The following is a 72,089-nucleotide window of genomic DNA, read 5'->3' as shown; positions in this document are numbered from 1 at the left end:
AGTTTGTCAATAAATGGCCTCTTGGTCTAGACTTTATTAATACACATTAATCCAAAATTTAGGTTCTGAGTGTGACAGTCCATCTGTTGGGTGAACTATTATTTTCATGTTGGCATTTAGATTTTATTTGTGATGCAAGGGAAGCCAAAAGAAGATGTGGATAGTACGCAGGTCACTAATTTATTTAAAATAAATTTAGAATTCCCCAGGTTCTTCAAAAGCATTATCAAGCCATTGCAGATGAATGGGGAAAAGGCTGACTATCATACTTTGTGTCTGTTAGCTGCATGACAGCCATGCGAGCATCTCTGTGCAATGCACACTACTCATCTGCCTGACATCTCCTGTTTAACAAGCTTGACTCTGTGGTGCATTCACTCTCAGTCAGAGGCCTGGCTAAATCCTCTCCTGCCCTGTGCTCCCTTGTCCCCCTCGCTCTGGTTTCTTTCTCTGCACAGCACAGATCGCCATCTGATGAAGGACTTGTGTTTGTTTTACTGTCTTTCTCTCCCCTGCATGCTCTCCGCTAGAGAGAGGATAATTTTGCCAGTTTTTAATTCTCAACATTGGCTGTACCTTGGAGTCACCCGGGGAACGTTCAGATCCCTGCTGTCTGCGGTCTCACGCTTTAGAGATTCTGACATAATTGGCTTGGGCTGAAGCCCTGGTATCAGGTACCAAGCCTCCCAAGCTCTAAAGAGCAGCCCAGGCTGAGAAGGAATAAAAGTGAGACAAACAGCAGTAGCAGTAAGAAAATCCCACGGAAGGTACCACACCAAGAGCGAACCCTGGTGTAAACCATGGACTTCGGGTGACTCGGATGCGTCAGCATAGGTTCATCAATTGCACCAAATGTACCATCTGGTGGGGATGGGGGTTGAGGGGGAGGCCGGGCACGTGCTGCGGGAAGAGAGTAAATGGGAAATTTCTTTTCCTTCCTCTTAATTTTGCTGTGAACCTAAAACCACTCTTTAAAAAACAAACAAACAAACAAACAAAAAGCAACTTCAATAATAAAAAAAAAAGAAGAAAATAAATAAAAATTGGGAAAAAGAATTTAATTTGATGACAAGAAAAGTAACTATATATGGAAATATCACTAGGAAATGCTTAGTCAAGATAATATTAGGGCAATTCTTCTCATTTTAAGGACTTTTTATATGATACATGACAGCACACTTTAAAAGGGGGTACCTACTATGGGCCCGGACTTTTCTAAGCGTTTTACATTTGCTGTCTATGTAGCCAAAATCATACTTAAAGGAAAATGCATAGCTTTAGCTGTACATACTGGAGTAACTTTTCAGATCTCCTATGATTTCAGTGCGATCCCCTCCACTAATGTTGTTATCTGTTTTTCAAAATAGTTCAGACTCTTTCCATTCATTCTGTAAATGTTGAGTAAACCTCTACTTTCTTCAGAGTACCTCTGGGTGCTGGGAATAAAGCACTGAACAAAGTAAAGTTCCTTCCTCATGGAAATTAATGAGAGACAGATACATACATACTTAGAAACAGAAGATGTTGGAGATGGGTAGGTACTTTCTATTAAGCAGGATAAGGGAAACAGGGAGTGCCAAGGGCAGGACCACGCTTAGGCTCAGGCAAGAGAGGCCCCAGGCCCTGACTTTGCAGGGCCTCCTCCCTCCAGCCACGCCCCTTCTGGAGGAGCTGGGAGTCTGTGGGCCAAGGGGCCATGCGCACTGGAGCCCACAGCACTTCCCCAACCATTAACTCCAGGGGGTCCAGGATCCTGGAATTTCCCACACGGGCCCCAGCCTTCCTAGACCAGAGTGTGCCATCACTGTGTGCACCTTTAGGCCCCAAAGGAGGTCACAGGTGGCTTTCGGGAAGGAGCCTGCAGGGAGCTGGGACATGCCGACTCGGGTGTTCACAGGCGTGTGCATGGAGCCCTGCTGGGCCTTTAAAATGCTTGGACATACGATGTGTGGGCCTCCGTTCCCACGCTTGCCCCAGCCCTGCATGTGCTGGGACGTAGCTGGCCGGGTGGATAAAAGGGTGGGGATTCCTAGTTTGTGTAGGAGGCCAAGGACCTGAAGTCCTTTGTTAAGGTGAACGAGTAGAGGGCTGGAGGATTGAAAGACCAGTCCATACAGGTAACAAAGCCAAGTGAGGAAATCAAATGTAAAGTAATACAGAGAAAAACAAATCAGCCCATCCAAACCCAACCCACATACACATTTGTGCGAACAAGAGCCACGTGAGAAATGGTTTCTGAAAATGTTCTTCGGAATCTGTATCGTGTCATCATCTGGTCAGCATTTTTTTTTTTTAAGTTGAAGCTTTAATTAATTAATTAATTAATTTTTGTTGAAGTCTAGTCTATTTACAATGTGTTTCTGGTGTACTGCGGAGTGACTCAGTTATACATATATACACATATCCTTTATCATATTCTTTTTCATTATAGATTATTAGAAGATATTGAATATACTTCCCTGTGCTGTATGGTAGGACCTTGTTTTTTTTATCTATTTTATATATAGTGGTTTGTATCTGCTAATCCTATATTCCTAATTTATCCTTCCCCTTTAGTAACCATAAATTTGTTTTCTATGTCTGTGAGTCTCTTTCTGTTTTGTAAATAAGTTCATTTGTATCACTTTTTCAGATTCCACATATAAGTGACTTACTTTACTTAATATGATCATCTTTAGGTCCATCCATGTTGCTGCAAATGGCATTATGTCATTTTTTTATGGCTGAGTAGTATTCCATTGTATAAATATACCACAACTTCTTTATCTAATTATCTGTCGATGGACATTGAGGCTGCTTCCATGTCTTGGCTAGTTGGCCTTTTAAATGGAATCATAAAGCCACAGCCACCTCCACGTCCCCTGTGCCCTGAGAGAAATTCTGGCAGAGGCCTGGAATGGAAGGGCTGAGCGCGTGGTGAGGTCAGCAGCTATGTATGGTAGATGGCTTTGCTATGCTGAACTATAACCAGGCAGTGTAAATGCCAGCAAGCCAGGCTGGCAGCAAAAGGAGGACTGAACTGAACTCCATAATCTCAGTGCAGAAGTGACATTAGCATCTCTGCCCTTTAGTGAGAAGCACATGGTTCCTTATAAGACAAAGATACCTCCAGCAAAATGGTTTGAGCAAATACATTTACTTGTTTAAAAAGTATACCAGTTAATTATGCTGCATGATTACAATTATGTAAAAGAAGCTGTGCAAATGTATCTTGTCATTGCTTTGTATGGTGACCGAAGGTAACTGGATTCAGTGGTGGTTACTCCGCACTATGTAAAAGTATTGAACCCCTATGTTGTACACCTGACATGGATGCAATACTGTAAGTCTACAATTATTCAATTTAGAAGAAAGACTTATAAAAAGGAATGAAAACTGATACAAGTAAAACAATAATGCCTGCCCTTGGTTGTTAAGGTCAATTTTTTCTGTGGTTCTAATTTTCTCAATTGCATACTTACTAGCTTCATAGATGAAAAGAGAGACAAAATGAGTTTTGTTAAATCAAAGCTTAATAACTTTGAAGACAATCGACTAAATTATTAGGTCTTTCGAGCCTGGTAAGATGGATAAGTAGGAACCAAATATATTTAAAGCAATAGCTGTCATATATTGTTTGTGATCAATCGCCGTGGTCGAGCACACCCTCCTGATGCTGCCCGGGAAGCCCTCACCAGAGCCACGGGGGCTGCCCTCCAGTCCACCCTCACGGCTTAGCCAAGTTTCCCAAAGCAGACCTCAGGCTAGAGGGCGTCACCCCAATCCCCTGCTGCTCCCTAGGCAGCATCTTCCTTGTGTGAGCTCAGGCCAGCAGCCAGACCACCCCTCCCTTCTGCTGAGTTTCTTTCGGGCCCCTGTTGTCCTCTTTGGTCAGCTTTATACATTAGGGTTTTCAAGGTCAGCATTGCAGGAATCAAATTTCCTCAAGCCCTTCTAACTGCAGTGAGACGATGTGGCCATGAGGTGGATAAAGATGCCTTGAGGTTCAAAGGCATTCTAGAGTAGAGTCACGAGCATGTGGTCAGCGCTTTAGTTTTGTTACCACAGACAATGTTGAAAAGAATCAGTTTCTGACATTTAAAAATTAGAATATTTCACATGACAAGTTTAATTTCCTATTTGTCTTGAAATTAGGATCTAGCAATTAGAATCTCTCTCCACATACTGGGCCTGAATTCCTGTTCAGCATCAGATAATGAAGAGAGTGTTCCTTGATACCCCGCGATCATAACACATTTGAAAATGTAGGTCCTGACACGGTATAGCAGTGTCCGGGGATAAGGTAGCTCACACGTGACCCAGGTGCGCTTAACGGACTTTAAGAAGATTATCCTAAAAGCAAAGGGTAAACTTACAACTCCCATTGAGGACTCACAGACTCCCGAAAAGGCATTTCAAACTCCTGCCCGCATTGGAGAAACACACTCTGATGATGCCCTTACCTGTTCATCTGGCAAACTCCAGATCCCTCGGGACCTTGTCAAACACTGTGTCCTGTGCCCAAACTTCGCCAGCGTCTTCAGGCCAAATTCCACGTATTTCCCATTACACTTAATAGGTGTTAGCCTTTTTCTGTCGTCATCATTCATTTCTCTCCGCAACAGGGCCGTGAGCAATCTGCAAGAGAAAAAAGATGATAATTTCTAGTGTATTCCTGGCCTCTGAGCCATAATTCCTGATTAATGCTTATTTAATAGTGTGTCATTACTCAGGTCTCACATTAAATATCATTTTTCTAAAGACAGCTTTTCTGACTCAACCAACTCTACCAGAACCCTGGTTGTGCCTCTTAAAAGATGATGAACCCTGCACTTGGGCTCACGCATGCTTGTACATCACGTGGGTTCTCCCAGGATTCCACCCCTCGGGCCAGAGAAGCACCAAGGTGGGAAGGGAGAACCGTGTGGCCTGGACATTGTCTATTAAAAAAAAAGACCATGTATTTATCTTCCTCTTAAAGATCAACAGTATATGCAAGAGCATTTTAAAAGCTCTGAGAAGTCCTTTTCCGAAAAGAAAAAAAAAATCAACAAAAACCCCAGTACCTTCTCTTTGCTAAACATACATGCGTCTGACTGGTGACGTTCTCCTTTAATTGGCTCTCACAGCAATTTTAACATCCTTTGGAAGAAAGGTACTACAGAATGGACTTTGGGAGACACTGGATTTTACATAAATTAAAAGTTGCTGATTCTAGGGAGGAAAAAAGGTGAGATCTTCTTGGTGCTGCAGAGAACTCCCAGTCACAGCAAAGCCAAAGATGGTCAGGTGACTGCTCGCTGAGGATGCTCAAGTCTGATCTTCTACCCAAAGAAGTTGTTTTTAATAAAATCACTTCTAACTTCAAAGTGGTGTGACAATTAGGAAATGGACCCTGATGTGAAGCTCTTGGTGGCGAACTCAATTATTGTCTCCAGGCAGAAACTGGCAAAACATCAGGGCAGGTGCAGGGCGGGGCAGGCGTGGGTGGCGGGGAGGAGGTGGGGCACGTGCCTGGCTGGGGGATGCAGCCACCGCTCAGAGGCAGCTGCTGTCCCCACGTGGACACACAAACCCAGTCGGGCTCGATCCTACGACTGTTCATGAAAAGCCAAACCATACACTCCCATGGAAATTCCTTTATTTTAAAATATCAGCTCAATAAAATAAAAAATAGAAACACTGTACGGCCAGACAAAACACTTCAGCAGGCCGAATTCGGTCCACAGGGCAGAAGTTCTGAGTCCTCTGGTGTTCGGGAATGAGTACCTCTACCCTAAATGTCTAAGATGGAGAAGGTTCTGGAATTCCTATGCCCCACTGTCATTCCTTTGCCTCCATCCTGATTAACCAGTCACCTCCTGCTGGGTCTGTCTTCTGAGCGGCTTGGGATCCGCTTTGCTGGGAATACGTAAAAAAAGAGGGAAGATGCATTGACTGAGGACAGGAAGGACCACCTATGTAGAAAGAGCATGGAGTTCAGAATAAGGAAACCGTAACATCTGTTTTTTGCTCATTATATTCTCTCCAGCTGTTTTCCACATAGCAAGGGGTCACCGTGTTCCCTGTGAGAACTCTGTCCAGCTTTCAGAACATAATTTTAATAAATCCCTCTGTTGAGAAATAACTCGTGCAATTGAAAGCTCTTTTAAGACAACACAGAGTTGATCCCAATGTGCTTAAACACAAGACACTGCGGTTTCCAGATTTTATGATTGCAGGATTTCTTTAAAAAAAAAAAAAAAAGAGCAGAAATAAGAAGTGGTTGCTAAAACTTTACAAAAAAGCATCACAGTCACACTTCTTCTTTCGGCTTCTGTAAATCTTCCATAACGATGTAGCTCTTGACCGTGGTGAGGTCAAGGAGAAATATTTTAATAAAATCAAAGCCCAGACAGGTAGGTGGTTGGTGAAAAGGGAGAGTGTGGCGGGCAAGCCTAGAACAGGACCATTGCTTATACGGGGCAGTCAGTGGAAGGGACGTCTTAGACTTTTTCAAGGTAGCTTGACAACGCAACTGATGAGAAAGATGAGAAACTAATCTTGTTTCAGTCTTGTTTCATTCCAGAGTTAGTGGGTCATTCATGCAAGCCGCTGATCACCCCTGGGACAACAGGCTTTCTTGAGCACTGATCATATACCAGGCACCATGCTGGGTACAGAGATAAAAAATGGACACGAGGACCCAGTCCTCCAGGATCTCATAGGCCAGGGAGGAGAAAACCACATATTTATGATGTAGGAAGTGCCACGAGACACAGCTATACCCACGGCGTTGTAGGAACGTGGGAGAAGGCACTTAGTCCGGGAGGCGGGTGGCGAAGGGGGAGGCAGGCAGGTCAGGGAAGGGGGCTCTGAGAAGACACACTATCAAAACTTGTTAGCAAAGAAAGTGATGCAGTTTTCACTCCGTGTGGCCACATGAGCCAGTAGCTAACTGTTAATAAGCCAAACACAGCCAGGAAAGCAAGATCTCTGAATAACAGGCACCCACACTTTAGAAGGTGGACTTTTCAATGGTGCCGCCCCAAATGAGAGCTGGTCCTCAGCTTTAATGTGTCTACTGCTTTCATTATGTGACACGGAAAAGCAGCCCTCGGTGACTTTCTGCTTACAGTCTTGGGGGAACCGTGCTCCGTGTTTTGAAAACCGCGTCATACTTTCAGAAGTGCCTGCCGTGAATATGTTTTCTCCTTTACAAGTGTGTCTTATCCAAAACAGTCCTGTCACCTTTAAGATGTCACAACAGAACATGTGGTTTGCAAGTGTCCACTTACGTCAAGAACCTCTTAACTAGACTGAGCACAGCCCGAGCACAGCTGGCATTTCTAGACGCGGTGGGGATCGGCTGCGTGAACTCGCTGAGCTAGCTGCAGGCGCCATGGAAGGTTTTTACCTCATTGCTCGACCTCATGTTTATTTTCCAAAAGTAAGAGTTTGCTGGAAACTTTGAATACATCTGAGCTGGTCGGCTGAATTTATGTTAGTCAGTGCTTCCTGCTTAAAATCTCTGTGTTTGCAAATGATCTTACTTACAAAACAGAAAGAGACTCACAGACATAGAAAACAAACTTGTGGTTAGCAAAGGGGGAAGGGGTGGAGAGGGAAAAATCAGGAGTTTGGGGTTAGCAGATACATACTACTATGTATAAAATAGATAAGCAAAAGGTCCAACTGGATAGCACAGGGAACTATAATCTTGTAATAACCTATAATGAAAAAGAATATAAAAAAAATAATAAAAAAAGAAAAAAGAATCTATGTATGTATAACTGAATCACTATGTTATACAGCAGAAAATAACACAGCATTGTAAACCAACTGCATCTTTAAAAAAAAAGCCTATATGTTTGAATAACAAAACATCTCCCTTTGTTTCACCTTGAAAGGCAACTCGAGTCTATTATCTGGAAATTCCTGGCATGTAGCCTCTGCTGGCTCTGCCAGTCCCATTTGTTTGCAGTCACCAGCTGGCAGATTCCTACTCCCACAATAAAGATGGAAACAGCACTGCTGCTCCCTGTACCCTCCCCCGCCTCCACCGAGCCCATCCTACTCAGGGAAGACAAGTGGATTAACACTGGTGTGACCCAGAGGTCGGCTGAGGTCTCCAAGCCTTTTGGCTAGTTAAATAAAATTGGCTTGACCACTGTAAGTCACAGCCTCGGGGAAGCTCCTTCGGTGCCCTGACCTGCAATTCAGGGACTTGCCCTCTGACTCCAGGGGACCCTCCGCTGGACTCCCCATCACAGCCCATGCTCAAAGCTCTCCTGTCATCTCCTCTGGGGGCCGACGTGGCTGGCTCTTCACTGATTTCCACTCAAAACACCCACCCAGGGCATGGATATAGAGCAGACTTTATTGAAACTTTCGTGCCACAGAGGGTGATCACCCTGCAGAGCGCAAACCGCTGAAAACAGACCATGAAGGGATCGCAAACACTGCACTGGGCTCCATCAAAACCAGTAAAGGGAGAAAGTCTGCTATAGAGACAGCAGTCAGTCTTTTGTAATCTAATCACAGAAATCGTGTTACCTAGCCAGCTCCGTTTGCCCGACACACAGTAAGCCAAACACCAAGACGGTGAGTCTTGCAGAGAAAGAGTCTGTTCACAAGGCAGCCAAGTGAGGGACAGGAGAACAAATCTCAGATCCACCCCCTGAAGGCGAGGGGCCCAGGGTATTAACAGGATAAAGCTGAGGTGTGAGGATCGCGGGCAGAGGTGATTGGAAACACGGAAACGGTGAGGTAATCCTCATTCTGCACGGGAGCAACTAAGCTACCTGCTTCTCCACGGAGTGCGTGCTCAGATAATGGTGGTGTTAGCATGATCAGAGGGTGGAGTTTTGTGCCCTCTGACCCCAAAAGGTCACTGAAAGGGCACTCACACATGCCCAGTTGGAGGGTTGGTGGACCCAACCGGTCTTAACCAGCTTGAGCTCCAACTGGACACAGTTGACTGCAAGCTCCTGAAAAACAACTTGGGCAAAAATCTTACGTTTAGGCTACGTGATGCTTGGAGGCTAAGCGAGTTTTTGTAAGAACATTCAGAGCAAGCTTGGCCACTGCCGGTAGCTCACAGTTATAGCTTAATGAATCTGGTGGCTCCCCTGGGTTTCAGTCACATCCCCTCAGCTCTGAGGTATCCTATTGCTTAGCACAGGTTACTGGAAGTTAGGAGATCGCGTAAGGCTGTGAATCCCAGGAGACAGCGATCATGTGGGTGCATCTTAGATGCTCTCTCCAGCACTAGTGCCTGATACGGAATTCCGACGGACACATGCTGGCTTTTAGTACTTGGGGCACCTGTAGCCCAGCGAGGAGCTGCTGATCTGCGACATGGAAACTGAAGGCACTGCGGGAGCACCGAGGCTGGCTGAAGGCCCCAGCAAGGACTTCCCGAGTAAGTGATAGTAAAGCCACGATGCAAAGGACGAGTTGCTGCGGGCAACGACCACTTGGGTAGTTGGAGCAGTGACTCTGAAGACCTAGGGCAGGAGGGTGAGTGTGGTGTGCTCGAGGCCCTTGGAGAGGGTGAGGACTAGTTTTGCATGAAGAGGTCACAGAGACAGGCAGGGGCCAGGTGGCTGAAAGGCACTGAAAGCCAGAGGAGGATGTGGGGCTGTATCCTGAGGAAATGGAAAGCTGGCGAATTTTCTGCAGGGGAGTCACATGATTAGACGAGAAGATCACTTTGGCTACACTGTGCAGGGGAGGGACTGGAGGGAAACAAGAGTGGATACAGGAAGGCCACTGAGGGGTCCAGGTGAGAGGTGATGATGGCTTGGACCACAAGGCAGCAGGGGGAGAGAAACTACGGACGTGTAGTAACAGGACATGGTGATCGATCAGGGTGGAGATGGGGGTGTGGGGTGATGAGGAAGAGGTAAACGATGACCTTAAATTTGCCATTTGAGGAACCTGATCAGGAGGAGTGGCTTGTTACTACCAAAGAGAATGTAGTAGAAGGAACCTATTTGGAGGGAAGGATGACTTTCATCTTGGAAATAATGAGTTTAAAGAGCCTGTGAGACATCTAAGAATGCCTGAGCTCATCCTCCAGATGCAGTTTTGAGGATGGAAGAGAGTCTAGGACGGTTCTGAAGCACCTTCGTCTTCAAGAACTGGATAGAAGACCTTCTACTTGGAAAGGAGAAACAGCCAGAGTTATTGGAGAAAAACAAACCAATGGGAAAAGGGCATTTTTAGTAGCAGCCATTGGTCAACCGTGTGGAATAATTCTGAAAGGTCAACCCCTGGCAAATGTCCAAAAACCCAGTGACTCAGGATTATTTGTGGCCTTGGCAAAAGCCCTTTGGTAGGAGAGTGAACAGGGAAGCCTGGCTGGATTTAGTCAAGGGGAAAATGGAAAGAAACAAGATAGAGGCAGCAGGTGTAGACATACAATACATTTGAGAAGTCTGCCCATGAAGAAGTGGAGAGAAATGTGACATTAATTGTGGAGGGTGGGGGGAATACAGACTAAATGGAAAGTTTTGTTCATTGTATTTTTTTAAATAGAAGAGTTTGTGCCCCATTAAGTGGTGGTGGAAATTGGCTGGCAGATGTGGATGGGCTGGGTATAGGGTGGGGAGAACTGAGCAAGGTTCCCGAACAGGTGCCTGTGTCTTTAAGCCAAAACTGGGCTCAGAAGGAGGGCTGTTCCCTTTTAATGAGGCAAAGAAGGAAAGGTTGGAGACTTCCAGTGATTTGAAGGTTTGGTACCGGAACACTGAGTGAGTTCTGATGGAATGACTTCCATTGTATTTTAACCAAATCCTGTCCCTTCAGAGACACATCCTTGCTACTCAAAGTGTGGTCCCTGGACCAGCAGCATCAGCATTACCCGTGAGCTCGTTAGAAAGGCAGGATCTCGGGCCCCAAGCCAGACATGCCTTCTTGGAATCAATATCCAACAAGGCCCCCAGGTAATTCCTGTACACATGAAAGTTTGAGAAGCAGCATTCTAAGTGACTTCCGACTGGTAGTAAGGATTGAGGACTCGCTAAATTATCAGCGCTATCATCGACAGCAGACAGATACGCTTTGGGGACCATGGGTTCTTGTCCGATGGTTCTTTCAGCTGTAAACGCTTTTTTAAAGGACACCTGTTTTGGCTGTTTGGCGAATTGCTGTGAGAGATAATAGCTAGACTAAGTATAAAGCAAAATGCCACAGTAGTTTTCACCTTTCTATTTTACTGTGTTGCCAGTATTACTTTTTTATTCAACAAATGGTTACCGAGTACCTACTCTGTGTGAGGCGTTGTCTTGGTTCTGGGGTTGCAGGAATTAACAAGAAAAACTCCCTGCCCTCAGGACTTCATATCCATCCTCATTTAGCTCAGCTTCGTGGTCTGCCATTATAACACTCCCTGGCACAGACTCTCAACTCTCTTGTCCTCTGATTTCATCTTACTCATTCAATATTTATTCATTTATTCACTTATTCAGTTAATAAACAACTATTCATCATCCACTATGTGCCAGGCACTGTTTTAGGCACTTGAAACACATCAGTGGTCAAAACAGATCAAGATCCCTGCCCCCATGGAGCGTGCTGTTGAGCTGGTCTGTGGCAGAGGGTCAGGGGGAGGTTGGTGAAGGAGTGACAGGCACTGACAATGGAAACAAGTTACCCACCTTGCAAAACCCCTTCTCCAAGTTAAATCCAGCTCTCTGGTTTCTCTGCAGCTGAACTTGGCTTAAGAAAAACATACAAGCAGGCTGACTGGTCTCAGACCAACAGTCATGGTCACTGACCCCACCTGGGCCTTCTATCCTGCCGGGCAATCCTAGCCTGTGTTCTCCCTGACTCTTCTAGACAACCTGAAGAGATGCCTTCTCTTCACTCCTCAAACCACCCACACCCTCTACTCCACCCCAGTCTTTGCTGACAACTCACCTAATATTTTCAGTCAATTTCTAAAACTAAATTCTGCAAAGGTTATGCTCCCTGAATGCCAGAGCATTCTCTCTAAAATGCCAGTCTCATCAGGGCCATCTTGGTGGTAAAATAAACTTCAGGGTGTAGACCCCCATTGCTTTAAGGATAAAGATCAAATTCTTAATATTCAGTACAGCCTCCTGTCCAGGCTCCTTTTCCACCCATGTTCCACGCCCGCTATTTCCAGCAGAGCAACCACAGCAGCAGTCAAATCCTTACATACGTAGCCACGTTGTAAATGCTTGGGGCTTTAGGGGGAGGGAAATTTGACAATATTTTTTTTAATTGAAGTAGAGCCGACTTAAAATGTTCTGTTAGTTTCCGGTGTACAGCATAGAGATTCAGTGATACACACACATATATATATTCCTTTTCCTATTCCTTTTCATCATAGGTTACTATAAGATATTGAATATAGTTCCCTGTGCTATAGAGTAGGACTTTGCTGTTTATCTATTTAATATATAGTAGTTAGTGTCTGCAAATCCCGAACTCCCATTTTATCCCTTCCCACCCTCTCCCTGCCCCAGTAACCATAAGCTTGTTTTCTGCATCTGTGAGTCTGTTTCTGTTTTGTAAATAAGTTCATTTGTGTCTTTTTTTTTTTTTTAGATTCTGCATATGAGTGATATCATATGGTTTTTTTTTCTCTTTCTGGCTCACTTCACTTTGTATGATAATCTCTAGGTCCATCCATGTTGCTGCAAATGGCATTATTTTATTCTTTTTTATGGCTGAGTAGTATTTCATTGTATAAATATACCACATCATTTTCATCCAGTCATCTGTCGATGGACATTTAGGCTGTTTCCATGTCTTGGCTATTGTAAATAGTGCTGCTGTGAACACTGGGGTGCAGGTGTCTTTTTGAAGTAGGGTTCCTTCTGGATACATGCCCAGGAGTGGGATTGCTGGGTCATATGGTAACTCCATTTTTAATTTTGTAAGGAATCTCCATACTGCTTTCCATAATGGCTGCACCAAACTACATTCCCACCAACAGTGTAGGAGGGCAAAGGAAATTATAAACAAAATGAAAAGACAATGTATGGAATGGGAGAAAATATTTGTAAACAATGCAACCGACTAGAGCTTAATTTCCAGGATACACAAACAGCTCATACAACTCAATAACAACAACAAAAAAAAAACCCAAACAGCCCAATCAAAAAATGGGCAGAAGGCCTAAACAAACAGTTCCCTAATGAAGACATACAAACAGCCAATATGTACATGAAAAAATGCTCAGTATTGCCAATTATCAGAGAAATGCAAATCAAAACTGCAATGAGGTATCACCTCACACTGGTCAGAATGGCCATCATTAAAAAGTCCACAAATGATAAATGCTATAAATGTTTTTTCATTGAAGTGTCTCTTAGGTTTTTCTATTTCTGCCACTTACTCTTCCACTTAGATTCCTACCTCTACCTCAAATAATAGTCTATTGAAAGGATTATCTCAGTGTTGTTCTCATAGAACTGAAATGAATAGTCTTGAACCCTTGAAGATAATAGTATGGGTCAATATTGACACCTACCTCTTGAAGGCCCTTTCCCTCTCATACTATCATTATCATAAATAATAATAGATGGCTGATTTTTTTAATCACAGTAAGAACAGAGTTGAATGCTCTGGCCCTTTGTTGGAGTCAAGGAGGTAGACACAAGAAGAATCACTTGGGAGGGAGTGGTCCTCCATCAGCTTTATGTAAACTATAGACTAAAGAGTTTCCTTTGATTTACTTCTGACACATTCTGGGCTGGAGATCTATGGGTGGAAGTAAATTTAAAACATCAAAATAATCCCACTCCTGGGCATATATCCAGAGGGAATGCTAATTTACAAAGATACATGCACCCCAGTGTTCATACCAGCAATATTTACAATAGCCAAGACATGGAAGCAACCTAAATGTCCATCAACAGATGACTGGATAAAGAAGCTGTGGTATATTTATACAATGGAATACTACTCAGCCATAAAAAAGAATAAAATAATGCCATTTGCAACAACATGGATGGACCTAGAGATCATCATTCTAAGTGAAGTAAGCCAGAAAAAGAAAGGAAAATACCATATGATATCACTCATGTGTGGAATCAAAAAAAAAAAAGAAAAGAAAAAGGACACTATGAACTCATCTACAAAACAGAAACAGACTCGCAGACATAGTAAACAATCTTATGGTTACTGGGGAAAGGGAGTGGGAAGGGATAAATTTGGGAGTTTGAGATTTACAAATGTTAGCCACTATATATAAAAATAGATTTTTAAAAAGTTTCTTCTGTAGAGCACAGGGAACTATGTTCAATATCTTGGAATAACCTTTAATGAAAAAAATTATGAAAATGACTATATGTATGAATATGCATGACTGGGACATTGTGCTGTACGCCAGAAATTGACACGTTGTAATTGACTGTACTTCAATTTAAAAAAAAAACAAAATAGATTTCCCTACAAGGAAGCTGACTGGAATTGAAACAGCAGTGGTCACTAAGATGCTATCCAATGAGTTGACCAGGGTCAGGAGAACTAGAGGCAAATATATGTAGAATCACAGAGTCTTAGGGTTGGAAAGATCCCAGAGACTTTCCGGGGGAGGAGAGTCCCTTCTGCGTTGCCCCAGTGCTGTACCTTTCTTGACTTCCATGCTTCTAATCACAGGGCACTGGTTCCTTCCCGCCACTAGAACCCATTTGTTATCAAACTGCTCCTTCCTTATTTTTAATTTATTTCCCTGGAAGTCCTACCCATTGGGCTTAATTTATGACATCTTAAGCCACAAAATTTTTAATTGAGTCCCCTTGCTGCACGACAGCCCCCCAGACCCTTGCACCCAGCAGTGTCACCCCTCCCGAGTCCTCTCTTAGCCCTACTTTTCTGCCGATGATCCCAGCAAACACAGCTTCCTTCCAGCCACCTCCTTCAGGAGACAGAATAATTTCTCAGTGTGCCCGGGCAGCAAAGCAACGCTGAACGCATGATCTGACTAACGAAGAATAATTAGAACATTTCTTTTCCGTGATCTGTTTTTCTATGATTGCAGCCTAATATCAGGTTAACGTTTTTAGCAGCCGTTTCACCCTCCTGGTGCCTATTTAAAGCTCGTGGTCAATTACCACCCTCTACATTGGGTATTGCCAGAGTATTTCCCCGAGCTGCATGTATGCCGGTGTGTTGAGCTCAGACCTCCTGGCGGATCACCGGATAAAAAGGCCTGGTGGTGAACCTCACTCTGCTGAACTCTGCGATGAGTCCAGTGATGCGGGAGCCATGTGGCAGCCACCCTGTGCTCCTCGTCTAAAGAGCTGTCTATTTATAAACCCAGTCTTCTCAAAGGACCTCAGGTGATCAGGCTATGTACCTTTCTAGAAGCTCATTTTCATCCACAACCTTCCCTTCCTTTTACCAAGTACTCACACTCTAATACCGCCTTCCAGCAATCAAATGCCCACCTAATTCATTTCCCTTTCTCACCCCCAGGTTGATTGAGCTCTTGGCTTTTTTTTTTTTTTTTTTTTGATTTTTAATAGCTGAGCAGGTTAAGAAACCTAAGCCCTCTCCACTGCCCAGAGCTCCGCCCTCTGTCCCGGGGTGGCCTGGAGCTGAAGGCCAGAGAGGAAGAGGAGGGCTCTCACTGCTGTCGGGCAGGCGTGGTAGCCAGTGGGGCGGCAAAGGGTGACTCTAAAAATTGCTGCTGCTGCTGTGCCTTGTCAGGTGGCTGCTGGTGGCTCCCCAGCGGATTTTTCCCTCTCCACACCACACCCCCTCTCTCCACAGATTGCTTCTCAAAAGGAGTCTGCTGCTGAATCTTCATCATCACAAGTCGGGGACGCCACTCACACAGGAGGGTAAGGAGCTGGGGCCACAGTCTCCAATCCTGGTCTCGCAGATCCCGGGGTGTGTACGGGGTGGCATGTAGGGGAGAGGGTGGGGTGTCTGCGTGTTTGCGGTCGTGGATTCATTTCATCGAGGGAGGTCTACGGGGGGTCAGATCCTCCTGCCCCCGTCCTGAAGTTGAGAGCCAGAAAACATTTTCTTGAAATCTAAGGAATGTGTTAGATTAAGAAAATGTCATTATAATAAGCATGCATGATAAAGCTGCTTTATAAAAGCATTAAAAAGTATTTTAAAAGCAATAAAAAAAATTACTTGTAATTTCTAACAATAATTTTAAGTCTCTGAGCCTAATGTAGGTTTTTCTTCCTCTACTTTATAGAGAAGTGGGGGGAAATCAAATTCTTTGGTTTTGTCCATAAAGTTTAGAATTCTGTCTCCATTTTTATCTGGAATCATCAGGGACATTTAGTATCTGAGAAGGTTAGAAAAATGTAATCAGTTTTATTGAGACTGGTACAAATAAATTAGGCAACTCTTGGAATTCCCAGAAATATAACCTATTGCCAGGATAGAAATCCTCCTGCAAAAAAAGAACAACTTTGAATTGAACTGTAAAACAAGTTTTTGTTCCAAATGTGCACATATGGCCATACTGACATGTTTTATGCTAGAAATCATTTTGGAAATGAAACAGTAAAGTGGAAACCGCCACCCACCCCCCCACCCCCCTTAAGTTGGACTTCACTTAAAATGGCAAGCGGCAGGGGCTGGGCTGTTTCTATTCCGGGAGGCAGGCTGACGACCGGGACACATGCAGTGGCTGGAATGTGGCAGGGATAGGGAGCGGGCCCAGCTGACGCCCCTTTGGCAAGAAGATGTTCTGGGATCCCAGCTGGTTCTGGCCTAAGAGTGACAGTGACACTTTGGCACACATGGCTTCTTAGCTTGCCCTGGGTAGAGTCTCTCCCAGGAGGCCAGGGTGGAAGGGAGCAGGAAAGAGAGGGCTCCTAAATATAAAGTGGCAAAGCTTCTCTGCGAGCGGGTCTAGGACTTTCCAGCTGAAATCTGTTTCAGGCCAGGAGGGACTTGAGTGTGAGCCTGTCTCGCAGACTTGCCCACCCACAGAAGAGGTAGCGTTACGTTCCCATGTCTTGGTTCTGGGTCTATCTGAGGTTATGGACCTTTCTGTGAACCCCTGAAAGCTCTGGGCCCACTTTCCAGAAAAAATACACATAAACACATATGCACAACATGTCTTCATAAGATTCCAGAAATTTTCATGGAATTCATGGACTTGCCTGAAGCCCAACCCAGAAAAGGGTTGCCAGATAACATACAGGACACCTAGGTACATTGAATTTCAGATAAACCACAAACCAGGTTTTAGTATAAATATGTCCCAAATACTATCCGGGATATACTTAAATATTGACATATGACTCGTGGATTTTCTGAAGTTCAAAGTGATCTAGAGATCTTTTATTTTTTATTTGCTAATTTTGGCAACTCAGACCCAATGCACGACTCCCAGGGGAAGACTCTCTGTCTCTGTTGGCTTTTCGTATCTGATTGTGATTTGATTCTAGGGTTCTAAAGGGCCATATTGAGGGGAGAAGCGAGACAGACCAGATTTTGACAATTCTGACAGCAAAAGCCATCTGTTTATTCTGAACTCTTTGAAAATTTTAGGACTGAAAGGTACATATCTCCTCATCTGACAGATGATTAAGCTGAAATCCTAAAAGGTCAAATTTTTGCCACAGGTCCCTGAGATGGGGAGAGTAAAATGAACACCAAAACCTAATTTTTAGTTCTGTGACAGCCAAAGAGACATGCGTCTTACAAACTAGATTTCCAGCCTCACCTCCCACAACCTTAACATACACACCCAAAAGGCTAGGAAGGAGAAAGCTATTTTACTAAAATTTGCAACAAAACCAAAAAACATTTTAGCCCTGGGTCCTCACGTCCTGTATCTAGGTCTGGAGGACAGAAGCTGGCTTCATGTATAGAGTTTGCACGCTTTACAGAGAACGGGCTTCTAGCCAAGTTGAGCCCTAAGAAATTGATAATATTTGTCTTTTTATATTCAACCTAACACTTAAAAGGAAGTGTCCGAGTCTCTGATCACCCAACTCACGCAAGACTTCCTGGAACCTATTTCTACTTGGGGCTGACCCAAACCATTGGCGTTCCATAGCCTTCTTACCCCTAAGAGAATAAAGAAGCCAGCCCACAGGCCCTGATTGTCCCCAAACAAATGTGTCTTATATTTAAAAGGGCAGGTCTTTTATTTCACCGTTTGGAGCTATAAAGAACCCTTTCGTGTGCTCCGGATCCAAACTTCGATTTTATCCACTTGATTGCACCTCAGTCGGTCTCCATCTAATGCAGGGAGGAGCTAACTTTTTCACCTGCTACAGATTTTAACCTGCCCTGGATTTAAGGGCAAGATGGGAGCGCAGGGTTCAATCTGCGTGTGAATCTTTGCTCAACTACATGTTGCCTGTGCACTGTGTGACCCTGGATGCATTTTTTAAATATCCTGTTCACTGTAAAATGAACATAATGTTATCTGCCTTTTAGGATTTCCATGATGCTTAAATTAAAAAAAAATAAGATCGTGCTGGGTTCAGCACACAGTAAGGGCTCAATTAATACATAATAATGAATACTTACTATCTGAGGTAGAAATGGAGGTAATTATTTATATTTAATACATAGTCCAGTTTCATGCTTGGTGATTTATATTTAGGAATTAATCATTAACATACTTAAATCTGAGTTGGGTTTCAGGCAAGTCCCTGAATTTCATACAAAAGATGATGAAAAATGTGCAGCTCCCATAACGGCCCAGGTGTGGAATACATGACACGAACACCCTAGAAATGACACCAGAGCCAAGATCGCTGGTGGGCAGGGGAGGAGAGGGTGGATTGCACCCCTGGTGTCCCTCTGCCCAGTTTCTGATGGGCAGCTCTTCCAGGGGACCCGAGAGGCTGCCGGGGCGATGGCGGACAGAGCAGAGCGGGAAGAGGGCTGTGGGGTCCACGAGCAGAGAAGGAGAATTCTCTGGGCTCCCTCCGCAGAACAAAGGGATAGCTCCAGCAGCACAGGGAGCCTTCTACAAGCTTCTGCCCCTGTGCTCTCTCCTCTTTTACTCAAAAAGGGAAGGGACAGGGCTCTGGCAGTGCCCCCAAATAGCTGCTCATCCCATTACACACGCGCAGCTGCCGTGGCTCGATCTGCTCCGTCCAGCGCGTCCTGGCACTAGGGGTCCCGGGCACCTCTACAGGTCTCCTCTCTGATCCCACGGGGAGCAACTCATTAGAGCCCTCTGGGTAGGGAGGAGGGATCAAGCCCTTCCTGCTTCAGGAAAAATGGAGAAACAGTCTTGAAACTGTTGGAGGCAGCTCAGCAAGGCTGGTGTCCTCACCACGCAGACCTCGACCGCAGTCAAAGCCCTCCCTGGGGTGTGGGAACCATGGTGACTGCCCAGCTGCCAAGCCCAGGGAGGCCCGGAGCCGCTGGCCCCAAGGCACTCACTCATCAGAAAAAGAGAAAAGCTTTTAAAATAGCAACAATAAGTAAAACCCTCATCCAACTTTGAGTTGATAATACTGAATCAATAAGAATGGAACGCTTTCAAAATTGATCACTGAACACCTAGGTTATACTCCGGATGGCAGAGGACCGTACACATGCAACTCACCGTTGTAACCTCTGCCTCTTCCTCGCAGCCACGCTCTGACAGCACCGTGACCATCTTTCGGGATCATTTACAGTACGAGCCCGGGATGCAGAGCGAACATATGTACAACTGTAAAAATTACGTATCTTATAACTGAAAACACAGTGAGAGTTCCTGTGCACATTGCTTTGACTACCTTTTCACACGTGACCTCAGGACTGAGGAAATATTTCCGTTTCTGTGAATATTCCATTTCTTCCTAATCGCCCTCCACAAGCCCCCAGCATCAGCCTGGCGGCCCAGCCCCATAACCAGATGAGTGAATGGAAATGAAATAAACTGCTCCTCCTTCCCTCTCATGCATGCACTCCTGAGGCTGCCCTCTGGTAACTTCTTTTCTTTAAGGCTGCCTTTGCTTTGATTGTAGAAAAATGCTGGTGGGTCACGCACGTGGCACGCTGAGTGAGTGTGAGTGTGTGTGCACCCGGTGATGCGTTAGACAGGCCCCAGGGAGGGACCTGGAAGGTTAGCAAAGGCTTCCCCGTCTGCCTGATGAGACAGGGCCTCTGGCTTTGATCCCCCACGAGGAGGGAGCTGGTCTTCCCTGCAGAAGGGCCCGAGGCACACGCTGCGGCTGCCCAACCATCCTTGAGGGCCTGCAGGCCTCCTTCAATTGAGAAAAGCAGTGGTTGGAGCCCTGTCTCCCTAGGGGACGGAGGAGCAGGACCAGGGGAAGAGCATTTACCAGGATGCAGGAGGTGGTGAGCATCTCCGCAGCCTAAAGGACCACACCAGAGCCCGGCCCTGCTTCCGAGGAGCGATCCTGCTCCCCAGGCTCCTCCAGGGGGTCTGCAGTATGTTACTGGAAAGGCGGCACAGATTGAGAACACCTGGGCAGGTGGGTGGATGCCTCACCTCTGAGGTGCAGACTTAGGATTGGGATGGAATGGCAGCTACTAGTAAAGAAAGACTGAATTTATGAGCAGATCTGGGAAAAGATGACCACCAGGAAGTGGTCTGCAGGCTCCAATTTCAATAGTCTATTAAATCGTCTCCTGCTTCTAAGAGCCAGAGAAGCCAGTTACCTTTACAAAGTGATTTTGAGGGCTCTAAAAGCCGTCTCTTCTTAAGAAAAATATATGTACATTAAAATATTAATAATGTTTAAGATTAAGTAATTTAGTTTGACTAATGCTAGTCAATAGTCTTTCAATAATAATATAATATTCCTTTAAAAAATATTATGTTCCATAGTGGAAATTGTATGTGAGTCATGGGAGGACACTGATTTTTTTAAAAAGCCACCCCAAAACGTGCGTATCTGGGAGAAAGAGTAGCTCTGCCCATTGATGAATTAGCCTGGATCCTGTGTCACCCAGCAGGGCTCTGGAGAAATGGGACAAGGGAAGAGAATGGGGACAGAGGGTCACGAGGGTTTCCATGGGAACACCAGGGCAGCAGGAAGCCCGACTCCGGAGGAAAGAGAAGGCGGCCACAGGAAGTAAGGGGAAGCAGCCATGGAGGAACTGTGACTGACTTCACTAGGACCTCAGTGTGCCCTCTCCTTCCTGGAGATTTCTTACCCCTTCTCCACTGCACACTGACTTACCAAGTCCAAGCCCTTCCTGGCATCCAGCATCCTTTATGCATTGCCCTCATGTTCCCTGCCCACCTGTCCCCCTCACTCCAGCCAGTCTGCGCCTCCCATGCCAAGTCACACAAGAGGCATTTCCCCTGCTTTGAAGGCCTTCCCCCTCCTGTACCTACACCTCTTAAAAACCTTTCTTTACTGAAACCAGCAAGAGTCTTGTTACCTGCAAACCTTCCCATCCTCTCTCTACCCCAGCAAAACAGTTCCTCAATTAGGATTCTTAAATCCAGGCTCACAGATTCAATGTGTTTCAGATAATCTGTTGTTTTGCTTCTATAATCAATGTCCTGCGGGGGGTGGGGCATAGCTCAAGAGGTAGAGCGCATGCGTGGCATGCCCGGGGTCCCTGGTTCAATCCCCAGTATCTCCTCTAAAAATAAATAAATAAATCTAATTACCCCCCGCCCCCCAAAAATTTTTTTTAAAAACCAAGGTTTCTAAATTTCCAGGTTTACTCTTATCATTCAAATCGAAGTTAAAAATAATCTGTTCTTCAGCCTGTGTGATTGCATGAATTCCACTCGTCTCCCTGGCGTTTTCAAAAATCCCTTAGAAATGTTTACATATTCCAGAAATCTCTCCTGGCTGCTGCTGGCCTGTCCCAGGTCACCTCCTGATTCTCATGACTGCAGTTCCATTGGTGGCAGCTTCCACTGATTGGCTTCACCCCAGAATCACTTTGTAAAGGTAACAGGCTTCACCTTAAACGGGTTACTTCCTTTATTCCCAAAGACACAGCTAACAAGGAGTTGTTGATTTTATTGAAAACAATTCAAAATTTTTGCACATTCACTTTTGGCAAGATCCTAAATACTGTACAGACATTTATCTCACTAAGCTTTCACGGACAACCCTACAGGCAGGCACCATTATGACCTTTACTTTAGAGGTAAGTCAGTGGAGACTCTAAGAGGTTAGCAGTCTATGGAAAGCCACATCTTCTTGTATTTTCGTTATTATTCCGTTTGAAATCCTATCTATCTGATTTCCCTTGAGATTTCTTCTTTGACTCATGGATTATTTAGAAGCATATTGTTTAATTTCCAAATATTGGTGGTTTTCCTGGATAGTTTATTGATATTAAATTCTACTTCAGTTCCACTATGATCGGAGAACATATTCTATATGAGATGAGTGCTTTTAAATGGACTGAGACATGTTTTGGGGCCCTGCATAGGCTCTGTCTTGGTGATGGACCATGTATACACAAGAAGAATTTCTATTCTGCAGTTGTTGGATGTAACGTTCTAGAAATATCAGTTAAGTCAGGGTGATTAACAATGTTCAGATGAACTCTACCTTTATTGATTTTTTGTCTAGCTGTTCTGTCAGTTGCTGGGAAAGTTATAATTTTCAAATATAACTGAGGCATTGCCTATTTCTCCCTTTAGTTCTGTCACTTGTTGCGTCACATATTTCGAAGCTCTGTTATTTACACAAACACATTTAACTGTTACATCTTCATAAGGGATTGGCCTTTGTAACATTGTATAATTCCCTCCTTATCATCAGTTTTTTTTCTTAAAGTGTATTTTATCTACTGTTAATATAGCCACTCCAGTCTTTTTAAGTCTGCTATTTTCACAGTAAACCTTTTTCTACCAATTATTTTTTACCTATCTGTGTCTTTATATTTTAATGAGTCTCTTGTGGGTAGTATGTATTTGGGTTTTGCTTTTCTTATCCGTTCTGACAATCTGTGCCTTTTAATTAGAATATTTCATCCATTAACATTTCATATAATGATTAATATAGTTGAATTTAGGTTACCATTAAATTATTTGTTTTCTGTTTGTCCCCTCTAATTTTTGTTCCTCTGTTCCAACTTCCCTGCTGTCTTTTGAATGCATTTACATTTAATCTATTGGTTTTTCAGCTCTACTTTGCATTCTTTACGTGGTTGTTCTGGAGCTCTGCTGTCCAATACTATAGTCATCCGTCACATGTGGCTATTAAACACTTGAAATGTGGCAAGTACAAAATGAGATGTGCTGCAAGCATAAAATACACCCTGGATTTCGAAGACTTAGTATGAAAAAAAGGAATGTAAAATATCACATTAATAATTTTATTGCAGTTATATGTTGAAATGATATTTTGTATATATTAGGTTGAATAAGGTATATTATTAACATTAACTTCATCTGTTTCTTTTTACCTTTTTAATGTGGCTACTGGAAATTTTTTAACTGCTCATGTGGCTCATATTATATCTCTGTTGGATTGGACAGCACTACTCTAGAGGTTACAATACACAAAGCTAAATTTTTACAGGCTATGTAAGTTATTGTACCACTTCACCTAAAATACAGAAAACTTGCAACTGTATAGATTCATTTAGCGCCATCACCGCCTCCTCTATGCTATAACTGTCTTACGCATGCATCTACATACATTATGAACCCACGGGACAGTGTTATCATTTTTGCTTTGAAGAGTCAAATGTATTTTAAAGAGCTTTATAGAAAAAATTATTCTTTATAGTTATCATCTCTGATGCTCTTCATTCCTTCCTGATGATTTAAGCTTCTACTGGGCTCCTTCTTTTAGGTTCTTTCTTTTCCAGAATTCCCACCTCACTTTCCAGTGGACGTGGTTGCCACAAGCTCTGTCCTCTGGTTCGTCAATGCAGCAGCATTTTCTGTTGGAGATGCAGCTGCCCTGTGCGGTACCAAGGGCAGCCTACTCATAGCCAGAAAGCCACCTCTCCCCCCAAAAGGAGGTGGAAGGGGGGAAACACGTTGCTGTTCCTTTTTTCCAACTCTTGACTCTGTTACAAAACCATTTTTTTTTAAACTCCCTAGCATCTCTGGATAGTTTTCCCTATTTTTCTCCCCATTCTTGCCACCACCCCACCCCCATTCCCACCCCCCACCCCCGCTTATAGGTTCTATCTTTGGGACCATCTGTCAGATAGGAACTTCACTTGGCTTTTTCACCAGTGGTGGAGCCAAGAGCTACTACTCAAACCCAGGCAGTCTTCTTCAAAGGCTGAGGTGTTCACAACTCTACTACGTGAACTTCCTAAAGGCAAAGAGCGAGCTAGTTGGTGATTTATCAAACTTTATTAAGGATGCTTGAGAATACCTCAATTAAAGACAATATAAGAGAATTACAATGTAGAAAAAGGAGATTTTTAAACTGGATATCAGACATGGGGGAGGGTATAGCTCAACTGGTAGAGTGCATGCTTAGTCATGCACAAGGTCCTAGGTTCAATCCCCAGTACCTCCTCTAAAAATAAATAAACCTAATTACCTCCTGCCCTCAAAATAAAAAAAAATAATAATAATACATTTTTTTAAAAAGGGATATCAGATATTGTTGCTCTTAAGAGTCTACTAGCCACTCCTTTATTTGGAATTGTCTCCTTCACCCCAGCATATCATTAGATTTTTGAGGCTGGATCCTCTCTTTTCTCCAAAAACTTTCATTTCCAACAAAAGAAACAAACCAAAAAAAATTAAAATCAAAGTAATATTAGAAGAATGACATCCTGTCCCTAGGACAAGTATTTTTCAGTGTAGTTCCAGTTGTTAAATACTGAGATCCCTCTGTTTTTAAACTGGAAATTCTACTGAATTTAATTGGAAATACTGAATTGGAAAATGGCCAATGGCCCCTTGGCCCGCCCCGAATCCCTGCCACCCCTCTAGCCCTCTCCCAGGTCGTCCTGTACCTCACTCTGATCCAGCAAATGAAGATTTGCACAGAGTGCCCCAGGGGTGGGGCTCTGAAACCCAGCTCCGGAGCTGGGGCATGAATCCACACTAAGTAGGAGGTGACCTATTTCATCAGTCATTGAAATATCCACGCAATGTGCTACCAATGAAATGCTCTTTTAATAATGGATAAACAAATATTCAGCATCAAAGTCTGAAGCATTCAGATGACTCCTCAGGTTCAAGATTTCCTCCAATACAGTAAGTGGTTACAAGCCCTGTATCTACGTGAGTCAAAAACTGACCCTGGGGGTTCCTCCCGGAGAACAGACAGGGCTTCTTCCAAAAACACATTTGTGCCCCTAGTGGTAGAAACTGATGGGTATTTTTTTTTTTTTTTTCAAGTTACTCTGCCATACTTTCCTACTTTCTCATTTTGTACTTGTCATTTTCGTCTATCTAACGTAAATTACATGTTATATTGCTCCATCCTTCCCAGGACAATGCTGCCCACATGGCAGTAGGTGTCTGGTAACTACCTGCTGAACAAAATTTTTAAAACATTTCCCCAGAGAAATCCAACAAGGGGACACTCACCACATAAGCCAAATGCATTTGAAAATTAAAATGATGGTGGGTTGAAATCTATTTCACAAGGTACGGACGCATGTGGGCTTGCTGCCAGGAAAGAATGAGGAAGGACACGGGTGCTACAGTCTTGTAAACTGTTTATAAGTTTATATATAAACAGATATAAGTGATAGATGTGAGATAGCATGACAACTAGAGCTTAATGAGGAAGACAAAAGCCCTGGCAAAGAGACAGATTGTCTCTGTTTCCTACCGACCTGCTACTCTCCATCTACATGGAAAGAAACAGGAACAAACACAATAGAGAAGCTATGGAACTTTTAAGAACATATATTCCAGTAGATACACTGAAGACCTTCAAGGGGGATCAAAGCTAAGTTTTACCCCTCAGGGTGAGCTCAGCGGTGAGACTTAAAACACACACACACACGCACACATCCCCACCCACACCCCACATCCCCCTCAAAATCTATAAAACACCTAAACAATGTCCATCAACAAGAGAATGATTAAGTTTTATATATCCTTACCGTGGGATTCTATGCCGCTATTATGGAGAATGAGGTAAATTTATGTCTGTGCTGACATGGGAAGATGTACATGAGAACACCTAAGTGAGAAAAGAAAACTGTTAAATAATATAGCATAAACTTGTTTTGATATTAGTTCTCTGATAGTGGTGTGCTGGAGCTGACTTGTTCTGGCTCATGAGAACCAATTTACATTTTCAAGAATTTAGCGAGCTGGTGGTTGATAGCTTAAAACCAACCACAATGAGTATATTTGTACCAAAGAAATCAGCACCTTACAAATAAGGGCTTTTTCTCCCCCTAGAGAGTTGGTTTACCAGCACACCACTGCTCAAATTATGCAGATACAAGTTTGCATAAGCATATACAATTATGTGGAGTGATATATAACAAACTGTGAACTGCTGAATCACACATACTGATTTTGCAACTTAAAAAAATGAAATAAAAGCAATACCAGTCATTTTACAAGAAAGTGAATGCTACCATATACTATATATATACAGTGGAATACTGCTAAGCCATAAAAAAGAATGAAATAATGCCATTTGCAGCAGCATGGATCAACCTACAGATTATCATATTAAGTAAAGTAAGTCAGACAGAGACAAATATCATATAATATCATTTATATGTGGAATCGTTTTTTAAAAAGGTACAAATGAACTTATTTACAAACCAGAAATAGACTCTCAAACATAGAAAACTAACTATGGTTACCAAAGGGGAAAGGGGTGGGAGGGTGGAATAAATTAGGAGTTTGGGATTAACATATACACACTACTATATACAAAATAGATAACCAGCAAGGACCTGCATAGCACAGGGAACTATATTCAGTAGCTTGTAATAGCCTGTAATGAAAAAGAATCTGAAAAAGAATATATATGTGTGTATGTATAACTCAGTCACTTTGCTGTACACCTGAAATGAACACAACATTGTAAATCCACTATACTTTAATTTTTAAAATTAGTGAAATTTAAAAAAAAAGAAAAGAAAAGAAAAAATGGGAGGAAAGAAGCAGTACGAGTAATGTTACAAGAAAGTGAGCGCTATCATGGCGGCAGATAACATCCACTTGAAAGCCCCAGTGTAGCATCTTCTGATGACTGTGTTCAGTTTTTAAGGGCTAAAATAATGTAACCTGCTATGCATTTATTTGGTAAACTTAATATATTTCAAGTCTACATTTGATATTAGAGCTGTTCAGAGCTACATTATAGAGCTAAATCTGCAGTTCAAATAGGTTTAAAAACTGGTTCAAATATCTATAACTTTAATAATAGGAAATTGTTACTGTCCTTAATATGTGAGCATCCATAAAAATATATTCTAAGAGGTACATTAGTAGATTTAGAACTTTAGTGTCAAAGCATAAAAATGGTTTTTATTTTGCTAGGCTGCTAAATTATTATTCAAAAGATTGTATCAATTATGCTCCCATCAACAATACATGTGGAGTACCACACCAATATCTGATATTCTGAATATTTTAAAATATTTTAATCATTTGATAAGCAAAATTTGACCACACACACACAAAAAGGATCCCTGGGTTTCAGATGATTGTTCCCTGATTATTATTAGTTTAGCTTTTTAAAAATTTAACTGTTTGTCTTTTATTTTCTGTGAACAGCCTAATGACTTGGTCATCGCATTTGCCCATTTTCTAGTCAGATTACTTTTTACTTATTAATCATAGGAGCTCTTTATATATCATGTTAACTTCACTTTAACCTTTTATCTGTCAAAAACATTACAAATATTTGTCTTTGTAGTTTGATACTTGTCTTTTAAATAGTTGGTATTGTTTTATAGATATGTTTTCATTTTTTTTAAATATTCAGCTATTTCAGTCTTCTTTTATAGCTTCTGGATTTTATGTTATGCTTAAGAGGGTCTTTCTTAGTCTAAGATTTTTTTTAAACTACTTTGTTCCAGTCCTTGTGTAAATTTGTGCATGTGAATCATTTAGATATTTCATTCATCAGGAAATTATTTTAGTGACTATGTAGAGGAGAAATCACATGAAATAATACATTATTATCCATCAACTGTTAGCTGCATTTATTCTAATATATAGTCTACACTTAACATGAATTCCTGAATTTTAGTATTACAGTATTTTACTGAGAAGAACTTCAGAGTAGTTATAATTCACTTTTTCCTGAAAGTAAACTAAGTCCTTCCAAGGATCTTTAACTATTATTCCATAATTACTGTACACAGCTAAATCAGAGAGTATTTGGTCATTTCTGCTGCATTAAATTAGTTGGCAACATAGCTGTCGAGAGGTATCATTTGGTAACATAAATCTGTCTAGAACTGTCTTCAGTAATTGATGCTGAAGTAAACTGTCAATATAATGTGCATCTAGTTTAATGTAAATCTAAATTCATTTTTGAGAATTAACCAACTTACATTATGACATTAAAAACCTACTATCTTTTATTATAACTTTAATTTTTAATTGAAGTGTAGTTGACTTACAATGTTAATTTCAGTGTACAGCAAAGGGATTCAGTGATACATATACATACATATATGTTTTCTTTTCAGATTCTTTTCCATTATATGTTATTACAAGAAATTGAATAGAGTCCCTCCGTGCTATACAATAGGTCCTTGTAGTTTATCTGTTTTACATATAGTAACAAGTGTCTCTTAATCCCCAGTCCCTAATTTATTCCTCTCCACCCTTTCTCCTTTGGTGACCGTAGTTTGTTTTCTATGTTTATGAATCTGTTTTTGGTTTGTAAATAGAATCTGTATTCAAAATGTATTCAAAAAAGACTACTATCTTATATAAAAGGAAAGTTTCTCAATGTGACATTTCAAAGTCCAAAACACGATTAAAATAAAATCATGCCTTTTTTTTTTTTTTTAGCAAGCTCTTGACTGTGACATTGTGTCTGCCAACATGGCCCCTAAAAAGAAGACGGTCAAAAAGAACAAAAGTGAGATCAATGAGATGACCATAATTGTAGAGGACAGCCCCCTCAGCAAACTCAGTGCTTTGAATGGGCTCCTGGAGGGAGGCAATGGCCTTAGCTGCATTTCTTCTGAGTTAACGGATGCTTCTTATGGCCCCAACCTCTTGGAAGGTTTAAGTAAAATGAGGCAGGAGAGCTTCCTTTGTGACTTAGTCATTGGCACCAAAACCAAATCTTTTGATGTCCACAAGTCAGTGATGGCTTCATGCAGTGAGTACTTTTACAACATCCTAAAAAGAGACCCCTCGACGCAAAGGGTGGATCTCAATGACATCGCACCGCTGGGCCTGGCCACTGTCATTGCATATGCCTACACAGGAAAGCTGACTCTCTCCTTGTACACAATAGGAAGCATTCTTTCTGCTGCTGTTTATCTTCAGATCCATACCCTCGTCAAGATGTGCAGTGATTTTCTGATACGAGAGATGAGCGTTGAGAATTGCATGTACATTGCTAACATTGCCGAAACCTACTCCCTGAAAAATGCAAAGGCAGCAGCCCAAAAATTTATCCGGGACAACTTCCTTGAATTTGCTGAATCAGATCAGTTTCTGAAACTTACATTTGAGCAAATTAATGAACTTCTTATAGATGATGACTTACAGTTGCCTTCTGAAATAGTAGCATTCCAGATTGCAATGAAATGGTTAGAATTTGACCAAAAGAGAGTGAAATACGCTGCCGATCTTCTGAGCAATATTCGCTTTGGTACCATCTCTGCGCAAGACCTGGTCAATTACGTTCAGTCGGTACCAAGAATGATGCAAGATGCTGATTGTCATAAGCTTCTTGTAGATGCTATGAACTACCACCTACTTCCCTATCATCAAAACACACTGCAGTCTAGGCGCACGAGAATCCGTGGGGGCTGTCGTGTCCTGGTCACCGTGGGGGGCCGTCCAGGCCTTACTGAAAAGTCCCTTAGTAGAGATGTCTTGTATAGAGACCCTGAAAATGGATGGAGCAAGCTTACGGAAATGCCAGCTAAGAGTTTTAATCAGTGTGTGGCTGTGATGGATGGATTTCTTTATGTAGCCGGTGGTGAAGACCAGAATGATGCAAGAAATCAAGCCAAGCATGCAGTCAGCAATTTCTGCAGGTACTGGCTCTTTTATTAGGAATGGAAATGGTTCTATATTATGAGGACATTGCCCTGACATAGAAGTAAATTAAACTAACAATGTCTATTAGCTTAGTTCACTGGCTTAGTAAATCAATAAAAATAATGCCACATTACATATACAGAGCACTTCACATTATACCAAGTGCATTCACATATATTAGGCACTCTACATTCCTGAATTAGCCTATGAAGTGAGTAGGGAAGGTACGGTGATTCTGATTTTCCATGTGAGAAATCTGACACCCAGACAATTTATACCACTAGAAAGTGGAATTCACATTTCATCATTTCTAGTCAGGGTGCTCTTCACAATACCACTGCCTTTTTGAAAGAAACTGGGTGCAAATTTAGTTTTTATCACTAAGTAGTAAGAAAGATTTAAGTGATGCAAAGTTTTTTTTTTAAGTGACAGCTACTGATGACTGTCAGACTCATAACTGGCAAACAGAATGAGATCATTAAAAATGTGACAGCTAAATTAATTTAAAACATATATTTAAAACTGAATCCCATTCCCATTTTTGATGCATTCAAAAAGTAAAAGCATAATAAATCCTGCAGAAAATGGAATTCAAATGCATGTAATTTTTGTATATTACAATAAAAAATTAAACCTCCATATACATAAAATGCTCAGAAAGTTATGTTTCTGTTTTGGTAGTAGCACAAAATCAAACATAACTTACGAGCAAGACCTGAAAATTTGCATAGTAAATCATTAAAAATTATATGTATGTGTATCATTTAAACGAATCCAAACAATTAATTGATTTTTAGCCTTTAACTAATAACTATGGTTAAATTTTGATGTGGAGGTCAAATGAGACCAAAACATGAATGCACATCAAACAGACAGAGTCTGTTCTGTGTTTACAATACTCTGAACTATAGAGACAGGAAAGCATTAGTTTACAATGAGTGCTTGCTGTCCGCCTGCTGATAACTGTTAGTACTCAAGCCACCTTTTTTGCAGTGTTAACTTCAGTGCTTACGGTATAATAACTGTAATGTTGAACACTGAAAAAAATATATCCCTAAACTAAAAAAAATCGCGTCTACTGAGTGCCAGAAAATAGAGAAACATCAAAAGTTAAGGCTTTGTTGATGCCTGTGGACATGAGTCCTATTGCTCTCACTCTAAACAGATGATAGAAGACTCAGTGACTTAGCTTTTCTGTTGCAATGGCCCGAAGTGTATGAACAGAAAGGGTTTCTGAGAAATGGAGAAACCCAGTTAGCCAACTTTTATCTTAATTAAGCTGTGAGAATGAGCTGGGGGTAGTTGGTGTTTGAAGATTTGTGAAACAGACTTTAATGTGGTCGTGCTCCCTTCTCTGATTCCACCAATGGCTTCCACCCCTCCCCCACGTGCGCATCCCCTAAATCCTACGGGACGCTGGATATCGGAATATGGAGGAAAAGGGGACTGGAGGTCGGTCTCTGTGTGATGGTCTCCAAGCGGCCTGATCAAGGAAGGGGTTTTATAAATGGTAGGAGAGGGAGTCACCCAGGCCTGCCTGGCCTTTCCCAACACGTTTTTCCTGGTTGAGGGCGAATTCGCAGGCTCCAGGTGAGAAGCTGCGCCGGGTCCCCGGCCTCCTCGCAGGGAGACTGTGGAGACGCCCACGTTCCGGTTGGGGGCATCACGTGGGTTCCCCCGCTACCGCCCCCGAGGCTGTCACGCTTCCTCTGCCACTTCCAGGTATGATCCCCGCTTCAACACCTGGATCCACCTGGCCGGCATGACCCAGAAGCGCACGCACTTCAGCCTGAGCGTCTTCAACGGGCTCCTCTACGCCGTGGGCGGCCGCAACGCCGAGGGCAGCCTGGCCTCGCTCGAGTGCTACGTGCCCTCCACCAACCAGTGGCAGCCCAAGACGCCCCTGGAGGTGGCGCGCTGCTGCCACGCCAGCGCGGTGGCGGACGGCCGCGTGCTGGTGACCGGCGGCTACATCGGTGGCGCGTACTCGCGCTCCGTGTGCGCCTACGACCCGGCCCGCGACGCGTGGCAGGAGCTGCCGCCGCTGAGCACGCCGCGGGGCTGGCACTGCGCGGTGGCGCTGGCCGAGCGCGTGTACGTGATGGGCGGTAGCCAGGTGGGGCCGCGCGGCGAGCGCGTGGACGTGCTGACGGTGGAGAGCTTCAGCCCGGCCGCCGGCCAGTGGAGCTACGCCGCGCCGCTGCCCATGGGCGTGAGCACGGCCGGCGCCTCGGCCCTGCACGGCCGCGCCTACCTGGTCGGCGGCTGGAACGAGGGCGAGAGGAAGTACAAGAAGTGCATCCAGTGCTTCCACCCCGAGCTCAACGAGTGGACGGAGGACGACGAGCTGCCCGAGGCCACCGTGGGCGTGTCGTGCTGCACCCTCGCCATGCCCAACCACGTGACCCGGGAGTCCCGCGCCAGCTCGGTGTCCTCCGTGCCCGTCAGCATCTGAACCCGGGCTGGGGGTGCAGCTGCGCGTCGGGGCGCCCCTGTGGGCTAGCGGAAAGGAAGATATGTAACATTTACTACAGTGGCGTCTTCAGATCCATCGAGGCATCTGTCTTGATGGGTTTCAGTTGCTGGTCTGGCATCATCTACCTCTGTCGATTTTTTTTTTTAAAGCAAAATACAGGGCCATAGCCAACAAAGGGAAGAAGCCATTTATCTCGGCGGCCACTGGGTGGCAGACAGAATTCGCGGTAGGCGCTTCCATAAGGGCATCTTTCCCAGCGGTAGAGCGGTTCCACCCACATCTGAGATTGTGCTGCTACACTTTAGTCCACACGAAGCTTATGTGAGTAAGAGATTTCACGTACAGTTTATTATCCTCTTTTTTTTAAGGAAGTTTGAAATATTCCTTTATAGGCTTTATTTTCAAATGGAAATCTGTCTGCATCCATAAGGACTTAAGATTTAATTCTGTGTTTCAGTGCAGTTTCTTCTGTACCCTACGCCTGAGTAAAGGATTCTGAAAGGCATCCCATGAAAAAAGTCGTAAAGCTTAAGACAAAGTCTGACTGGAAAGTGACGGGGATTCCACCCCGGGGCTGACAAGCTGACGCTTTGGTTTCGGGGTGACTCCCTCCTCTAGCGTGCCTCAGGCCCCAAAAGTATTTCCTATCATAAAATCCTGTTCTCAAAGAAGGAACTGACATCAGTCATTTAATTTATAGTGTAATTTAAATCATTTTGTTATTTATCCTAGAAGTATTTGCACTTTATCTTGGTCCCCTATGAAAGGAATTGCAAATATTACCCTCACCCTAAAAACTACACCAAATGGTTAAGGGTAACCTTGACCTTCATGTAAAACCCCCAGAAGAACCCCAAATAAAACTATGGCCATGAGGAGCATTAACTTAAAGCTTATGTGGACTGAAGGCTGTACAACCCATAATAATCATTTGATTTCTTCCACTCATTGAGGGGTGAGGACGAAGGTAATATTTGGGAATTCTTGGATTTGGCAATAGCGAGGTGAATGGGGTCTCCTGTTGATAAATGTTATTGTTTACCATTTCGTATCAGTCCTGATTTCTTAATCAAAAAACCTAACACATTCATTTCACACATAAATGTTAGGATCATATATACCCATTCTATTATATATTTTTAAATTTCATCTGCTCCCAATTAGCTTTGCAAATTAAAGTGTATCCACTCTATATCCTTTTTCCTGTATGTTTGCCAAGTTTTGGAGCAAGGGAGTGATGGTAGTAAATTATACATATTTTCCTTTCTTATAATTTATCTTTTTATTCTTTGATAGTTTATTTGTTTTGGAGAGGAAGGGCCTATAATCATGGGTTATGTGCAAGCAGATTTTGAAAAGCCAACTATTTAAATGGTTACACATGAGACCCATGGCAATATAACTGGGTTTTCATTCATCCCATCCTCTCCCACCTTGTATAGATAGGTCATTGCTGGAGTTACAATATTTATATTTAAAATATTTCATTCGAACTGTGAAAAGTGGTTCATATAGTACACTTCGTGGAACAATTTTATATCATTGCCCCTTATGAAAAGTTCTATCTCTGGGTATTTAATGGTAACACCCAGGGAAAGGCTAGAACACTGTGGGTTGAGAACAAGACATTATTAATGTAAAACCTCTGGGCTGGTTCCTCACCCCATGCAAGGCATGAGGAGCCTCTCCAAGTACAGAGCAGATTTGTTTCTTGATTCTTTATTGGCCCAGGTCAAAAAATAAAGCTGCATGAGAAACTAGTTTGTGGAGCAAGTTACATCACTGAGCTCTCAAGTCACCAATGTACGACCTAATGTAGACTTTCTCCCTGCAGCACCACCAGTAAAATTAACTTCTCGTTTTTAATAAGTTATTTTGGCCACGACTTCCAAAGCCTATGTGAGGGTGATCATGACATCTTTTAGTCTGGTACAAATATATATTTTCATACAATTGAGAAGCCGATAGCATATTGTTAATTGCAAGAGAAAAAAAAGTGATGTATTATGGATTACTGATCATACGTGGGCAGATAGACATAATTCCTTGATGCTCACCCATAGCTGCGTCTCCCGTTGAGATCCTAGAAGTCTTGTGAAGTAGAGGACCTAAGGCTGGAATGAAATAAAAATTCATCCGTTGTTACATTTTATCATGGAAGAAGGAGGAACGATGCTGAAACGAGAGAATTTTTCATCCATCAGAGCTTGCTAAAATATGGTGTGCAAAAACTAGGCAGTGGCTTTCTGGAGGTGAACCTGGAGATGTGTTAAAGCTGGATAAATCATTCGAAATGACCATTTACCGTATGTTCTACATGGGTTATCTGAAGACTTAGAGCATACAAATATCTGGGTACCCAGGTTCCCGGGAGCACTGCTGTTACATCTCCTGCTTCAACAGTTAGGTCAATAAACCAAGACCAACATGAATTTGGAATTTCAGAATTTCTCAAATGACAGATTGGTAGGGATCATGAAACCTAAGGGTTGGTGAAAGATTTTCATCCTGGAACATCCTGCACGAATAATTGAAAGACATGAAAAGATCTGGAATCAAAGTCACGTCTGTCATCTTCCACAAGGAAGTGAAACACACTCTTTGACCCCGCTGTTGAAGCAGTTGTTCCTGGAAAACGTGGCGATTTCTCCATGTTTTCCAGCTGAAAAAAATTACTTCGTTTTTTTATTACGTTTTAAGTTTACATTCAATCACAGTCCCAAGTCTCAGGATCCAACCCTGTACCTCCTTGTATTTTTCTCAAAGAAAGGGGCTTGTTATTTTTGTAAGACCAGAGTCCTGTGATTAAATAAAAGTACAGGTTCAGCATATCCAAGAAATAACATGTGACCCAGCAGAATAATAAAACTCAAGCTCTTTTTCTCTGAAAGGGCCAGAGACCTGGTGTGAAAGTGTCCAGGTAGCCAGACTGTCAGGTAGTCTGTCCGTTTTTAGTTAGGCTCTTGGTGCCAAGTTATTATCCCTAATGCACTAACTAGTTGCTTTTAGTGGCGCTGGTTGCATTTTAGTTTTACTTCCCATGTTGTAAGAATGGTTATGAATCGAAGGTCATTGCTGGTGCAGATGAATATAATTCTAAACAAGGATCAGATGGCAGTGGGGTGTTATGAGCGAGCAGGTACGACTGAGGCAATAAGGATGTGAGGATGTGCTGGATGGTACTGTAATCTAAGGCAGAGCAGCAGTTACAGGAAGTGCATTATACAAACAGGTGTGTAAATAGAGGTTTGCCTGGAAATATGTAAGTTTTGATAGGTTCTTTTTTTTTTTTTTTTTTTTTTTTTGGCTGGTTCTCCTGGCCAAATATCTTCAGAATTCATCTGAGTGACTAGGTAAAAAAATCACTTCATTTAATTACTGTTTTCCCCAAGTTACAAAGAAATGAATTTATGTAATCTACTCTGATGATGCTTCTGAATTCTCCTCCGAACGAGTCTTCTCTGAAGGAGGTACGACCCTCCCTACCCCAGTCACTGATGGACATTCTCTCTAGCACATGGTGGCATTCAAACGACTGATTTTTCAGTATTTCTTCTCTTACTTCAAAAACAACAGACTAGGTTCCTGAACACTCCTCTGTGGTAATTATGAGAACTAAAGATTCTCAAATATTCACGATGTACCCTCCAGCACATTCCGAGGGTAAAGTCCATTTAAATGTCCCTCTCGGGGTATTTGAAATAAAATCCCTGTCTTGAATACTCCTTAAAAATCTCTGTATTTATTCAGCAAATTTTGGCTTAAATTTTCGGTTGCTTAAAACATTCTTGTACTACAGAAGGAACAACAAACTAAAAGAAATGTCATGTTTGTAACCTCCTCACCATCAATAAAGCTGTATTCAGGAAGGACTTAGTGATCGAATGTGGGCAGTTCTGAAGTGTCTTTTCTGGGATGGTTGGTGGGGTGGGGTTCGTGGGCTTTTTTTCCCTCTCTATTTAGTTTTCATGATGATTCACCTCAGCAAAACCCAACAAAAAAGGAAATGACAAATAACTGAAAAGCTGTCCTAATAACTTGAAGATTAACGGGAAAAAAAGTATAAAACATCCATAGTGACTTGCTTTGTAACTCAGACAAAAGCCTCGGTCTGCCTCTCAGTCCTGACGACAGAGAAGGCATGTAGATCAGGTGTGGCCTCTGGTCTCGGTTCCACCCTGACCACAGCCAACCTGGTACAGAGTCGGGGTCATTGTTTGCCATGAAACCACTTTTTAGAACATGAAACTGTACAGACCAACCCTCACGGTCTCCCTCTTCCACCTTAGCGTCCAAATGAGCAAATGAAACGTAGCCAGCCTGCGATGCTCAGCCTCTGGCCTGAGTTAGTCACTTGAGGCCATCTTCATTATTTCTAGAAAATTCTAAATGTCAGTGATACTTTTTCTTAAATGTCTCCAAGCCACATGACCACGTAAAGAGATTGGATTGGCCTCCAAACAGAAACAAAAGCCGAGTTTTGAGGATCTGATTCAGGGGCCCCAGAGTTCCTTCAGGTTTTCTTTGAACTTCCCTTTGGGGTTACACTCCCTCCTGCATTCACATAGCAGCGATCTAGTTCACGACACATGTGGAATTATTTCATGACACTGAAGTAATGCCTTTGTGTGTCTAAGGAATAACCATTTTGCACATGCTGTACTTGGTAAGCTTGGGAGAAAGACTAGAGGTGAAAAGATCTTCAAACCCAACTGCCGGCTTCCCTCCCATCAAGGCGGTGTGGAAGCACAGGAGAAGGTCCACTTCAGGACAGGGAACAGGCCTTGAGGGAGAGGGGAGATCCGATCTGCGGCCCCTGGAAACACCCTGCTCGGTTGGCCTCTTTGCTTTCCCTCCTGGCCACATTCACAGTCAGTCGGTGAATGCAGGTGTGGAATGCATTACTCCCCATGTAACACCAACCTTCCACCCAGCTTCAGACCAGACCTGCTTCTTAGGGAGTGGTGCGGACGGGGAGGCACTTTCCCTGAGCCTCTGGACGGACACAGCAGCCTCTGATTAGTCTGAAGACCCCAGGTGGCTTCTTCCCTCATCCCTCTCAGGGAAACGCCTGACTCATCCTAGAGAATCTCCCATTCAGACCTCGCCTTGATGCTCCACCACGGCTGTAAATTGACTGCAATCTTCAAAAAGATGGTCTTTTAAATGACCGTTATTTAGCCCAGAAGGGGTGACATACCAAAGTGGAAGAAGCAAGACCTTGATGACAGTACCAAACATTTCTCCCCTCTCCAGCCCCACCCCCCATTGCAGCGTGTACCCAGAGGAGGGACGGTCCAGTGATACGAACGGAGGACCTTCGCCCTCCACCTGGCTGTCTTCACCTTGTGCTCCCATTTAGGTCCTCACCACAGGCTCCACGTTCGGAAATTCTCCTTCCATCTTGGGGACGCCTTTACCCTCAGTTAGAAGGGGAAACCGAGCAGGCTGTATCTTTGGTGGGTCAGGTGTGGAAGCGATTCATGTCCCTTCACTGCATCACTTTGGCCAGAAGTAGGCGTGTGGTCCTACCTAGTCGCAAGGGAGTTGGGGAAAGCAGTCCTCCCATGAGCCCAGGAGGAGAAAGGAAAGTTCTGCAGCGGTATCTCTGCACAATGAATGATCACGTTTTGGAAGCCCCAGCTCTCCTCTCCCTCCCGGCTTGCCCACCGAGCAAGGCGCTTCCCAGGCAAGCCGCCTCCCCTCGCACGCCCCCTCGGCACCTCCCCGGCCCCTCGCCTGCACTCAGCTCCCCTCTTCCCCCTTGCTCTTTCCCTGACAGCGCCTGCAGCCTTTTCTCAGTTCAGGGCCCCTACAGGGCTACAGCGCACATGACATATGTTCTGTTAAACGTTGAGGATTTGCATAAATCTCACGGAAACCCATCTAATACCAGAATTGCCCCCCTCACCTGTCCCTCCCTGGGTCTTCCTGTCCCTCTGTTTCTAGAATGCTCTAACCTCTTCTTGATTTTTACCTCTTCTAAGACAAAATTGACTGTAAATTAGACATCGATGACTAAACTCCTCTCATTCTAGCTGTACAAGAAGGTTCCCAGTGTATGATGGTTTTGGGGGGAAAGAGGACACATTATGTACAGCCTACGAGAGGAAAGAAATACATGCATCGATTCTTCTTTTCTCTTTTTGTGTTAGTTTCAGGTGTATAGCAAAGTGATTCAGTTACATTCTTTTTAAGATTCTTTTTGTAATTTTATACTTCTTTTTAAAAAATTTTGTTGAAGTATAGTTGATTTACAATGTTAGTTTCAGGTTTACAGCAAAGGGATTCAGTTATACATATATGGACTTTTTTTTTCAGATTCTTTTCCATTATAGGTTATTACAAGATACTGAATATAGTTCCCTGTGCTGTATAGTAGGTCCTTGTTGTTTATCTACTTTACATACAGTAGTGTGTATCTGTTAGTCCCAAACTCCTAATTTATCCCTCCACACCCGATGCATCAATTCTTAATCACCATCGCAAGAGAGGCCCCCTTAGGGAGAGAGGGAGAAGGAAATTGAAATGGTTGTAGTCTGTCCCCTAAGTCTTCTTCCTTAACCTTTATGAAGCTTTCCATCTATTGCAGAGATGGACGCTGAGAAATGTTTTATTCTATCACAGTTCTGCATATGAGTAACAAAGTTCTGAACGCAAAAAGAATCCTTGTTTAGCAAATGTTCACTGGTCGTGAACTTGCACCAAGCAGGCTGCTGTAAAACCATCGTGAACAAGATGCTGTGTTTCCCCAGGGACAGAGAAGAGCCAGAGTCCCCATGGGGTGACTCTGATGCCTGAAGCACACGCTGAGATCAGACAGAGCCAATCCTACAAGGAGCAATTAAATTAATAAGCATTTGCTTCTTGCCAAGTTTTCCGTTCCCTGGGTCCTGTGGGGAAGAGAAAGGTAAACCCAGCTTAGAGCTGCACTCAAGGAGCTCAGACGTGGTACAACTGAGAACATTTGGCTTCTGATCCTGCTCTGTCTTTCTCTGCTCTGCTCTGTGCTCTGGGAGGCTGACCCGCAGGGACTGCATCACCCGGACTCAGACTCTTGGGCCGAGAGGTTCTGTTTGTCCGATGAGAGGCGTCAGAGAGGTCAGAGGGCAGAAGAGAGTGGCTGGGGTATTTCTCTCCTGTCCTGTCGGCGCTTCGGCACTGCGCTCCTGGCCTTGGCTGCAACTCTGCACCTGCAGTGCCCGCCAGGGGGCCCCTCCCCTGTGGGGCCGGCTCTCGCTGGGCTCACATCCCCACGCCACAGTGACCACTTCTGGGTGTTCTCTCCCTGCTTTGTTGGTGGGCTGCCGCCCCTTTTAGAACATGTTCTGTGGGTTCTGGCTGGCAGAAGTCCCACTGAGACGGAACGAATTACTCGAGACTCCGTGGAAAAAGTCAGGAGAGCAAGAGGGTGTCGGGAGCCAACTCCACGAGCCTCTCAAATGCTCCCACATTTATTGTGTACAATCAAAGGAAAAATCATTAACAGTTGTGTGACGGGATGCAGGAATTTAGGGAAAGACAGGATGGGATCGAGATTGTAGAAGTCACAGTGAGTACAAAGGCTTAGTTTATCTTTAGGGAAGATATGGGGAGAGAGCAACAAGATACATTCTTTAGATATGTTAATTACAAAGTGGACCACCAGACCAGCCAGTTCCTAGTTTTGGGGATAAAAGACTATCTAACAGCAGGCACGCCCAGCGTTTATAGCTGAGGGCCTGGGTCGTTGCTTTGCAACCAGCAGAGTTATCTAAAACCTCAACTATGCAAGCGAGGCATTGTCTCTGCTTTTTATGGCTAGGAGACAGGAGTGTGGACGCAGAGGTGCCTGCTTGCAAAGCATTTACTAAGCACATTTGTTCTTCTTTAAGGAGACAAGTGGCTGGGGTCTGTTACAATTTGTTAACCCAATCATGGGCTCCCACAATGTTCCTTCAGAGCGAGGACCTTGTCTGTCTTGATCACTGCTGTGAACGTCCGGTGTCTAGAACAGTGCCTGGTGTACAGCAGGGGATCAGGGCTTCTTGTTCAGTACACGAGTGAATGAATGAATGAACGCAATAACAAAACCATCATGACTTACTGCTTGCTAGATTCCTACCCCAATATCATTCATTTATTTAATCAATAAATGGTTACCCCGCATCTGCTACAATCAAAGCACTTTCCGTCACCCCGAGAAGAGGTGAACATAGTTACATATCCAGCCCTGACAACCAGGGCTTCTCCAAACTAGCTGCAAACCAAGAATTCCACACCGCGAAGAAACATCACAGGTGAAAGGAATTATCCAACCAAAATTTACTCCACATTCACTTACTTATTTCTGAATTTCTCAGAAGATTGATACTATTTCTACAGTTATTTCCCCATTAAATTACTTTCTCTCTATAATTGCCAAATCTTCAAAAGCAGGTTAGGACTAGTTTCAGCAGTTCGCTGGTAAGAGTTTATTTAGTGTTTATGATATATAATATATAATGTATAATATGTAACATTAAATACTAACATATAATTATGTGTAATTTGATAGAATGTATTTATGTTTATATGGTTACATGTATTCTGTCAAATGATGTGTATATGTGAATTTAAATATATACTTTATTATATTTTATATATGGATAGATCTATATATATTTATCACTAAACAAATGCCAGCTAAATGCTAAAACTAGTCCTATATATAGTTATCCATATATATATACAGCTATGTTGTTATGGACTGAATGTGTCCCCTCAAAATTCATATGTCGAAGCCCTAATGTGATGGTATTTGGAGGTAATTAGGTCCTGAGGGTCAAGCCCCATCATGGGATTGGCGTCCTTGTCAGAAGAGGAAGAGTCAGCCCTCCTTCTCCGCCATGTGAGGACCCAAACGAGAAGGTGGCCGTCTGTAAAGCAGGAAGAGGGCCTTCACCCAGAATCCGACCACACTGGAGCCCTGATCTTGGACTTCCCAGCCTCGAGAACTATGAGAAATAAATAAAAGTTGTTTAAGCCACCTGGTCTGAGCCCCAGCCCAAGCAGACTAAGAGATGGAGATGCAGACGAAGATGGAGGAAAGAGACACACCTCTGTCTCATCACGTGGCTACACGCTTGCATTCTGATTCCATCACCTTGACTTACATGGGAGATAAACGAGTTAATGGGTCATGCTCACTTCTTTAACTATGTCCTGAGGGCAGCCATGTTCCTGGCCACACAGAGAAACCTGAGAAGGATGGAGTCCACTCAATGACACCGGAGGACTTTTCCTGCTTCAGGAATGAGTCCGAGACAGCGGGACTCCTGGGAGCAGGGCACCTGCAACGGGAGCCTTCATGCCCTCCAGAACCCCAGACAGACTTGCATTCATGGTTCTCTTGTTTCTCTCACGCATAAAGACACTGAGGACAAGTCAGGACTCTGGGTACAGTTCTGGGTGATAGAGAGCAACGCTCTAAGTCTGAGTCTTCCAGAGATGCTAGGAATGTGACACGTGGTATGAAAAAAAAAAGGTGATAAATGCAGCTGAAAGAAGGACCCGCCCACTCTTCAGAGGCACGCTGAAGGTGATGCGGGGACTGGAGACCGTCCCCAGGCAAGCATGGGGGCCACGTGCTGAAGACAGCAGGGCCACTGGAGGAGAGTCTCCCCATCCAGGAATGCTTGGATTGAACGGGGACAAATGCTCCCTCAAAAATCCATGAAATATCCAGACATCACCAGTTCCCCTTGATTTCTCCCAAATTCTCCCAGCTGAAATGCAGCTCAGTAAGTCAGTGCCTTTGGTGAAGCCCTTCAGTCCCCTGTCCCTGCCATCACTGGCCAAACCCAGAGGAGAGAAGATGTCCTCAGGGGTGAGAGGGCCCTGCGGCATCCAGAGATAGATCGGGGTTCTGGCTGCAGGCGGAGACTTCAACTCAGGAGAAGAGTGCACCTCGCCCAGGGACCCAGGGATGGAGGCACGGGAGCCCCGTGCTGCGGCATGTCACCACCGTGCCCTGACATGCTCCTGGGGTTACGACACAGCACTGCTTTCATGCCTCCCAGGTTTGCTGTAGGACTTCGCTGCAAGGATTTTGCTGTAGCCTTGCCAGATGGAGCCTACAGAGGCCAGTGCCTCTCCGGCTGGCTTTTCCACCATTCCCCATGCACCAGACAACTCATTTCACTTTCTCTTTATGTATTTTCTCTTCGCTTGAGCAGAGTAAAGTTAGAAAGCCCTGTTTTACGGAACCTGGCCTCCCGGTCTCCCGTCCGCACTCATGGTCCACCCTGGGTATCAGGCACCTGTCTGAGCCAGAACTCTGCGGGGTTCCATGCCAGCAGCTGTGGTCACAGGACACTGGCACCCGGAGGCAGGGCTGCCGTATTCCCTGGAGCACAGAGGGCCTGCCGACAGCCGCAAAAACGTCTTTCCAGCGGTCCCAGAACTGCTGTGTGGGGCTCTGTCTGTGTTCTTGGGAGTTCTGGACACAGTTCCCTGTTCTCTTCGAGTTTCCCAATGATTCTGGTATCTGCTTTTTACAATAAAGAGCCATGACACAACACTGTAAATCAACTATGCTTCAACAAAAGTGAATTTCTTAAAAACGAGCCCATGTGCTTTAAGGAGGGAAAGAGAGTGAGCCAAAGGGCCAAGAAGGACCTGAGTCGCCTCCAGCCGAGGTCAGTCCTCTGATGTCACAAGCACTTGACAAAAATCTGAACACGTCCCTCTCTTCACTTGAGGATACAGTAGCCCTTCCTGACAAATAACAGAAAAACGAGCCTCCTGATCTTTCATTTCATGGAGTGATGTTCGCTCGCCTTCAAGGGCAGACGCACAGTCCCCGGAAGATGCATTAATGCCTTAGCGCCTAGTAACTCACACCAAAAATATCTTAAAGGCCTCTCAGAAGCATGTAGAACAACTTTGGAAGAAAACAATAGAGCGCATGCTTAGCATGCATGAGGTCCTGGGTTCAATCCCCAGCTCCTCCATCCAAAAAAAAAAAAAAAAAAATTAATAATAGTAAGTAAATAGACCTAATGATCTCCCCCCCAAAATAAATAAAACTACAAAAATTTTTTTTAAATCTAAAAATTCACAACCTAAAGGTGAGATTCAAGAACTTAGCTGAAACTTGAAATGCTGCCTGCACTATGTCAAGAACATGCAATGAAACTTTGCAGAAAATTGATCAGGGAGGTAACTGACCTCTTTAGAGCAGCGGCAGCATGAATTGGAGGCACGACTCTATCTGGAAGACGGCTGAAGATCTGGAGAACTACAACCAATGACTTCCCAGCTTTGAAAGCTGGATGGATGATCTTCCATGAGAAAAAAGCTCAAGAGAGCTAGCTGGCATCTTTGTCAAGTAAAAGAAAGTTCAAAAAGCTAAGGAAAGACAATGGCTACAGCAGACAAAGGCTGGCTGAAGCAAAGTTTAATTTCCAGTTTTCTCAAGCAGCCCTGAGGTGGGCTGATTAATGCCCACACCCTGACGACTGGATTCTGTCTGTCTACTACGTCACATGGCAAAAGGGACTTCACAGATGTAATTAAGGTTATGGATCTTAAGGTGGAGAGACTAGCCTGGACTAACCAGGTGGACCCAGTCTGATCACTTGAGCCTTTAAAACCAGAGACATTTCTCCAGCTGGAGCCAGAGAGACCCAGCAGAAGAGGAAGTCAGTGAACTTCCAAGTGAGAGATGGACTCCTTACACTACTGCTGGCTCTGAGATGGGGGTGTCCGAGCACAGAGAGGGGGCTCTGGAAGCTACCGGCAGCCCCCAGCTGACAGCTGGCAAGGAAACAAGGACCTCAGTGCTGCAAAGAACTGGGTTTTGCCAACAACCTGAATGAGCCTGTTATGAGCCTCTCTGTATGAGCCCATCCCCTCAGTGCTTCGACGCAGCTTGTAAAACTGGAGCAGAGGCCAGTGAGCAAACCCAGACCTCTAGCCTACAGAACTAGGATCAGTGTGTGTTGTTCTAAGGTACTAAATTGGGCTGATCCGTCCAACAGCACCAGGGAATTAAGGCCCTTCTATTCAACAGCAGCCCTGGGCAGAGGTCAGACAGAATCCTGGCATCCCTTGGGTCAAGTCCCTGAAGGAGGAGGAGGGTTAAGGACTCTGGAATCCAGGGTCACATGCAGGTCTGATTCAGCTTTCAAAGCACCGGACCTGTGCACAGCCACGGCCACAGGAGATCTGTCTGCCTTCTCTAATCTTTAAAAGTCGTTTTGATTGATCTGTTTTAGTTTAACTACTATTATTTACCTGATGCTACATTTGCTCCTATGGAGGTCTGATACAATTACAGTTCCTAAGGCAGTGTTTCTCAAATATAGGTGATTGTTACGTAATTCTCATGCACATATTATTTCCACTGGAGTGGACTCAGATCGTATAAATATTGTATTTTGCTTGAAATAAAAGGTGTATTATTACTGAAGCCATCACTGAACTCTCACATGGTCAGGTAGAGGCATTCAAAAGAATAAAGATCATTTCTATATCCTAGGAGCTGTTATTAGAAATCTGTGGATGTATGTTAATATTTACCAAAAAAATTGTGATTATTTTTAAAAACAGCACAGACATGTGCATTTGCAGACACACAAACCCAAATGACGCCGCCACCCCTAGCTAAACGTAATATTATATTTATTATCACCAATCCACTGATCACTTTAGAGGCTTTGAGATTTTGCATTTGTTTCATATTTTTCAATTTCTGTTTAACCTTTATTTTCTTTAGGGTCTCCTTTACTGTTTCAATGCCTCTAAATTTTACGCAGTCAAAACAAGTTTTCCTTTTGTGAAAAAAAAAAAAAAGTAACAATACTTCTTGAGCTTTTGTTATGTCTAGGAACTCGCTAGATGCTGGAGACCCTAGCTGACCAGACCTTGTCTTGGGTCCCGGAAGCGGGGGGGCGTGGAGTCGGGGAGGAGAGGCTGGGAGACAGATGGGTAAACAAGTGATTGCTGGGTGATGCAACATGGGGGACCCCAGGGCAGGTGCAGAGTCTTGTGGGATTGCTGCGGGAGAGGCAAGCTCTGTCGGCCGGGGTCAAGGCAAAAGAGGCAAACTTCCAGCTGAATTTTTAAAAAGATTTAGAAATGCAGTGTTTCTGTGGATCATGTACTATGATGTTCAGAGTATGATGACGTCTATACTCTTGCCTCTTTTGAATTTTGTTGAGCAATTTAGCAAGGTTGTCCCCTAACTGCCTCTTCTATTGTCTTTGAAAACGCGTCTAAACTGAGCGTTGGAAATCTGGCATTTTATTCCTAGAGCCAGTGTTTGCTAAACAAATGGTTTGGGCCTCAGTTTCTGGAAAGATGGCAATAAATCATAACCATCCTGCCTACCCCATAGGACAATTGTAAAGATTAAATTAGAGCATGTATGTGCAAACACCAGGGCATGCTGCAAATTAATCCAGGTCGTGCTGTTTCTACACTGAGCTGCCTGTGGCTCGTATGAACTGACTGCTACGTATGAGAAGAAAAGATTGATCAGAGCAATAAGAATATTTGATTCCTCAGCATTCCAAGGCACCTTTCTTCTGAAGCCTTGCACATCTGTTCTCTCTGGCCTCCTGAGGTCTTTCCAGGGTAAGCTAGGGTTCACGTTACAGCCCCAGACTTGCAGAGGAATGAGGAAGATGTAGCCACAGGCCCAAGATCCACAGGGCAGAGTCCGGCCTGGACTCCAGCTCTCACATTCCTATACATGTGTGGTGCTCCAAGCACCACGCAGGAAGGACAGTGATGCTTTCTAACAAATTATTTTAATAGCCATCCAGATAAGGATATATTAATTCTAATTGCAGATGCTTATCAGGAAAGTTCATTCTCTTCAATATTCAACTGGAGGGGAAAAAAAAAAAAAACACCCTAATATGGTAAAGGAGAAAGCACTGCCCAGATTTCTCATCCTGCACCAGGAAGCCAGTATGTTCCAGCCCTGCGAGCTTGGCCTATCGTTTAATTTCCTAACGTCGTGGTCCTTTTCTGTAAAACAGGGTTAACATGGAAATCATATGTAACATGCTGTGTATGAAAGCACATGGCTCAGTGCCGGTCATACAGTAAGTAAGCCATGTATTTCAGCCCTTGTTTGGTGCTTAAGAGCCTATATTAAAACTATACTAAAGGGTTAAGACTCTGATACCAGTGTTCCTCAGACAGTATTTTGTGACCTTTACCATTCAAATTACACATCAAAATTTGAGGATTGAAAAAAAGAGTGAGAGAGAGGGAGGGAGGGAGGGAGGGAGAGAGAAAGCGGTGTGAGGGAGCTCTGGGCTGGGAAGACTGCAGGAGGCCGTCTCAGAGACCGGTTCTCCACGGGAGGTAAGAAGGCCTCAGCTCTACGATGGGGGGGGTCACCTCCTCCTGATGAAGGGGAGGCAAGGGGGATAGGAGGGACAGTGGGGAGAATGTAAGGGAACAAGATGAAGAGGAAGGTGGCAGCGGGACAGAGGAGGAGGGACACAGACAGGACAAGGGGAGGAGAGCAGCCCTGGGGCTAAGGGAGGCCTCCCCCAGTGGTCAACAGATGGTGCCTCACAGCCCTGGTACCACCTGGAGGGTGTGTGAAAACTAAGGGGGCAGTCGTTCGTCTCACTCAACACCTGAAGGTCAGATGCCGAAGGTGCGGACATCGTGGACTACACAGGCTGGTCCCACAACCCAAAACACAGTCCCACATCCTGCTTCAGTGTCTGAGTTCAGGAAGGTGACAGACCCAGGACTCTACTTTCCAGGTTAATACAAAATGTTTTGCTTGGTTTTTTTTATTGACAGGGGGTGTTGGGGCTGATGGGATGAACCCTGGCCCTAGAAGCATTTCTGACCCATCCTTTCCCTTAAGCCTCTTCTCTCTTGACCACGCCGACAGGAGGAGCTGCCGGCCTGCAGGAGCTCCCCACAAAGATGCTGGACTCTGGCCCTCTCTTTCCCGGGGCTCAGACACCCCCCACCCAGCAAATGTGTGTTCTATAAAGAAGCAAGCAGACCTGCAAACAGTCACTAGCACTAGTTTTATTGTATAACAACATGATTTTTAAAAATAAAACATTTAATTCTGAGAAAGTTGTGGTATATCTGGCAAGCGGGCCTCGTTGGAGGAACTGTAACTTCTTCAAAATGGTGCCCACGTGGCCTTCATCATTCCAAGATCGAGAGGAATCTGTAACATCATCCAATTACGAAGACCTCGAGCTGAACTCCCAGGGCCATCCAGCCTCTGCCCTCTTCCTGCAGAGATGATCCTGCAACCTTGGACCAGTACACAGACCCCAATTTTTGCATTAGCTGAGAAGGACATAAAAATGCCAATTTTTCAGGGAGGAAAACATTACAACCTTCAGATCCAGGATGGGGTATTTCCCAAGTAGAAAGCCAACGGAGTAACTGTTGACAATAAGACTTTGCAACCAGCCGCCCCGGGCTCACCATCTCAGCTCTGACCCTCACCAGCCTGTGACCAGCAAGTTTCACTCACCACGGAGGTCATTCAGTTCCCTGAGCTGCCTCACAGGGTGCTTGGGAGGACGGAAAGGGTTATCTGCTGTCCACGCCAAGAGAACCGCTTGGCACGTGGGAGTCACCCAGGAAGTGTCAGTGGCTATTACAGTTCTCCCTGGGAAATGTCCTTCCCTGGCATCCGGTGGGCCCATGGGAACAGGGCCACACTGCAGACGACTTGGGTGCGAACCTGCCACCCCAGGTGCACATTGCTCTTTGTATCCGTGTCCTCAAACACCGATCAAATTAGAGGGAAAGCTCTCCAGGAAGACAAGACCCCAGAGAGCTCCCCATTGACAGGCTGAGACCAAGACAATAGGAGTCATGGGAACACGAGCCTTATGATCAGAAGCGTGCAGACAATACACCGCTTTGTTGTGTCCCATGAGTTCAGGGCAGCCAAAGACGCTGCCAGTACAGTAGGACAGCGGCTGACGTGACAGGATTTGCAGTCTGACTCTCAGTGGCTGACTGGTGGCCAAACTGCCTTCGGCAGGGCTCTGAATCCACCCAACAAAGGGAGGGAGAGTGTTGAAACGCTCACTTCCATTTGACTTGAAAAGTCCCAGATCATCTGAAAGATAATTCAAAATTACACCAGAAGGCCGCCTGTGCATTTGATGATGAGATTATTAAATTCATTCCATTCCTGAGGTCTCCAAGGAGGAAGACAGGGACGGTTAACAAGTGTGGGCAGAGAGGAACACCGTGTAGGATTTATCTGAGGATTATCTCACATCGGCCTGGGCGGTGTATGAGTTTTCTAGGCCTGTCATAACAATTTACCACAAATTGGGGGCCTTCAAACTACCGAAATTTATTCTTTCACAATTCTGGAGGCTAGGCGTCCACAGTCAAGGTGCCAGCAAGGTTGGTTCCGCCCCGAGGGCTCTGAGGGACTGTCAGCTCCACACTTCCCTCCCAGCTTCTGCAAGTCCCCAGCCGTCCTTGGCACTTCTTGGCTTGTAGTGACATCACTCCGGTCTCTGCAGCACTTGTCACACGGCCGTCTTCTCCCCACCTGTCTCTGTGTCTTCCCACGGCGTTCTCCTCTGTGTGTGTGTGTGTCTGTGTCCAGCTTCCGTCTTCTTATAAAAACACCAGTCATGTGGGATTGGAGCCTGCCCCAACAACCTCGATTTACCTTGATTACATCTGCAAAGCCCTTTTCCCAGACAAGGTCACATTCACAAGTACCAGGGGTTAGGATTTCGGCATATCTTTTGGGAGAACACGATTCAAACAGTGACAGGTGGTGAGTGTGCTAAATGCAGAAGAGAATTTAGAGTTAATCCAGCTCTGCCCGTTGGGCTGAGTACCTTCATTCCTTACACGAGGAAGACAAACACGTCTAACCTTTGGACTTGATTTTGGCCGGGATGACTCTCTTCTAGGTTTTCACTCGAGTTCTGTTTCAGTGTTTTTCTCAGAAATGATATTTGCCTTGTCTTTAGATTCATTAACCCTTTCTGGGGCTAGGTCGCCCAGAATGTCAAAGGACAAAGGCTTCAGTTGGTCACTGTTAGAGTAACAACCCTCTAAGAGAAGTTCTTCAACTCTTCCCAGAGGCTATGTGCAGAGAACAGCAAACAGGGTCCCTCTCTTTAAAGAAAATCTAGAATAACACCATCCAGCCCCTTCTGCATCTTAAAAGCAGGCATGAAGTTTAGTTTGAGGCCAGTAGCTTCCAGAGTTACGAATGGAAGACAGAAGGAAAGGATGGTGACTTACACTTCCACGCAGGCAAAATGGTTCTTCCTCCGTTCCCCATCCTTAAGGAAAAGACAAGCAAAACTTAAAAAAATTGCTTGTGGAGAGTATGGAAGTTATTTCCCTGTTTGTCTGTTTATTTACTTATATCTTGGGTCAGCAGTTGGGGACCCCAGGTCAATCCGACTGCTGCCTGTTTTGTGAATAAAGTTTTCCTGGAGCACCTCTATTTGTTTTACTGTCTTTCGGTTGCTTCCCACTACACAGCAGAATTGAGTGTTGCCAGCAAAGCCTACAATGTTCACTATCGGGCCCTGAACAGAAGAAGTTCACCAACTGTTTACTTAGATTTAGGGAACGAGGAACTAAAGGATACCACAAGACACCAAACACCCACTGTACACATGGGTGACAGGTAGTAACTTGCAACCTCTTGGCGCTGCCATTTCTTTGACAAGCCTGCAAGCTTAGTGGTAAATGCTTGGCATTAGTGCCTATTGGTATAAGCCAAGCAGGGTTTAAACAACCAAAACCCCCCAGTAATTATAAGAATAGAGATTCCCAAAGTCAGTGCTATTAAGAGTCAGAATCCCAGAACTGATAGAAAAGAAGACTGAATCACAGTCTAGGAGAGCCTTCCACGGCTTGATGGTTAAGGTGACTATCAAAGGAAGGATTTCAATGAGCCCAGACTCTTGTATCTTCCCATACATAGAAAAACGCTAAATTCATTAACCTGAGATGTCTGGTTTTCTTTAATTAACAGTAATCTTCTGATGTTCCAACTCAGTTTTGTTGCAAAAACTGTGTATCTTGGCTCCTCCCCTACCTCTTCGGAGCCGTCCCTCAGAAGGATCTGAAAGTCTGCCTTCTGGGCTTAAGTCCTCAGCAAGTCCACCTAATAAAATATACTTCTCAATTTTTAGTTTGTGCTTTTTTTTTTCCCCAGTCGAAAAGGGGATACAATCTTCTTCTTATGCTTGTTTGTAACCACTTTTTGGTGTCAGATAAAATCTGGCACAACTTCTCCCCGCTACTGTCCTTCTTGTGCTTTGTATCCTCCTTGGCTTGAGTCACCACATTGTGGGATGATCTACCCACATGGTGCTGGGGACCCTGAGCCCTTCACGGGGTTCCCCCAGAGCAGCCCGGACACACCAGCGCCCTAGAAAAAGCACCTGCCACTTTGTGCCCAGGGCTGAGGCTTCTCCCCCCAGCTCCTGGCCTCTGGCTTTGATCCAGTGTGCCCGGATTCTCAACCCAAACGGTGCCTTTCAGGCCAGGCCCTATGGATGAATGCCTCGTCTGAACTGTCTGCCTGGCTTCCCATCAGATCATCTTTGAATCCAGGCTTGGAGGCAAAAGTGCCAGACCTGATCTATCTCCGTCTGCTCTGACCTCATCATTTTTCCCCTAAGGGGAAAATGTCCAATCTCTACCACTAAGCCACAGGGACTTCGACGTAATATATTGGCTGTTGCCTTTTTGCTGAATCTGCCTTTCTGTGACAGTTTCTGGGTTAACTCATCTTAGAACAAACCAGAACCTGGAGGGTCTGCTAACCCTTCATGTCCTAAGAGAATAAACAAATTAGTTTCTATATAGACAGCATTCAGAAGCACGCCTGACTATAATAAGCACCTGACACGTGTGAGTTACTGTGTTATTCTGTTATTTCAGCCAGGGACTGTAGTTACTTCAGCGCTACCTGGTGCTCGGCGAGCTCCTGGGACAGAGCACTCACTCACAGGGTTTGTCTTCAGGCTGCTGAAATGCTAGTCTACCTAGTGTCTCTTGAATATTTCTCAATTCTTGTTTCCAGGTGGAGGAGAAAAGCTTACAAGATGTGCCTTTGAGTAGAATGAGAAGGCCAGAATACTTGTATTTATTTTTCTTATTTTATTTTTTAAGCCACTGAAACTCACTTGAGCCAACAGATAGGCAATCCTTGAACTTTCACAAGCTTTGTCTAAAACAGATGTATGTTTTTCATCCTCTCAACGGAATGTCTTTTGAAGTTTTGCATGTGGCAAGGATTGTTTTTTCCCAAATACCAGCACAGAAAGAACGGCTCAGAGTCAGGGACAGCGTATTTATCCAGCATGGCTGCAGCCCTCTGGGCTCATCCACTGTCACGAGCTGCTAGATTATCCACGGTTATGATGTGCTGAGTATTTACTGCTCCTTTCCTGAGCTCCAGGTCTCTCCGATGCTCGTGTCCTGCCCTTTGAACTCTTCAGCCAGCTGGCCCTGGGAGACAGGGCTGCAGGAAGGGGTGTAACAGAAACCAGGAAGCAAAGGTTCTGGTTCCCCAGGAGCAGCGGAACTGGAAACGGGCCTGTTTCAGAGATTATTTGGGACAAATGCACGCTCTGCTGTTTCCGACACTACCTGTCCAGTGTCTGCTCCAGAAGTAGCAGCGTGGGATGGATAATAACTCGTGGGCCTGTAGGGACCAGACCAGTAACCTGGGAGCCACAGGGAAGTTTCAGACAGTGGGCATGGCTCCAGACATGAGATCATCTGTGATCTTTAGACTCGGGTCTTGTTTAGAGCAGCTGGAGCCGGAGTAGGGCCCATACCAGCCTGTAGGTAAGAGGGCCGCCCAGAGACATTTGTCCGACACAAAGCCCAGGAGACTGCTTATATCTCGTACTTGCCTTTATCACACAATACCACAGATATTTACCCATATTCTCTACTAAACTCGGAGCTCCTGAAGGGTTATGATAAGATAATTTTCATGTTTAAATCCCCATTGCCCATCAGTCAGTCAATTCATTAGTCAATCAATTACTTCTAGGTTGAAAAGAACACGGCGCTTTCCACCCCTCAGGTTAGACCAAGCAGCTGGGATACTGACGGGGACTCAGGGACTCCTCTCGGGTGAATCAGAAGTGGTGCCTTCCTCTCCCCGACCTCATTCCTGTGGTCATTGTCACGTGGACTGGGAATGTCGGTCCCACTCTTATCTTAAAACTAGAAGGCTCTGGATGTGGGGCCCTGGAGGAACACTGGGGACCAAGGACACTTCTCCTACCCACCTGCCAGGTGACGTGAACGCCCTCCGAGCCTAGATGGCGCAGTTCACCCAAATGCTCACTACCTATTGACTCATTCCTTCCTAGGAAAGAAGAAAACTGCTTCCCTATCGCTGTGTCCTCGAGTGTTCTTGATGTGCTCTGACCAAAGGCATCTCTCGGCCTTCGTGCCACCCACAGCGTCGCCGTGGCTGAGCACTCTGGACGTGCGCATGACGCGTGAAGGCCCACCTCCTGGGAGTCACAGCAACACGTGGATGGTACAGTGGGGCGAGAGTCCCGGCAAGGGAGGCGGCCACCCTGCCACCTACCAGAGAACAAAGGCAGCCGCGAGTTTCTCCCATTCTCTATCCCCTTGAATGTTCTGTTTTATTCTTTTTAAATGAGTCCACATTTGCCTTTTGTTTCCTTAATTTTAGTATCTCATTCTAGATCTGTTTAGATTCAGTGCCCTTCCTGGACCTACTTCCAGCCCACTAGTTTACCGTCTGTGTCCGATGTTCCGGACTCTGACCTCTGGTCAAATATTTGATACAAGAAGAAAAAGAGACCTTAAAACTTTCAAAGGTTAAGAACCAGAACAGCACAGCCAACCCCTGCCAGTGGCCACGTGTTGCAGAGGTAGATGTGGATGTTAGAAGGGTGAGCAGAAATAACTTACACTCCACACTCCCCTGGTTAAGCTGAGACATTATAAGAAAGTGTCAGGAAACAGACGAGGGAAGAGAGGGAAGGAATTATGAGGTATGCTGGCTGGAAGCCACGTGCCTAGTCGGGGAACCGATTCTTGGACCACTCCCAACAGCAACTCCCAGCCTCTCCGGGATTCTGGCAGCCCAGAACTACCTACTTATGATCTGGTCCTGATATGACTGCCTCCACCCCTGCACTTGCATGAGAAAAGTTAGACAGCAGAGATTCATTACGTTTTTTAAAAGAATGTGAATTAACAAGACTTTCATTGTAAGCATTTTACAGCATCCCTTGAAACACAACCCGCGACGCCTTGGCTAAAACAAACCACCGGTTTAAAAAAAAACCACTTGAGTCGTTGTGAAGGTATGACAGCCCTGTGGTCACCGGGTAAGCACTACTGTCACGGTCCTGGGAAACAGCACAGAGCAGCTGCAACCTCAGTGAGGCGACAGTGCCAGAGAGGGTTCCCAGGAGGTCCAGATGCCCATCGCGAAAACGAATTTCAGGGCACTTCCTCCAGTCCTTCCAGGAACCCCCCACCCCTTTACTTGAGCTGGGCTCAGTGCGTTTTCAATCCTTGCCTACATCATGCTGGGCTGGCACTCAGAAAAGGGACAGATGGAGAAAAACCAGTAAAAAGCTGTGGCGGGCCCACCACCTCTTTGGCCCAGCAGAGCACAAAGCTTTGTGGGAGTGGAAGGTGAGAGAGAGGCTGCCTCTGTGTCTGCGATGACTGACGAGCTGCCTCATTTTCCTGTAACCAGATCTTACACCCTCCTACCTAACAGAGCCTCCTTCCCCTCTGAAATGTTTAACTCTGGATAAAAGACGGCATCTTCTTGGCTTCTTGGACCGGTATTCTTTGGCTAGAGCACAAGAAAAAGAGACATCAAACAACCCAGAGAGGAAAAATAAAACGACACATGGAAAGCTGTGGCAAATATACTCCTACCCAAGCGTGCACGCTCCATTCTACAGAGCACGTAGAGGAAGGCCCTTGATTTAGGAAAAGAATTTATGCCATGATCACACTTACTGGGCTTTTCGATGAAAACGTCTTGGCTCTACAGACCAGTCTAGCTGCCTAATTTCTACCATAAAACAAGCTCCAACTGGAGCACATTTCCGTAAGGCGGAAATGTGACGTTTGAACATTATTTCCCCAGCTCCCCCGCCCCCCCCCCCCACTATAACTGCTTTAATTCCCTTGATCTTAAGGCCTGGTCAACACACAGTGGTCAGTGGCCCTTTCCCTCACGTCTCTGCTCTCTGCTGAGTGGCTGCGGGCAGTCCGTGCTCACACAGGAACGAGTGGGGTAGACAAAAGGCTTTAGACTAGACAGGCTGACAGCCCACAGCTAAGGAGCCCAGGGCTTTCTCTGGGCCTCAGTTTCCTGGTGCACAAAATAGATATTTCCGCCCTCCCGGGTGGCTGACAAGCTTACAGAGCTCCAGGCTCGGGGGTAGGTACCGCAAGGCTCTGCACTCCACACCTGCGCTCAAGGTAACAAAGCACTTGCCTCTTGAGAGTCTCTGTTAGTGGGTCCAAGAGTGCTTGGAATTTAAGGACAAGGTTACAAGGCTGGGAGCCGTGGGCAGAGGATGGGGGATTTGCTCAGGGGGCACGTCTGTGCCCTCACTTCCTACTGCACAGGTAGAATGCGCTTTCATACCCCTACCGTGGACTCAAACCGAAACCTCAGAGAAGCTTCAGGAAGCTTGAACAGAAAGGCTGAAGGAAGGTGAGCAGCAGAACTCAGCACAATTCCGCATCACAATCAACACGGAAATTCTGCAGATAAAATTTATGGTGAAAGAAAGAAGTGAATTAATGGGAATTACAACTTAATGAAGTCAGAACTAACTACCATCTCAGCTGTTTTTTTTATATCCTGAGACAAAAGGAAGTTTATAGTCATCCTTATTCATTGTTATTCCTGTTTTAGCCAATTCAGAGTCCTTGGGGGGAACTAAAATGTCCCGTCACATCTTAGGGAAATTAAATTATTTAGAGCCTATAATAAATCTCTTTGACTCTTTGTTAACAAAAACTTCAAATCCATTATTCATTGATGGATTCCAAGAGGTAGAAAACTTATTAAGCTTTAATCATAGGGGCTAAACAGCCAAATCCAAGCAGTGAATTTGAATGAATTTAGTTGATGATGTGGACAAGAATTTCATTCTCTGAAATCGCTTAGAAATAAATTCTATGATTGTTAATGTGAGGACAACAGTACATGTGGACATCACTGTGTTAATCTTTATCTAGTTGGCTGTAGCATTAAAATTTAACTAGTAGGTTACTTAGTTACTTCCCCAGTGTTTTCTATAAAAAATAAAAAGCCGCTTAGGAGGTTTTATAAAACAGAGCTTGAAAATCTACGTTACATATAGATGGAAACCAAATGTAAGTACATGAGATAGAACTAGGAATAAACCCAGCAAAAAATTGTTTACTAGTTACTTGGTACCAACTTTTTAACCAGGTGAGGCAACAACAGTTTGACTTTTTATAAATATAAAATGCTGATCTTTTTACTCTTTCCAGTTTAAACCTCACCTATGTGAAGGACATTCCAAAAATACTCTGCTGCTTGTCTCAGAATCTTCTAATGAGTCTTCTGAGAATCCAAATCATACCTTAGTATGATATTTATATTTGATATTATATCAGATTGAATTACTATCTTTCAGCCTGATAGCTTGAAAACAGGGACTATCACATCACTACAAAATCCTACAGAAAAGCACATCTCAGCAATAGTGTGAATTTCTGGGAAACGATAGGATTTTTTTGGGACTTATATACACATTCACTTTTTTTTTTAAGATGGAAATTTTCTGTAGGAATTGCTTGAAGCTTCTGTTTACAGGCTTTAAAGACTTCACATACACCCTACCCCTCCACTTAGTACACTATTCTTTTATTTAAAAGATTTTCCCAGTAAAGTTTGAGTTTTATCACCAACAAAAGCAGTCACGTTGCAAATTTCAGAAACACACAAGCCTTTAGGCTCCAGCACCCATAGCCTTAGATTTTCTGAGTCCTACTTTCAAGTATTCTGTCCCATATCCTGTCCCACAGAATTTATCAAAATAGCCAAGAAATCCCAGCATGTTGGCAGAAAAGGAAAAAAAATTTATAAAAACATTCACAATTCAAAAATGATTTTAAGTCACAGATGATGAATAACCACAAGCTGGAGAAATGCTGTAATTAGTGGTGGAGTTAGAAGAAGTTTTTTAAATCTGATACCATGCTAATTGATAAAATTATTTTTTCCTGATCTAATTAAGGTTTCTGATATACCAGTTAAAAGTATTAACATCAACATTTGCTGTGGTATCTCCAACATAAGACATAACACAGTAATTCAACAATAACATTTTGAGTGTCTCTGGCTTACTCTGTACAAAGCATTATCAAACACTACATACAGTTATAAGCAACCTCCAGGGAGCTTTTTTTGGTATTTAACTAGGAAAAAGTTTCAACATACACAGACGTGTACAGAATAGTATTAAGGAGCCCTCATATACCCATCACCTAGTTTTAATAATTATCAACCCATCACCAATCTTGTACCATACCCCCAACCACAACTCTACCCTATATTATTTGAAATCAAATATTATATTTATTATTTACTCTTGATTTTGACACAAGCATTTTTTTTCATGGTTGGTGTTTTGGTTTTTTTTTTTTACATTTTTTTTATTGAGTTATAGTCATTTTACAATGTGTCAAATTCCAACACAAGCATATTTTTATTTATTATTATTTATTCTTGATTTTAAACACAAGCATAACAGCATTATGTCATCTAAAAATAATAATTCCTAAAAATCATCAAATATTCATTCAGTGTTCAAACTTCCCTGCCTTTTAAGTCTCTTTTAATCTATATAGCTCGTGCTCTGCTGGAGTTTGAGTTCCTCCAGACAGAGACCCCAGGACAAGGATTCAAGCACATGTGGTTTATTTAGGAAGTCTGGGGGACCCACAAGGGACAGAGACAGCGATGTAAGGGTGAAAAGGCAACCAATGAAGGGTATTAAACAGAAACCGATGACGCTATTTTAACCATTGACCAGTACAGGACTGAAGCTTAATCATTTCAAGGAAATTCTTGGCAAAGGTATAAACACACACACATACACGCACGCACACACACAAACACACCACTCAGAACTGTGCCCCAAGAGGAAGCGCAATCTACGTTCCACGGGTGCTCACTGCTACTGACGGGTCATTATTTCTAGGTCCTCTTGGTGGGCAGAGCTAGGAAATTTTTTTAAGAGAAATACATCCTGAGCTCATTTTGATGTTCTCAATTCAAGTCTAGGATTACAGAGTTTGTACTTCTTTGATTTTTATATCTTTTTTTTCCTATACCATCACCTTGATTCTTAATAATACAAACATAATTACTTATCTGCCATACCCTGTATGATATACTACAGTTTCAGAACAGCAGTGCTAATATTATTATAAACAGTATGATCACTGAAAGTACCTTAAAGCATATTTGCAACTCCTTTTATTCTTAGAATATATCCCACTAGGCTTATACATTAAATTACTGGGTTTTTTTTTCAAAGTCCCTTGAAATAGTTCCTCTGTTAGTTAAGCGACTAACTCAATATAGTAATCTTTATTTTGCTTTCCATTTTCAGGAATTACTTTAAAAATACTTTTTAGTTTTTATTTGTATTTCCTCCACCCTGTTCCCAGTACAGGTAAACATCTTTTTTATATTTTTTCAGCTTTTTAAAATTACGCTCTTGTTTTGTTGCTGTGAATTTAAATATAAGCAAATACATATTCGTATTCCTCCTAACTTTTTTGGATAAATGGTAGCATATTACATATTCTTCTCCACCTTGCTTTTTCCAGGTAATAACGTACCCTGCAGAGTCCACGGGGATAGTATATAGACAGAGACACTCCCCCTTTCCAGCTGCGTAATTCACCGTCGATGGATGTCCCAAGTCCCCTATTAACAAACGTCTGGGTTTTTCCAGCATTTTGCTGTTACAAACAGAGTTGCAATCAATCTCCTCCTACAAATTATAAAAGAAATTTGAAGTTGCAAAGCCACAAATATTCTAGGACCTTATTTTGGAAATTGTTAGATAACTCATACATTGAAGAGCTCTGCTTGTTTGAACTTTTCTTAGTATGTGTTAGCTATGATCCTGTCAGTGTGGCTTCTACAGCTTCGTATTTTTATTGCATAGTGAAGGTTCCTTTGTGTCCTGGTTTATGACCAGCTGCTGCAAGCGGTCCATGGATGCATGAAACAGAATAGCCCTTGCTTATAAGAGTCAAAGTTCAACGCCAATCTACTGAATGAATCTTAATCTTACTTATTTTTCAGTCTCCACCAAACCTTGAGAAAGGTATCTTACTTTATAAAGGTGCATAAAATTTACATCTTCATTGTGGAGTGTATCTTTTATGAAATGACCCTTTTTTCTCTGACAAATTGTTTTTGCTTTGAATGACACTAATGTTGCTACCATTTTCCTTCTTTTCTTCACTCTTCTTTTCCCTTTTTTAATTAAACTGTTTACCTGTTTATTTTTAACTGTCACAGCAGAAGAATGGCTGCCCTGCGTTTGGGCTGAGCACGGTCTTGAGTTCCACATCCACATACAAAGATTCAAAGCAAACTTAAAAAATGGTTGTGGCAGCGGTAGCTAGTCCTTACATACTTACTCTGTTACATATATTTCGTCCTTTACTCCTCGTAGAAACCCTAGGGGATCAAGACAATTATCATCACCCCATTTCACAGAAGAGGATACTAAGGCACAGAGAAGTTAAGGATCTTGGTCAAAATCATGCAGCTAGAATATGGCAAAACTGGAACTTCGACCCCAGCAATCTATCACTAGAGACTTCAACAGGGTCCATCTCTCCCAGATAAACCTCATCACCTGTTTCACAAGCATCCAGCCTGGTGAGTCAGTACTTGGTCTTTACGATAAGTCAGCATATGATCTGGGTAGCAAAACCCATAAGAACAATGTCCTGGTCTACTTCATTAGCCGCGTGCTCCACATCTGAGCTAGGCAGGAGATGAAGACCAGGGAAGCCATAAGTTAGCAACAGACGAACATTCCCTGCAAGCAGGAAGTGGCGGTGTCTGGGCAAACTGTCACAGAGTCATATTAAGTTAAATATTTACTTAGCTGACAGGAGTAAACATTACAATTTTAATTATTATCCACCTTAACCAACATTGAGCTGGTGTCCACTGTGTACGGAAGACCATATTACGCTTTTGGAGAAAACACAAATAGGGAAAAAGGTTGCAGGGGCAAGATGCAATCACACCAAAAAAACCCCCCAAAAACTTACAGATATTTATTTATCCAAAAGGATGCATGTGGTGATAAATTAATACTCTACAAAGAAAACACTGTTCACACAAGCTCTGAGGGAGCCATCAGAGTAGGGACAGTCTAAGGAGATAAGTTTCTCCTTTAAGGTGTAGGTTTTAAAACAGGTTTAGAAAATCAGGAGCTCTGTGGAGTTAAGGGGTCCTGTGTGGGGTAAAGGTCCCATGCTGCGAGGGGACCACACACACAGGGACCTAGAGAGGGAGGAGAGTGCTGGGCTCACCTTGGAAAGCTGCAGGATGCTAGCTGTGAGCGTGATGATGAAAAATCACCATATGGGTCCAAAAACTGCACACGGGCTCAGGGTTACAGATGTCAGGGTGGGGACACTGTCTCAAAGGAGGGAAGGTTTGGAGTTTGGGAGTTTTGCATTATTATTATTTTTTTAACAATGTTAAACCAATTAAGTAAAAGAGGGGTATGAAAACAGCTCACTGGATCAAGGTCAGAAGAAAAGCACCGAAGCAGTGTGTTCTGATAAGCAGTAGGCGGAGAGGGGAAGAGGGTGGCAATGCAGATGTCCTCACCCTATACATTTTATCAGAATGGCTGTGGAAAATGAAACGGTAATTGGACCCTGAAGCGAGGCCAAGGGAGGGATATTTTTTAAGTAAGAAGAGACTACAAGTTGGCTACAGATTCCCTGTCTGAGACTGTCTCACCAGAGCTGCACACGCAGAATCGGCTCCCACGGTCTGCTTTCATGACTTCTGTCATTAGAAAAATGTGCAGAAGAAACAGGAAAAATGAGAAACATAAACTTTTGTCCAGAAAATGGAGGGGGCGGGTCATAGAAATAAAACTTCCAACTGCTATGCAAAAAGCCACCTGTATATGGTTACAATAAAGGGGAGAAATCAAGAGAATGTGATCAGATAAAAATACCAAAGTAAGTTAAATGTTTATATGCAAAGAGGGAAGGCAAACTTAGAAGCAGTAGTAATTGTCCTACAGCGGGTCCCAAAACACAACTGTAAGCAGACAGGTTAGAGGGCCTCCAGAGAAAGAACCAGGCGTGGCTTTCTGCACATAAGAGAAGCCATCTTAGTCTAATTCTTAACTTTTTTTCTCATCTTTGGGGGGGAGGGTAATTAAGTTTATTTATTTTCACAGGAGGTACTGGGGATTGAAGCCCGGACCTCGTGCATGCTGAGCACGCACTCTACCTCTTGAGCTACACCCTCCCCACAACCATCAATGATCTTAAGGGAACAAAAGCATGCAGGAACAGAGAAAAGGCAGTCAGACAAGAGTGCAGGGAGAAGCAGAGCCCTAGATCCTCCGCAAGGGATATACATCACAATCTGATATCGTCTCCGAGTTCTGCAGGAACCAAGGCCCCACCCAGGTCGGGGACAGAATGTGGTGCCGACCCTCCTGGCGTCAGTCAGCTACAGCCTGGACTCTGTTGACCTGTGCCCCAGTTCTGTCCTGAATTCTCCTCTGCTCAAGCCCCTGCATGAATGTGCATGTACCCTTAGCTCAAAACTTCCCCAATTTAGACACTGCTTTGGGAACTATCCCCAGTGTTCGCCTTACTTGCTGCAGGTAGTAATAAATCCTTTCTTCTCCAGATCTTTGGCTTATGTCTTTCAGCTCAACGCTTACGAAGAGGCAAGCCCAGTTTTCAGATCAGACAAACAGAGATACTAATTTTGTCATCACTGATAAAAAGTAGAGTACAGATGGATGTATTCACTAATTCAACAAAAACATTCACTGTAAACACCAGGGGTACAGAACTGAATTCACTACGGCCCCTTCAGTCAAGGAGCTCCCAACCCCAGCGGAACAGGCAGGTGACTACAGTCCAGTGCGATAGCGGCAGCAAGGCCACGAGTGACAAACACAAGGCTGATGGAAATTTGTTTTACTGAGGCGTGGGGCTCCACTCAGTGTGCTCCCGGGAGCCCCTCGTGCACCCTGAGAGGATGCCGATCACGGGTGATGTTCTCAGCACTGCTCTCTGCAGGATGGCTCTAATAACACTGCCCCCAGCAAGACGCTGTCAGTTGGCCCTTCCCGCCCCATCGTCACCTCACTTCTACCACAAATAACCAAGCTTGCCTGGTGGACCTTGGTGTTTTCATGAAGAGGGTCCTCAAATCACCTGTACTGGAGCTCTCTTACTGGTATTCCAAAAGGTTGTCTGGCTCCTGAAGACTATCTTTTGCAATTTTCTCTCTACAATGATTTGAAATACTTCTACTGTGTCCAACCTTGAGTAAATTTCTTAACCACCTAGTAGTGAGGTTAAGAACACAGATACGCACACACCACGCACTCACTCTCTCTCTTCTTTGCTCAGTACCTAAATCTCAGTGTTTTGATGCCTGAGCATCAATTTCAACTCCCAGGTACCACATCTGACTAAGGTTCCCAGGCAAATCTAGTCTAGTCTTAGAAGCAGCAAGGCTGACTCAGTTTCCCCCAGGGGCACAGCCTTGGGGGTGTGCTTTTATGTAAGAGGGAGAAGCACCGGAAATGTGAGCTTCAGTGAATGAAAGATGATCACGTGACAATGCGACCAGCTTCTCACTTCAGCAAAAGAAAGGATGAGAGAGTCAAGCTCTCCACATCCTTTTCACAGAGAATCACCTAATCACAGTGACTCAGCACCACTATACTTCTTTGTCACTGGTGCCTGATACTATCCCATTAGGACCCAAAGATTGCTCCGAACACGCGTTGCCTTGACACACCTCACCACTGTTGCTGGGAAAACATATTTAACACAGGAAAAACATATCTGCTACAGTAAAAGCAAAGATTGAGATTGTTGGGCGGAAGCAGGCAGTGATCTGGTGGAGATCCAAGTTGCCTTTCAAAAGGAATCCGTCATTGGTTCACACGCTCACATCTAAGCTCTTGCTGACTCATTGTAAACTACTCAAAGCTGCATGGAGCTGATGTTTAGAAATTCATTCTCTATGGAAGCAAAGTCCAATATCAAATTCTTAAAGGCACGTGAGTCACCCCCCAACACACAATGATTGGAGAAAAACAGAGTAACTGGGTACTGAAGTGAGGTCAATAAACGATTATTTTTAATAAGAAATAAGAACACCACAGATGGACCACAACTTCCCTCAGCACTGATATTCTTATGCATACGCATACACTCTCACATGAAAACTCTTTAAAAAACTAGAAGACAAGTGAGTAGAAATAGTTGTAACTTGAACTAAGACTACGGTGAACAAGAAGTCCACAGAATATTACTATTTAGTTGTATATATCCATTTCCTTTCCCATTATTCAAATTATATACTTTTTAAAATGTACTAAGATATAATACCCATGCTGTAAAGTACAAAAATATTAAAGGTGAGGTTGATGAATTTTTCATGTGCATTTACCTACATAACCACCATCCAATTCAAGCTAGAAGGTATCTCTGCTCGCCTCCAGGAAGGCTGCCAGTCGCCCCTTCCCAGTAAATCTCTCCCCATAGAGGTGAAACTGTTCTGACGTCTATCATCACAATTAATTTCGTCTGTTCTTGAAATTTGTATCACTTGAATATATAAGACACATACTTTTACTTTATTTAATTTTATGAAGTGTGATACATTCAAAGAGTACAGAAGTGATGTTTCTTTCCCAGGCACTCAGTTCTTCTACTCAAAGGCACCCAGTGATGTCAGCCTCTTGTGCTTCTGGGAAATATTTATTCATATGCTGTGCATACACAGTTTTCCTCCTCTCACACAAGTTCCAATAGAATGCTGTTTTCACAATATTCTATACCTTGCGTTCTACACACACACAGACAGTCAAGGACATTGCGCCCTATTTAAAACCTTCCCAGTTTTTACTGTGCCACAGAGCACTTCATTGTTCAATCAGTCTCCGATTGACAAAACGCTTAGATTATTTCCCTTTTTTTGCTATGATAAAACTACAAGATATGTTATTCCCCACACATGGAAGCAAATCTATGGGGGGAAAAAATCTCACAAGTAGAATTACTGGTTGAAGGACATATACATTTGCAATTTTTATAGATTTGCAAAATTAATCCAATGACATAGAAGCTGTTCCCATTTAAATTCCGAGGGCCTATTTCCTTACACCTTTGCCACACAGGGTGCTCTTTAACTTTGGGATCTTTGCCAATCTGATAAGGAAAAATGGTTTCTCTGGGTAGGTCCACTTCGCATTTCTCTCATCGTGCGGGTGAGCATACTTTCATGGGTCTAAGAGCTATTTGTGTTTCCTTCTCTGTGTCCTCTCGTTTTATACCTTTGGTTCACTTTCTTATTTAATTGTTGGTGTATTACTTTGAATATGCTTCATACATATCAGGGAATTTAGCCTTTAATTGTGAAATGTCTCGCAAACATTTCTCCCTAGTTTATTGCCTTTAGTCTTTCTTTACAGTGGTTTTTGCTGTAGGGGTTTTTTATGTAGTTGAATTTTATTGTATGGCTTCTGACCTTTTCAAAGATTATAAAAGAAGATTCTCCCTTGGATCCTTCTGGTGTTTTAATAGTTTGCTTTTTTCTTTATGTTTAAGTGGCTGATTCATCTGGAATTTATTTGCATGTACGATGTAAGGTATGGATGTAACTTTATCTTTTTCCAGATGACGGACCATTCAGGTTTATAAACACCATTTTTAAATAACTGTCTTTTCCATCTTGATTTGAAATATCATTGTTATCATATCCTAAATTCTTCTGTTCTAGAGTTTCTGTCTCCCATCACTGACTGAGAGTTCCTACCTGCCAGCAGTTTCCAGCACCAAACTGTTTTAATGAGTACATTTTAACGTATGCTTTAATATCTGATAACGGCATGTGATGGGGTCTTTTTTATAAGGGCACTAATCCCATTCTTAAGGACTCCACCCTCATGACCTAATCACTTTCCAATGCCTCCACTTCCAAATACTATCACACTGGGGACTGGGATTTCAACACATGATTTTTAGCAGGACACAAACATTCAGTCTATGGCAGAATTCCAGCTAAGGCAATGAAAGACCAATCTGCGAAGATTCTTCTGCAGCTCTGTGATTAAACAGGACCCAAACAGAGGTCACGATGACCTCTGGAGAGATGCTCGCAGGAAATGAACAGCCAAGGCAGCAGACACACACAGATATGAGGAATCACACTCAGTAAACTTCACACAGTAGGACATTTGAAAGGAATCTTAAAATAAACATTTCAGACGTCACAGAGATGGAGGCAGGAAGAGAATCTATAAGGCAAGAACAGAACATTTTGAGATAGCAACATGCAGATCTGAAAGGGAGTCAGATGGAATGGACTGACTTATAATGTACTGATTTGACCCACACTGAATACTAAACTGCCAATTATTAACTAAGCTTTGTTGTAAATATTGCCTAAGAATAGAAAAAATAAATGAAGGAAACAAACATGAATTTGCCAGTTAAAGTATTTTAAATATTCTACAGTTATTTAGAAAAATTATTTTTCAAAAACCAAACTTTTTGTCCCAATTTCGACAGTTATTTGTTTAGTAGTGATTTATATTAGGAGATAAGAGACTACATTTTACCTGAGTAAACACATGCTTAAGATAGGGAATGGCATAACAGCTCTGATGAGAGAAGCCCTGTGTCATACTTCCTCTTTGGAGATTAAAGGAACTTTGAAAATCAACACAAATGAAAGGTCTTTCTACTTGGTAAGGTAAGTAATACTGGATATGGACATATTACAGAGCTTTAATTATCATGCCTCAAGTGCATGGGGGTAGAGTCTATTTTAAATGAAAATAAATAAGAGAAAAAACAGAGTGGCATAGTGTAGTATTTAGGAATATGTTTAGCTACAAATAACAGAAACTCAAAAACAGCAACTTAAGTAGTAAGTTTGCCCTGTGTAACACGAAGTCCGGGGCAGTCCAAGGTTGCTACGCTGGCTCAACAGGCTTTTTCTGTTTTTACTTCCACCATCCTGAGAATGAGGCTTTTGTTTTCATGCTGTCACCTCTTTGTTACAATACGGCTGCTGCACCTCCAGATATTACATCTGTATTCCAGACAGGGAGAAGACGGAAAAGGGAGGTGGAAAGGGGCTTGATCTGTGTCAGGAAAACAAAAGCTTCCATAGAAACTCTCTGCTTATATCTCATGGAACACAATGGAGTCACACAGCCCCTTTAGCTGCAAGCTAGCCTGGTGAAGCACGTATTTTTAGTTTGGCACATTGGATAAAATCAAGCTCTTTTAGAAAGAAAGAGGGGCTGAGAACTGACATCAGCAGACATAGGGTCAGCTCTGATCTCCCATGATATTATGACTATGTTGATTATTAAACACCGAGAAAATTATGGACTACTCCAAGAAAACTTAGTTTTGATAAACATCTATTCATACTACTTTTTGCTAAGTCCTTCCTACTTGCAGGCAAATGGTGAACTAAAGAACTCCTAAAATTTCTTCTCATTTTGTTATTGTAAACAGGTCTATCCTTCTTCATCCACAATTGTAAAATGTAAAAACACGAAAAATCAATAAAAACTATGAAAAGAGGAAAAAAAATTGTAACCGATTTTGTGGCAAAAAATTTACCTGACCCAAGGAGAGGATATTTAAAGTCTTTATTTTTATGAGTTAGTGTGAATGTTTATTTCATATGTTGAAGAAATATTATTGTTTGATTAGTGGTCCTGGCCCAGACCCTGATTGGAATATTATGTGCTAAACAGTATCATATAACTTTGAAAAGTTCTGAGTTCCTAAGACCTCTTATTCAGTGGTTTGAATTAGGGGACTGTGGAACCATACTTAGAAAGATGACCTCAATATAAACACACAGCTTGGCAGGGGAATGGCACAAATAACTTTAAATTAAGCCAGGCAGAAATGAAAACAAAATCCTGAAATTTTGAGAAACTGGAATAAGGTCAAGTTAATATGTTGCTTAAATTTGAGTAATTTGAACCATTTATATAGTCACTTAGGATGAAGGCATCAAGAATTACATACTTCTAAATTCTAAACTTTTCACATCTTTGAATGCTAAGTTAGTCTTAGGACTAGTCTCACAAATGTCACTGGCAAGTGTGACTTAATGTTAATATTTGCCCCCCCCCCCACAGGACCATAGGATGTCACAAGGGTGAAGTGTAAAGCAATTGCTCAAGACATCTCTGCTCTTGTCTGTTGCTCTGAGATGATTCTCCACCTGAAAAAATGTAAGCAGGTAACTTCTCAGCAATACAATACAAATGACATCTAATTGTTCCCTGTGAATACTTTGTGTGCTTATCAAACTTCTGCTACAACGTGTTTATTTACATGCTAACCGACAAGCAAAATATTCAATGTATTATCTTGTTCAATATCCATATTATAGTGTCCAAGCACTATTATATACTACATAAATGATAGGTAAGGTTAAAAAGACAATGAATTAGCCTTCCTTGCGCTCTCTGCAGGGCTGCCATGGCAGAGCTCAGCCCGAGAGACGAGGCCAGAGGGCAACCACAGCAGGGCTTCTCCGATTTTACCCTGCACACCAAGGGGGAGTAGGGAGGCAGGATGCTTTTAGCATTCTGATTCAGAAGGCCTGGAGCTGGGCCCGGGACTCTGAGTTTTCCCCAGACTTCAGGGTGACGCAGAAACTGAATGGTGCACAACCCTTTGAATAACAAGGCCCTAAATCTTCTTTCAATCCTAGGTTTTCATAATCCTCTAAAAAAGGATTCATATCATCTATCTGTGAAATGGACTATGGAAACAGTAATAAAAGTTTACTACTGTTAGTGGCTTTGGAGGAAAACATATATCTCAGACTGTACAAAGTGTTAGGGGAACTCCACGTGATTCAGAAATCCAGCCAGCTTGCCAAGAGGATCGTGAAAAACATAACTGAGATGTGGGCGAAACCCTCCGAAGACTAGAAGCCTCTGCTCGGACACGCACCCTGAACACGGCTCTCCCTATGCCAAGATTTTATGGAAAGGTAATTAAGCCCAACCTTGCGAAAACATGTGTTCTTAAGAGTCTCTTGAACTCCCAGCCTCCAGTGGGGTTAGGCAATTCTGGAGGACCTGGCTAACTTCTTAGGTCTATTACTTGCAAGGAACATTTAGACCCCATAAAGAAACAAGATGTTAGCTAGAGACTAGAACATAAAAGAAGCAGAGCAAAGGGGAGAACTCCACCAGCATTAAGAAGGACAAAAAGGAATTCAGAGCAAACAGTTTCTACAAGGGCCATTATACCGGGTTTAAGCTGGCCTCCTTGTCGCTAGAATCTTTTTGTATCAGTTCATGTTTCTTCTCACAGCCACCGTCATCCTCTCCGAAGAGAATTTTTTTACATGCTGCCTGTTGTGAAGTCTAGGGCTCAGAGAGACGAGGAAATGCTCACCCTTTTTAGGGTATAATTCTTTAGGTTTCTACAAAAGTATACAGTTGCTCAATCACAACCACAATAAAGATACTGAATGCTTCCATCACCCCCCAAAATCCATGTTCTATAAAATCATTCTTCTTGTGTTGCACATTGGTGGCCACATCGAGGCACGACATTTATCACAAATGGCACGTTCTCACTTTCTTGCTCACATTCTGGTTTCCCAGTTTCTGAAATCTCTAACATATCCTTTTTCTTCGGGTTTTTTCTTCATATTTAAAAAAAAAAAATTCTTTAGTTAACGCCGAATTTAATGATTGTTGTATGCTAGTAACACTGATACTAAAGACTTGATTATTTTTCAATGGTTGAAATGCTGTTTTCTAGCCAAACTTGTAACTTGAAACAAAAGTATAACTTTAACCCAGTTCTGCCTGCATTCTTTATTCTTTTCCTAAACATTGTACCACTTGGCTTTTTAGATGCCATATTTCTGAAAATCAATTTTCAGTATAAATTTAAAGTGTATTTTTAAATCAATACAAAGTTTAATTCAAGTAAATGTAATATACAGTGAATTAGAATTTATATGAATTAAGCTAAATTCTTAAAAATCTTAAAAATCAAAAAGACATACATAAAAATTTGTATCAAAATTTAAAAATCCCCTTGTGCCCTATTGGTGGAAATGTAAAATGATGCAGCTGCTATAGAAAACAGTTTGGTAGTTCCACAAAATAAATCAAAAATAGAATTATTATATGACCCACTTCTGGGAATGTACTCAGAAGAATTGAAAGCAGGGTCTCAAAGAGATATTTGTACAACCACATTTACAGCAGCATTATACACAATAGCCAAAAGGTAGAAGCAACCTAAGATTGTCTATCAATGGATGAATGGATAAACCAAAGGTGGCATATAGGCAATAGGATATATTCAGCCTGGAAGAGTTAGCACATTCTGACACATGCTACAACATGGATGAACCTTGGGGACATTATGCTAAGTGACATACGTCAGTCACAAAAGGACAAATATTGTATGATTCCTCTTATATGTGGGATCTCGAGTAGTCAAATTCATAGTGACAGAGAGTAGAATGATGGTGGCTAGTGGCGGGGAGAAAGGGGAGTGGGAGTTACTGTCGAGTGAGTAACGAGTTTCAGTTTTGCAAGATGAAAAAGTTCTGGAGATCGGTTGCACAACAATGTGAAAATCCTTAACATTAATGAACTGTACACTTCAAAATGGCTACAATGGTGAATTTATATTATGTGTATTTTACCACAGTTTAAATTTTCATTTCTTAACTAGAAAACATATATAGTATTATATATGTATATACATAAATATCAATAATTACAAATAGCAGAAAATTACACACCAGGTTTCCATACAAATAGGTGAAAGAAAAACTATTTTTAAAAAATACTTTCCATTATTCCTTTGATAATTATGTAAGTTTAAAAAGTTAAAGCTCTAAACTGTTCTTAAAAACAATGATCAGTACATATTGTAAACTAAAATGTGCAATATATTGTATATATGTATTTATATGCAATATATTGTATATGTGCAAATTGTAAAATTTTACCTAATAAAACTGAAAAATGAAAAAAAACCTTTCTTATATAAAGATATGAAAAACAGTGAACTACTTATCACTGTTTTAAATGAATAAAGTGTAAAATTTTCCTGACAAGTTTGTTATTTTCCTGGTTAAAATTTTTTTTCATAAAATGTTTGATTTTGATCAAGTTTTATTTCTGAAAAGTAAAATGTATTAATATATAAAATTTGTACCCCTTACCTAAGTGTTCTTACTATTTTAAAAATCACACAAACATGTATTTCTAATAAAATAAAGGTTTCCCTCCTACCCTGGGCTACAGTTACAAACGGTGGAAAGAACTTGTCTATTTCCTTCACTTGGGAGCAAGATCATGTCTATCAAAAGAATACGAAAATGAGATTTTTTTCCCTCCTTGTACCTCTAACTTGCAAAATTCTTGGGGTCATGTAATTACAGGCTCAGACTCTGTTTTAAATTTTTATGTTTTGTTCATCATGGATTTTTTTACATTGATTTTGATTTTTTAAAATTTTACATTAATATTGTTTATATTGATTACTGAGTATTTTGGTTCTTCTCAACCTTGCCAAGGTGAGTATCTCATTTACCTCACCCTAATCCTGGACCTATTCCATTGTATGGATGTACCCAGTTGGTTTGTCCAACTGAAGGTGAATTTTGTGTTGTTTCAACTTCGGGGCAATTATGAATAACGCTGCTATAAACATTTGTGTAGAGGTTTTCGTGAGACTATCTGTTTTCATTTCACTTGAGTAAATATCTAAGCATGGAATTTCTTTGTTGTATATAAAGTGTGCGTTTCACTTTACAAGAGACTGTCAAACTTTTTTGAAACTGGCTATGTAACATTTCGCATTCCCACCAATAATTTATGAGAGTTCCAGTTGCTCCTCATCCTAGTCGGCACTTGATGTTGTCAGGTTTTTGTTTTTGTTTTTGTCTTTGTTTTTGTTTTTTATTGATCTGAGTCATTCTGACAGGCATACAGGGGTATCACATTGTGATTTTAATCTGTGTTTCTCTAATGATTATGTTTTATTCATGTAGTGTTTTATAACCATGTGACAAAATGCTATACGTACATGTGCTGAAAAAGATATGTTTAAAAGCAAGTTGCAGGACACCATGCAGCACTATCCTTTTCATGAAAATAAATTATGTGCACATAACTGAAAATTTTTAGAATACAGAAGAAATGTTAACAGAGATTTCTTTAGAGAAAGAAGAAAAGACTTTCACTTAATACCTTTTGGGTAGTTTGATTTTTTTTTTTTAATGAGCATGTGTTATTTTAATGGATAGAAAACTGTTTAAAATTTAATAGATAAAGAGGGGAGGATATAGCTCAACGGCTAAAGCACATGCTTAGCATTCACGAGGTCCCAGGTTCAATCCCCAGTACCTCCTCTAAAAGTAAATAAATAAACCTAATTCCCCCCAAAAAATATAAAATAAAAATAAATTAAAATTAATAAACAAGTCCATGCCTCTTATGGGAAAATGATATAAAAACCCTTCCAAAAAGAAAACTCGGCAGCTTCCTCACCTCCAGAGCTCTGATCCATCCCCTCCCTGACAGCATCTCAGGCGTGCAGAGGCACGGAGCGGGGAGCCAAGCACAGACAGGAAGAAAGCCCTGTGTGGGCAGCAGATAGCGTACCACTTCCCCCAGCTGCAGCCCCCAGGGCGGCGGCTCCTCACACACACACCAAAGCAGCATCACCCGTGTGAGGACAGGAAGGGCAAGGCCAAGGGCCCCGACAGATAAATCTCCCCTCTCTAATCTGGAAGAGTCAGAGCTGCTTCCCCAGCCTTGGCTAGCAGGCTCCTACTTACAGCTCACAGGCTAACACTAAGCCATCCCTTGCTGTAAGGGTGACGGGACACATGAGATGCAGACGGCCATTGGGTCCCCAACCAACAGCATCTCCACACTGGGGTGGGACACATTATACATACGTGAAGGGTTTGTAAATGCTGCCCAAGAATACCTGAAATAGAGCTCCCTGAATGTTTATTTCCAAATAACATTGTAAAATTCGTAAGCAAAGAAACAGGTGTGCCAGAGAAACAGAGGGCAGAGAAAGCACCTCTTGGGGAAATTAACTGTCCTTATCAGAAATATTTGAGGAAAATAACATTTTATTCATAACAATGGATATTGTAAACTTGTTGTTATCCACGTTGGACCCTCTTCCTTTTCCCCTGGTTTGTGAGAGTCTGAGAACAGGAATACACAGCTACCTGAAAACACAAATATTGTCATTCCTGGTCCGAAGTAAAAGCCTGCCGTGTCCGCGCTGAGC

At 43.1% G+C, this 72,089-nt stretch overlaps 1 protein-coding gene and 1 long non-coding RNA gene across 3 annotated transcripts; both read left to right on the top strand.

The window, feature by feature from the left end:
* Positions 1–15,051: 15,051 nt before the first annotated feature.
* On the top strand, positions 15,052–36,356 carry KLHL31 (kelch like family member 31). Of its 2 annotated transcripts, XM_006182382.3 has the most exons (5): positions 15,052–15,278; positions 15,712–15,782; positions 21,686–21,800; positions 28,787–29,991; positions 31,718–36,356. In XM_006182382.3, exons 4-5 carry the CDS (start codon positions 28,820–28,822, stop codon positions 32,448–32,450), a joined length of 1,905 nt encoding a protein of 634 aa, XP_006182444.2. In that variant the 5' UTR covers positions 15,052–15,278; positions 15,712–15,782; positions 21,686–21,800; positions 28,787–28,819; the 3' UTR covers positions 32,451–36,356. The 2 variants fall into 2 exon arrangements, with proteins under 2 accessions (XP_006182444.2, XP_032319196.1); XM_032463305.1 differs by lacking the exon at positions 21,686–21,800.
* A 28,679-nt stretch (positions 36,357–65,035) lies between these two features.
* On the top strand, positions 65,036–69,702 carry LOC116658322. The gene is made up of 3 exons (XR_004313664.1): positions 65,036–65,511; positions 66,926–67,021; positions 67,507–69,702. It is a non-coding gene; the product is annotated as an uncharacterized LOC116658322 (long non-coding RNA).
* The last annotated feature ends 2,387 nt before the right edge of the window (positions 69,703–72,089 follow it).

This window comes from Camelus ferus, chromosome 20 (genome assembly GCF_009834535.1).
Source record: "Camelus ferus isolate YT-003-E chromosome 20, BCGSAC_Cfer_1.0, whole genome shotgun sequence".
NCBI lineage: Eukaryota > Metazoa > Chordata > Mammalia > Artiodactyla > Camelidae > Camelus > Camelus ferus.
The sequence above is the reverse complement of the archived record's forward strand: the minus strand, read 5'-3'. Positions and strand labels throughout refer to the sequence as shown.

Bases quoted from the DNA above. Each gene is read 5' to 3' on its own strand.
- KLHL31 (XM_032463305.1), top strand. From the start codon at position 28,820: ATGGCCCCTAAAAAGAAGACGGTCAAAAAGAACAAAAGTGAGATCAAT. The intron at 29,992-31,717 runs GTACTGGCTCTT...TGCCACTTCCAG, and splicing joins GCAGTCAGCAATTTCTGCAG to GTATGATCCCCGCTTCAACA.